The 60,948-nt window shown below is 49.0% G+C and overlaps 5 protein-coding genes and 2 pseudogenes across 7 annotated transcripts; 5 read left to right on the plus strand and 2 right to left on the minus strand.

The window, feature by feature from the left end:
• The first annotated feature begins 5,976 nt into the window (after positions 1 to 5,976).
• Positions 5,977 to 9,551, plus strand: LOC120709406. Its single transcript, XM_039995041.1, has 4 exons — positions 5,977 to 6,296; positions 6,757 to 8,184; positions 8,946 to 9,002; positions 9,146 to 9,551. The coding sequence occupies exons 1-4, from the start codon at positions 5,977 to 5,979 to the stop codon at positions 9,327 to 9,329; spliced, it is 1,989 nt and encodes a 662-aa protein (XP_039850975.1). The 3' UTR covers positions 9,330 to 9,551.
• Positions 9,552 to 10,885: 1,334 nt separating this feature from the next.
• LOC120705562 (chromodomain-helicase-DNA-binding protein 1-like) lies at positions 10,886 to 13,388 on the plus strand. Its single transcript, XM_039989971.1, has 2 exons — positions 10,886 to 12,287; positions 12,917 to 13,388. Exons 1-2 carry the CDS (start codon positions 10,981 to 10,983, stop codon positions 13,098 to 13,100), a joined length of 1,491 nt encoding a protein of 496 aa, XP_039845905.1. The 5' UTR covers positions 10,886 to 10,980; the 3' UTR covers positions 13,101 to 13,388.
• Positions 13,389 to 18,726: 5,338 nt separating this feature from the next.
• LOC120705564 (jasmonoyl--L-amino acid synthetase GH3.3-like) lies at positions 18,727 to 24,124 on the plus strand. Of its 2 annotated transcripts, XM_039989972.1 has the most exons (4): positions 18,727 to 18,881; positions 19,616 to 20,065; positions 20,336 to 21,156; positions 23,251 to 24,124. In XM_039989972.1, the coding sequence occupies exons 2-4, from the start codon at positions 19,647 to 19,649 to the stop codon at positions 23,790 to 23,792; spliced, it is 1,782 nt and encodes a 593-aa protein (XP_039845906.1). In that variant the 5' UTR covers positions 18,727 to 18,881; positions 19,616 to 19,646; the 3' UTR covers positions 23,793 to 24,124. The 2 variants fall into 2 exon arrangements, with proteins under 2 accessions (XP_039845906.1, XP_039845907.1); XM_039989973.1 differs by lacking the exon at positions 18,727 to 18,881 and having other exon boundaries at positions 18,902 to 20,065.
• A 1,657-nt stretch (positions 24,125 to 25,781) lies between these two features.
• Positions 25,782 to 28,526, plus strand: LOC120705565 (annotated as a pseudogene).
• Positions 28,527 to 34,218: 5,692 nt separating this feature from the next.
• Positions 34,219 to 40,428, minus strand: LOC120710403 (jasmonoyl--L-amino acid synthetase GH3.3-like). Its single transcript, XM_039996095.1, has 4 exons — positions 39,507 to 40,428; positions 38,746 to 39,400; positions 35,227 to 35,383; positions 34,219 to 34,772 (listed from the first exon to the last, which is right to left on the minus strand). Exons 1-4 carry the CDS (start codon positions 39,944 to 39,946, stop codon positions 34,219 to 34,221), a joined length of 1,806 nt encoding a protein of 601 aa, XP_039852029.1. The 5' UTR covers positions 39,947 to 40,428.
• Positions 40,429 to 42,974: 2,546 nt separating this feature from the next.
• LOC120705566 lies at positions 42,975 to 50,730 on the minus strand (annotated as a pseudogene).
• A 3,873-nt stretch (positions 50,731 to 54,603) lies between these two features.
• Positions 54,604 to 56,414, plus strand: LOC120705567 (bidirectional sugar transporter SWEET3b-like). Of its 2 annotated transcripts, XM_039989975.1 has the most exons (5): positions 54,604 to 54,816; positions 54,924 to 55,146; positions 55,254 to 55,415; positions 55,632 to 55,757; positions 55,858 to 56,414. In XM_039989975.1, the coding sequence occupies exons 1-5, from the start codon at positions 54,794 to 54,796 to the stop codon at positions 56,065 to 56,067; spliced, it is 744 nt and encodes a 247-aa protein (XP_039845909.1). In that variant the 5' UTR covers positions 54,604 to 54,793; the 3' UTR covers positions 56,068 to 56,414. The 2 variants fall into 2 exon arrangements, 1 of the variants encoding a protein (XP_039845909.1); XR_005688000.1 differs by lacking the exons at positions 54,604 to 54,816; positions 54,924 to 55,146; positions 55,254 to 55,415 and having other exon boundaries at positions 55,646 to 55,751; positions 55,858 to 56,085.
• The last annotated feature ends 4,534 nt before the right edge of the window (positions 56,415 to 60,948 follow it).

Consider the following 60,948-nt stretch of genomic DNA (forward strand, 5'->3'; position numbering starts at 1 on the left):
GCTGCCGCGGCCACGGCCGCCGCCGACAGAGCCTCTAGCCCTCTACCAGGAGGAAGGGATGAGATCCTTCAACGCCCAGGACGCGGCGGCGCTCCGGCGAGCCGCGGCGTGCAGCGGGGGCGGTGTCCTCGCGGCTACCAGGGGGCGGACGGCGCCTGAAACACCGACCAGGGGTGGACGGAATTTGAAACACCGTCCACCCCTGGTCTCTGTGAGCCATTGGATGAAGCACTTGCGGCTCAGATTGCGGTCAAGGATTGAATAGCTAGCGGTTTGACCCACGTCCTCCTCCTCAGTCTTCTTGCTCAGGCCTCAGGCATGCCGCGAGCACGGGAGCAGGCCAGACGGCGGGGGCCTAGGGCCACGCAGCGCGGCGGCCGTTCATGGCATTGGTACGGTGGCGCGTGTCCGCTGGTCGACGATGCAAGACCTCGCCGGCTCGCCGTTTCATCGTTCCATGCAAGGGGTTGGCCGGGCAGCCACCAGCCGCTTGACTCGCGCGGCCGCCGGCTCGCACCACGCCGCCGCATTCACCGGCGCGCACCCGGCTCCCCGCCGCGTCCAGTGGATAATGGATCAAAGCATGATAGTCTAATAGAGGGACGTCAGCAAAACTCCGGCGAGCCACAGCGTGCGGCGGGGGGGGGGGGGGGGAGGGGGGCGGCGTCCACCAGGGGCGGACGGCGCCTGAGACACAGGCCAGGGGGGACGGTATTTCAGATACCGTCCGCCCCTTGGTCTCTGTCAGCCATTGGATGGATCACTTGCGGCTCAGATTACGGTCAATCGATTGAGCAGTCAGCGGTTGACCGCCCTCATCTCGTCAGTCTCGTCTAGCTCAGGCGGGACGGACGGTGGGAGCTGGGTAGCAGGCCGGACGGCGGGAGCGCGGTGCAGCGCGGCTGCGGTGCTTGGGATTGGTGGAGAGTGCCTGCCGGTTGACGATGCAAGAGACGCCGGAAAAGCTCGCTCGATCTGGTCCGCGCAAGGTGTTCGTGGTCCAGGCAATGCGATGTCCGGCCGGTCGGCAGACGGGCGCGGACGCCGGCTCGCACCACGTCGCCGCCTTCATCGACGCCCACCTGCCTCTCCGCCGCGTCCAGTAGATGATGGATCAAAGCGTGATGGAGGGGATGGCAGCGTAGGCTGTGTTCTGTATGTTCATAACTGCTATGCATTGCATTGCAGCATCAGACACGCCTATATTTTCAGTAGAAACCAAATCAAACGACTGACTATACAATGAGAGCGATGATGGATCTTTGTGCCTTATCTGAATCTACAGTTAGTCCTCACAAATTGCCAATTGCAACCACCCCCTGCGTATGAAAGTTACTGAATTCAATGTAATTAACAGTTTGGACAGCGATCCTTGTTTGCATTTCAGCATTCTGCTTCTCAATCCAAAGATACAGTTGCCTCAATGCTTGTTTAAAAAAAGTTGCAATCGAGCAAAAATGCAAAATTCACATCAGCCTTTAACTCCTGTTTAGTTATTTCATTTCAGATGTTGTAATCAGAACCGCCGAGTACCAATGGAATACAATTGCTCAATTCGGCCCCAGTCAATTCGCCCAATGGAAACATGAGGCCGTGCTGGGGATCAGTATCAAAGCTCAGTAGTCTGCAGAAGCAAGGTTCAGTATGCGGTTGTGCCTGGGGTGTCCTGCTGACCTCACCTGATTCATGGCCGACCGGGCCTGTCGGCTTCTGAGGTGCGTGGATGAAGGCTGCTCTCACCGTGTTGCCGGCTGGTGCAGTCCATCTCCTTATCCAGGATGAACAATAGGAGCTGCATTTCGTCTTGTTTCCCCAGTGAGCCCATCAAAGCTGATAACGCCATCGATCTCTAGCGCCGCGCTGATCTTGCCGCTTGCGAATGGTCTCTTCCTCCACGTCGGGCCCAGCCAGACGGAACGCATCAGCATCGATGGCCCCATGTCGAGTTCGTGCACCGTGAGGACCGAGAATGTCGGTGAGGCGTCCCAGCAGGTTTCTGTCAGCATAAGCCAAGCATCCCTGCGAAAATCAGAGCCAGAACACCGACCAGGGGCACCCCTGGGCCCTTTATAGTCATTGGATCGACCATGTGCGGTTCAGATCGGTTTGTAGATCGCAGGTCAACGGTTGATTGGATCGATCGTCCCCAATTCCCCACCATGCAAGCGCAGGGCGGGAGCAGGGGGCAGGCAGGGGCAGGGCGGCGCCACGCTGAAGGCTGGGCAGCGAGAACGTGATGCAGCGCGGCGGCGTGGCTCAGCTGGGAGCCGATGCAGAGGGAGAAACCGCAGCTTCTTCATCACGGGCAACACGACCGCGTGCTCCGGTCTGGGCAGAGCGTCCATGGCCCCCGCCGCCCGGCGCCTTCTGGGGCCCGCGGATGCAGCCCCGGCTGGTGCAACCCATCTCCTTATACAGGATTTGAATACTAATATGAAGTTGCATCTCCTTTCTTTCCCCACCCAATGAGCTCATCGAAGCTGATCAATGCCGCCGCCGATCTCTCACGCCGTGGCTGGACGCGAGCGCCGCACAACATATCTTGCCTCCTGCGCACGATCTCGTCCTCCATGTCAGGTCCGGCCGGACGAACCCACATCCGCACCACTGGCGCAGTTTTGAGTTCGCGCACGGCGAGGAAGACGCCGGTGAGACGGTGACCACGTCCCGGCGAGGAAGCATGCGCTGCTTGCTGTTCGCCGAGGCAGCGCTCGTGGCGACTGCGGCGGGCAGTGGCCTTTTGGCTGGGTCACCGACATGGATTGTGCATGCTCTGTTTCTTGTTTCTGCTAGCCATTGGTCATGTACAGGAACAAAAGGGTGTGGTGGAGATCGACAAGGACGATGCAGATTGGAGAAAGTTGCATCCAGAAGACCGGAACGAGGCGGCGCTCCTGCGAGCCTTAGCACAGCCTTGGACCGGGATGATGACACCGGCCTGGGACAAGAAGTTTCTATCGGTGCCAGCAAGGGCTCCAAGGAATCGGGCACCCACCTCCCAGGACCGGGGGGGGGGGTGTCCCGGTATGCGGCGGCGCTCCGGCGAGCCACGCCGTGCAGCAGAAGCGGCGTATCCCTGCAACAATCAAGGGCGGAACACCGACAGGGGGTGGACGGTATTTCAAATAGTCGTAGATGTCCCTTCTAGTCGTAGGATCGAGCACGTGCGGTTCAGATCGGTCCTAGATGGCCCCTGTCGTCGTCGTCCTCTCCATCAAGCAAGCGTGGGACAGGAGCAGAGCAGAGCGGCTGGAACGCGATGCAGCCCGGCGGCGTTGCTCGAGCTTGGAGCTGGGAGCCAATGCAGAGGGCAAACCCGCTGCTGCTTCATCACGGGCAGCATGACCGCGTGCTTTAGTTTATGGCTCTGGGCAGAACAAAAGCGGTCCATTGGCCCCGGCCGCCCGGGTAGGGAGACGGCCGGGTGGCTGGCCGGCCGGCGGAGGCGAACGCAGCCGCCGGCTCGTACCACGTTGCAGTCCTCATCCGGCAGGTGCAGCTTCAAGATCCGGCTCTCACCTTCATTTTTTTCCATGTAACTCATTTTTTTCTTTAAGGATGCAGATCAGAACCGTGCTCTTAACTGTAGCTGACTGATCTTGAAAAGGATTTGACGCCGTTCACAAAAACACCACTGCCCATACGCTGCATGAAGGTGAGATCAACACCTAGAAAAGATCACAAAACCTTGTTTAGTTGACAGTAAAATTCGTGCTCTGAAAGAATTCTCGGTACTGACGCATTAGGCCGTGCGGGGCTAAAAAGGGCAAGGAAGGTTTAGTCAAGCCACCCCTGGCCTCTTGTGGGCAAGCAAAGTAGCGAGCACCTGGTACGCTGCCGCCGGCGATAGACAGACACGCCATCAAACGACATCGCAAGCAAACGAAGGCGATTGCATCAGGAATTGGCATGTGTACCTTGCAAAGTAGAATGAGAATCCGGGATTTGGCAGGCGATGAGGAGCGGCAGAGCCGGCCGTGCAGTGGGCTAGCGGCTCGAGCGCAGCAGGAGGCAGGCTGGAGCTCTTGCGGCAGCCGTCGAGGCCGTCTGGCCGGGCGGGCATGGCTGGCAGCAACAAGGAGATGCCCGGCCCCGGCTGACTACTTCTGGGGCGTGCGGATGCAGTCTCGCAGCGTTTCTGTTCTTTCGTTGTCTGCGTCAGGCAGGCACGGGAGCTCGATGGCCGGGGTGGAAGGGCGACGCGGTGGTGGTGCACGCCGCCGGTCAGGGCGAGCTGCGCCGGGTAATGGGCGTGTTGCAGCGCCTCGTCAAGAACAGCTTGCCGAGGTGGCCTCGCCGCCGGCATGCCTAGATGCTAGCAAACTGGATGGAGGACAGCAACCGACCGCCCGGGACACGGGGGCGCTCCGGCGAGTCGCGGCCGGCGCGTCCCTGCGACAAGCAGGGGCGGACGGCACCCCAAACACCGACCGGGGGTGGACGGTATTTCAAATACCGTCCACCCCTGCCCCTCCCGGACGTTGGATCGAGCACGTGTGGCCGAGATCGGTCGTAGGTCGGACGTCAACGGTTGACTGGGTCCTCGTCTTCCCCATCAGACAGCGCGCGGGACGGGAGCCGAGGCAGGGCCGCGCCACCGCCGGAGGCTGGACGGTGAGAATGCGATATGATGCAGCCCGGCGGCGTTGCTCGAGCTCGGAGCAGCCTCTTCATCTACTCCGGCGACGTAGATGGGGAGCAGAGCAGGCGCCCAAGATGGAGCAGAGCAGGTCCGTCGCCGTGGCGCACACGGCCAGACCCACGCCCTGCCCGTGCCGACGCCGAGCCCCGGCCGCACGCTCCTCCTCCTCAACGCCAACACCAGGATCGACGGCCACGTGCGCTGGGCCATCAACGGCGGGTCGCTTCGGTTCCCGGCGACGCCGTAGTACCTCGTCTGGCAGGCGATGAGGAGGGGCAGAGCCGGCCGTGCAGTGGGCTAGCGGCTCAAGCGCAGCAGCCAGCAGGAGGCAGGCTGGAGCTCTTGCGACGAGGCCGTCGAGCCGGGCGGGCATGGCAGCAACCAGGAGATTCCCGCCCCCGGCTGGCTTGCGGGGCGTGCGGATGCAGTCTCGCCGCGTTGCCATTCTTCTGTTGTCTACGTCAGGCAGGCGCGGGAGCTCGATGGCCGGGGTGGAAGGCCTCCGCGGGAGCGCGATGCGGTGGTGGCGCACGCCGCCAGTCAGGGCGAGCGCTGGGTAATGGGCGTGTTGCAGCGCCTCATCATTGCTTTTGCTTCCGTCGTCGTCAAGAACAGCTTGCCGAGGTGGCCTCGTCGCCGGCATGCCTAGATGCTAGCAAACTGGATGGAGGAGATCATCCGACGCCCGGGACACGGGGGCGCTCCGGCCAGACGCGACATGCCGCGGAGCCGGCACGTCCTTGAGACAAGCCGACAACCAGAGGCGGACGGCACCCCAAAACACCGACCCGGGGTGGACGGTATTTCAAATACCGTCCACCCCTGGGCCCCTTCCGGACATTGGATCGACCACGTGCGGCCGAGATCGGTCGTGCCAACGGTTGACTAGGTCCTCGTCCTCCTCATCAGACAAGCGCGGGACGGGAGCCGAGGCAGGGCAGCGCCACCGCCGGAGGCCGGACCGCGAGAATGCGATATGACGCAGCCCGGCGACGTTGCTCGAGCTCGGAGCAGCCTCCTCTTCTACTCCGGCGAGACGTACTCCGTCCTGGTGACGGCTGACCAGGACCCGTCCCGGAACAACTGGGCTGAGTCCCACGTCGTCGGCCGCAAGCGCGAGACGCCCAGCGCCGTGGCCGTCCTGAGCTACGGCGCCGGGAACGACCACCCGCCGCCGACGCCGCGGCCGGCGAGCCCCGCCTAGGACAACGTGGCACCCAGGTGGAGCAGAGCAGGTCCGTCGCCGTGGCGTACCCGAACCACGCTCTGCCCGTGCCGCCGAGCCCGACCGCAAGCTCCTCCTCCTCAACACCAACACCAGGATCGACGGCCGCATGCGGTGGGCCATCAACGGCGTGTCGCTCCGGTTCCCAGCGATGCCGTACCTCGTCTCCATGACCCGCAGGCTACGGGCCGCGTACGACCAGCGCCTCCCGGCGGACGTGTACGACCACAGTCCACAGGAGCGACGACATCCCCTCCTCCTCAGCGGTGGCGGCGGGAGGGATGGTGGCGAGCACGGCGTACTGGCTGGCGCTGGGTCGGTGGTGGACGTGGTGCTGCAGAACGTGGTGGCGCTCGACAACCGGAGCGAGACGCACCCGTGGCACCTCCACGGCACGACTTCTGTTCGCTGTACTGTGGCTGGTGGCTGGTGCTGATTTATTGTGAGAGAAAAGTACTGCTGGCTGGTTTGTGGCTGCTGGCTAGTTCTGATTTGATGTGAGACAAAAATACTGTTGACTGGATGCAGTGAACAGAGTGATGGGATGCGTGCGATCCAGGGGGCCTCGGCAAGGACGCCATTCCTTCAGAACAAGCAGCTATCGCTAGCAAATCTTTTGCTTACAATTTGTGAATAAATAAAAGCCAAGTTATACGACTGTACTAAGATACAAATAAATCTCTCCTGATAATAAAGAGTATAAAACATGAGGATGATCATCACTTCACTTTGATAATTTTGAACATACTCTATTTCAAAAAAAAGGCTATAATCTCCCTGGGTCGCTGCAATTTCTTTGGCCCAAAAGGTCTAATCTCTCTGGGTAAAAACAAAAGGGCCCAATCTCCCAATCTTCTCAGCCCAACAGATGGCCCGTGCGTTCTTTCAGGCCTAACTCGCTGCTCGTCTCCCGTCTCCCGTCGCGTCGCGTCCGAGAAGTTCCATCTTCTACCCGATTGCGACAGCCTCCACTTCGCCCCCAAAGGTTTTTGCGCCGCCGGAGATGGACGTGGCAGCCCCTCAATGCCGAGCTCGCCGCCAAGTCCGCTCGCATCGCCGAACTGGAGGCTAGGGTCTCGCTCCTCCAAGCCGAGAACGCGCGACTGAGGGAGGCCCTGGCGAGGGGAGAAGCTACGGGCCGTACAGGCGCGAGAGATCCGGAGTCTGGCCGATTGGCGGCGGGTCCAGGCGGAATCGAGCGCGAGGCAGTCGAGAAGCTCGGCGGCGAGGGCGTGGCCTGCGCCATCATTGAGGTCAGTGACGGCGACGAGGAGGTTGCTGCTGTTGATGGCACCAAGGGGCGGCGGAACCCGGAGGAGGGCGCCGTTGCCGCCCCGACTCGTCGGAAGCGGGTGGTGACCAGCGAGGGCGAGGGTGAAGCCGACGTGGACGAGGACACAGAGGGAGGCAGCGGCGGAAGCAACGGGGTAGATTGCGGGGGTCTGGAGGACGATGATGTTTCCATCACGCCCCGAGGAAAGAGGCGGGCGGCGGCTCGGGTGGTCACCAGCGACAGCGAGGACGAGGGTCGCGGTGAGCTTGGTAGTACGGAGGATGACGCCGGTGATCAGGAGGCAGGTGTTGCGTCCAGCAGGAAGCGTGGGCTGTGTGGAATCAGCGACAGTGATGATGAGGATGTCACTGAGGGTGTTCCTGTGGTTGCTCCGAAGGGCGCTTCAGGTGTAGTTGCGCCGCAGATTGAGAGTGGGGATGAAGATGAGGATGATACGGTTCCCATTCGTCAAGTGCTCAAGAAGATGAGGAAAGAGAGGGCGAGCGAAGATGATGCTGCTGCTGATGAATTGCGTGAAGCAGGAGGGCGTTCTGCTCCCACGACAAGGCGCTCGGCTCGGTTGGTTAAAAAGCAGTCAAAAGGGGGACGGGCTTCACGCCGGGTGACCAACTTTGTTGAACCCAAGGATTATGAAAGGAGTGAAGATGATATGGAGGAAGACGATGATATGGATGGGTTCATAAATAATGATTCCTCTGAAGATGCCAGTGATTCTGCTGAAGAATCCCGCAATGAGGAATCAGATGTGTCTGGTACATCTGTTCCTAGTGAAGAATCCTCTTCAGGATCAGAAGAGTGTGATGGTGTGGAAGACTATAAAGGTGTTATGGCTCGTCTGGGCCGTAGAAAGAAAGCTAAAGACTGGAAATTTGAGGGAGATATGCTAGCAGCATTTGGTGAACACTCTGAGCTTTGCCTGAAGGCTGTTTGTGCCCTCTATCGGAAGCAAACTCAGGAGGAACAGATGGAAAAGGCCGCTTTAGTTCATAATAAGCAGGGATTTAGCCACATCGATGCCCCAAGGTATGTGCATATGCATCTCATTGGCTTGCTGCACTAGCCATTTTGCTTGCAGATTGATTGCTAGTTGGAAGAAGAGAGGTGATCGTTGTGGAAGCAATTTGAATTTCATCATAATAGGAACTTTCTTATGTAAATTCATTTTACTACTTTTCCTTTAGGTCAAAAAATGATTTAAAGTCACTGGATGGTTGCAACTTCTACTGCTGCTGATTCCTATCCGCTTTTCTTTTTAGTTATTACTCTTTGTTTGTTGTTTCTCTCAAGTGATAGTGGAAGTCTATGATGAACTTTATAAAGTCATCTAACTCCTTCCCTATGGCTTGGATTTTATGATAAGTGGAGGAAGAAAACATCTTTCCCAATTTATTTGTTCAATTCTAAACAAAAAATAAAAGGAAGAAAGGGATTTAGTCAGACTACCCCCAATATCTCTTAGTGCCCTATTTATTTGTTTAGTTCCATTTTTGTAATGTAGTACTAGTACCTTATTTTCACCCCCATGTTTCTGTAGGTTCTTATAGCAAGCTACATTACACGGAGGAACGGCTAAACGTGGCAAAAAAAATTGTTCCAAGTCAATGTTGAATTAGTTTAATACTCTGCATTGCTACTGAGATATTAACAACATTTGATGGACGTAGGCACTGTAAATTAATTAATTAACAGAAAAAGGTGTATAGATTCATTAAGTTGTTTCACTAATTGGTCATCATAATGCTAAAAAAGGCTGTGTTTTGTTTTTGTTCATCGAAAACGTCTAGGTTGGAGGGTCTTGTTGAGGGGAAATTTCAGTGCTATATATCTTGCACAACCACATGGTGACATGGATGTATTTGCTTTAGCTCGTAGCGTACTGCAATATTCCTCTTTAAAGAATAAAGTGAATGAAATGACGAGCACTATTAGAGATTTTTCGTGTTCTTACTCTGACGATATTGATTACACTGTGTGTTCACTGTAGGGGATCTCACATAGCAGAATTCCTTTTGGGTGGTGATCGTGATGGTCCGCTGATGAAGACCATCCCTGATCTGGAGAAGCATGATCCGAGTGCTGTCGGGTTCTGTCGCAAGGTGGCTTCAAATTACTCGAAACAATTGTTTGCAATTTATCAGAACAAGGAGGACCCCTACTTTCATCCATAGCTCTGCTGACGTACAGTACACCTTAGTTTGATTTGTTGACTTTGGAGAATGCAGCGGCCCTGATGTGTCACTGGGATATGCTTGTGTAGCAGAACGTGTGTCCTATGTTGTTTGTGCTGCAGTATCTCTTTCTTAGTATTTTGGAGAATCTGGTCTGCCTATTGCTTCGAAAGATCAAAGCCCGAGTTAGTAATTTTAAAATACCACGATGTTATTGGAGAATTTGGTCTCTCTAACATTTCAATCTCTACTAATATTGGTAGAATTTTTTTTTTGAGGCTCTAAGTAGATAGACAAGGCAAAAAGCAAAAGGAGGCTCGCTGAAATTTCTTCGGCTCAAAGGCTTTAAACCTCTTATTTTGGCCCAAAGGCTTTAACTTTCCAATCTTTTTGGAGCGGAACCGTTTCTCCAGGCCCAACTCGCTGCCCGTATTATTATCCAGAAGGCGTAAAAGCTTGCCCCCGCCTCCCGTCGCAATCGGGAAGAACACACACTGACTTGCTGAAGGGAAGTCACAGCTGACTTTCTCCCTCTCCGATGCCACCCATTTTACATCCTACGGTGGTTGCATCTCTCAGTTTTCTAGTGCACAACAGTTAGCCCCACTTATGACGCAAATGAGCTGAGCTTGAGTTTAAATTATGAAGCAAATAATCTGCGCTCGAGTTTAACACAATATTGTAGTGCAAAATTAAAAGAGCATTTCACTTTAGCCTTTTGGACTATTTTATGCACAAAATAATAAAAAATAATCTCCACCAAGTATCTTCTGAGCCAAGTTATATGTCTCCTTAGGGGTTGTTTGGTTGGATGGACTAAACTTTAGACCATGTCACATAAAAAAGAATTTTATCATTTAATAGTATTAAATTAAGTCTAATTATAAAACTAATTGCAGAACTCTGGGGCTAAATTGCGAGACAAATCTAATGAGGTATATTAATCTATAATTAGCGAATGGCTACTGTAGATTTTCTGTAGCATATCATGGATTAATTAGACTCATTAGATTCGTCTCGCGAATTAGCACCCATCTGTCAAAAAGAATTTATAAATAGATTTTATTTAATACTTCTAAATAGTAAGAATGCTTTTGATGTGATAGGGGTTAAAAAAAAAGCCCAGAGAAACAAACAGCACCTTAATTTTTTATTGAACTCCTTTTTCTTTAGACGTGCAGAACTAAGTAAAATTTCATCTTGTAAACCTAACTTACTAGACACAAACAAAGCAAAGAAATTTCGAATGTAAACCGAACTTACTTGTTGGGTTGCGCCATTGAGTCTTAACTAGAAAACAAAGAATCAGTGAATACTGCACAAATCATGAAAAATATATGAGTACATTTTTCACCTTTGGGAACAAGGAGAGGGAAGGATAGAAGATTTCTTTTAGTTATCCATAAGCACAAGTCAGAAGCATCGCATGAAGAAAAGGTAAAAACTTATCGGCGAACTGGGCCTTTATATGGGCCAAGACTTATGTCTGGGTTGGTCAAGAAAGCTAGAAGATGCTGCCAACCGTTGGATAGAAAACGAATGGCATCAAAGAGGGAGGAAGTCAGCTGTGACTTCGCTTGAGGAAGTCAGAGAATCCACGCCGCCAGCCGACATCCTCCAAGGTTTTTTCGCGCCGCCGCGGCCGCCGGGGATGGAGGACGCCGCGGGGGCCGCGGCGAAGCTCCGGGCCCTCGATGCCGAGCTCGCCGCCAAGTCCTCTCGCGTCTCTGAACTGGAGGCCAGGGTCTCGCTCCTCGAAGCCGAGAACGCGCGATTGAGGAAGGCCCTGGCGAGAGAAGCAACGGGTCGTGCAGCGGAGGGGGGTCCAAAATTTGGCCGATTGGCAGCAGTTCTACCAGGAAGCGAGCACAAGGAAGCCGAGAAGCGGCGCGGTAGTTTGGCCTGCGATGTTATTGAGGTCAGTGACGACGAAGAGGGGGCTGCCGTTGATGCCAGCAGCGGGAGAAGCCCGGGGGAGGGCGTCGATGCCGTCCCGACTCTTCGGAAGCGCGCGGTGCGGTCGGTGACCGGGGAGAGCGAGGATGAAGGCGACGCGGAGGGAGGCGGTGGAAGCAGCAAGGAATACAGTGCGGGTCTGGAGGACGACGGTGTTTTGCTCGCGCCAAGGGGTAGGAAGCGGGCGGCGGCGCGGGTGGTCACCAGCGATAGCGAGGATGAGGATGTGAGTGACGGTGGGCTTGGGAGTGGCAAGGATGATGGTGGGCTTCAGGAGGAAGGCGTTAAGGCCGGCAAGAAGCGGGGGTTCTGCAGAATCTGTGACAGTGAGGATGAGGATGCCATTGAGGGTGTCGATGTGGTTACTTCCAAGGCTGCTTCGCCGTCACAGATTCAGAGTGGGGAGGATGAGGATGATACGGTTCCCATTGGTCAAGTGCTGAAGAAGATGAGGAAGGAGAGGGCGAGCGATGACGATACTGAAGAAGAATTTGGTGAAGCAAAAGGGTGTTCTACACCACCAACAAGACGCTCAGCTCGGTTGGTTAAAAATCAGTCAAAAGGGGGACGAGCTGCACGCCGGGTTCTCAACTTTGTTGAGCCCAAGGAATATGAAGGAAGTGAAGATGATGTGGAAGAGGATGATGATATGGAAGAGTTCATAAATGATGAGGATTCTTCAGAAAACACAAGTGATTCTGCTGAAGAATCCTGTGACAAACCAGATGCGTCTGGTACATCAGTTCTGAATGAAGGCTCTCCAGCACCAGAAGAGTCTGACAGTGAGGTAGACTATGCAGATGTTATGGCTCGCATAGGCCGTAAAAACAAAGCTAAAGACTGGAAATTTGAGGGAGATATGCTAGCAGCATTCGATGAACATCCCGAGATCTGCCTGAAGGCTGTTTGTGCCCTCTATCGGAAGCAAACTGAGGAGGAACAGAAGCAAAAGGCCACTTTTGTTCAGAACAAGCAGGGGTTTAACCAGATACATGCCCTAAGGTATGTGCATATCATCTCATTGGCTTGCTGCACTAGCTATTTAGTTGATTTACTAGCAGATACATTGCTTGTTAAAAGAAGCAAGGCCGGGATGTCGTTGCACACAGCTTGAATTTCAGCATCGTAGGAACATTCTTGCCTACATATATTTATTCCGCACCTTTTCCTTCAGGCAAAAGAAGGATTTAGTCAGTGGTTGGTTTGAGCTTCAACTGTGTGCTCTATTTATTTCTGTTTAGTTCCATTTTTTCAAGTTAGGAAACGATGCTGAATTAATAGCTCTGTACTACAACTGAGGTACTAATGAACATAAGATGCGCATAAAGATTGTAAGTTAAACAAAAGTTGTATAGATTTATTAAGCTGTGATGAAGATTTGACCACTGTAATTCTCAGATAGGTTGGCTATGTTTTTTGTCCATCTAAACATTTTAGGTTGATGGTCTTGTCGAGGGGAAATTTTATTGCTAGTAACTTGCACAATAAGGTGCATGAACTTTGTTTAGCTGCAACTCTAATGTAAATATTCCACTTTAAAGGACGAAGTAGAATGAAATGACAAGCACTAAGGGACGTTTTTGGTGTTCTCAGTCCACTGATATTTGATTGCACTCTGCTGTTTGTTGTAGGGGATCTCGCATAGCAGAATTTCTTCTAGATGGTGATCTGTATGGTCCACTGAAGAAGACCATATCAGATTTAGAAGAGTATGATCGTAATGCTCTTGGGTTCTGTCGCAAGGTGGCTTCACATTACTCAAAACAACTTTTTGCAATTTATCAGAACAAGGAGGATCCTTACTTTCATCCATAGTTCTGTTAGCACATACACCTTAGGTTGATCTTTGGCCAACTGTCTGCCTTACTCTTTCACTCTTTTGTACATATATGTGTTTAGTTGTTGGATCTTCTGGAGAAGTTAGGACCTGTTAACTTCAGAGAAAGTGGCCCTGGCCTGATGTGTCACTAGGATGCTTGTATAGGAAAACGAGTGCCCTATTGTATTTATGTTGTGGTCTTGTGTGTGCTTAAATGTCTGTGCTTTCCTGCTTAACATAATCTGTTTATCGAGTTAGGGGCATGAAGCCTCTTCTCCAGCAAAGGGATGCATGGCCAATTTACTATTGCTCCAAATTCATCTGCAGTTATGGACACTTTTGATCTCGAATTTATTACAGCATTTTGTACAAGAGATGAATTATGCTAATGGTACTAATAAGTAATACCATTTCGGTGTCTGCAGTTGCTTTTGATGCAAACCAACAATAAATGGAATGGGGCACTAATTTACCTGGCCAGAAACTGGCCAAGTTGATACTGAATTCAGGCTTCTGGAGAACATTACGATTTTTTTTGCTAGAGTTGCCGAAAATTAGGTTTAGGCAATGCATGTATGGATCTTGGCCGGCAGGCCCGAAGCAACATAAAAAAACTTTATGGAGCTTGCAAATTGGCCATATATCTTAGGCATCGGGTCCAGGCGCATTAGATACAAGCAGGACCAGCATTTAAGTTGGCAGACATGAGGTGAGGCATAATCTTCCATTTAGGTACATGAAGCATGGAGTGGTTAGCTCATGCCTGTACAACGAGGTGGCAAAACCCCCTCCGTGCAGACCGTGATAAAGACTGATACCCATCCAGCTGACCAATGCAAGTGACTACAGCTGTGGCAATTACAATAGTAGATGCTGTTCCTCTCTTTCATTAAGACTTAACAAAAAAACGCACGAGCTAGAAATATGTAACAGTCACGAGCTCTTTGTCAGCAATTGATGAATACTGAATATGACAAGGACTCGCTTTATTTGAGTACAAGTTATGGGCCTGCAAGCATGTTTTTATCATGACATGATACCTATTAATGCAGATTTCCTTGTCATTTTGATTGGGAGGAAAGGCAGGTTTGCACCACGAACAGCTTGTGTGTTCCCTTTCCAAGTAGTATCTCTGTGTCTAACACAGGGACTGCCATATTCTGCACCACTCATTTCCTGACTAGCTGGACGTTTTAACTGAATCATAATTCAGCACTCTGTCTGCACAGTGGCGCATGAATGCAGTGTGAGCTGACTGCTGAGACTCGTTGCCTGGTCCAGTTGGTAATGCACTTCTATAAAATCTGGGCATTATGCTCCAAAAAAGCCAGTGCGTTGTTGCTTGATGGGACGCGATCCTTGTGGTTGTGGACAGATAACTGCCTCAAATGTGAGGCACTGGACAGATCACCACTTGCTTGCGACCTGGTGGTGGTAGGGGCAGGACACGGGGATCTCAGCGCGGCTGTCAATGTCGTGCCCCTCTCCCACAGCAGGTACCCACACACACTGAAGCACTGAAATGTCCCTGGTGCTGAATAGGATGTGGTGAGTGCAGTCATAGCTTTGTTGACCTTATTACACCCTGATACGCCACTGATTGTCCTTGAATCCCATCTTCTGACCATCAGATGGACACATAGACTGACAAACCAGAGCAAGGAGAAGTTTTTTTTTTTCGCCAGGTACTTGGTAATAATCACTCATCATCATTCAGTTGCCTACCTGCAGGAGCATTGTACACGACGCTCGCTTGTGATCTGCGAGAGCAGTCAGGCAGGCAGCCCGCGGTCTGTTTGAGGTTGACGCCGAGAGATGAAGCTGGGGGTCACTCCTGGCCTGTCTCCAGGGACCAAAGCTCACATGCCCATGGGGACGGCCAAGACCCCATCAGGCCATCGCATCCGTACGACGCCCCGCCCGTGACACGAACCCGTCGCCCAATGGTCGCCGATGGCCACTGCGCCCCTGCCTCCTGGTCTGGTTGTGCGCCGGTGACGCGTCCTTCCAAACCCCACCTCCACCGACGGCCGGCTCCACCCCCGGCAGGCCCTGGCCGGCGCGCCGTTGGTGGTGGTGGGCGCACGGTACGCGTGCGGACAAGCTTTCCGGCGAGGCACAGGCGGTGGCCCGGTGGCCGGCGGCAGCTACCTGCTTGTGCGGCCATCCCCATTGGCGTTTCTGCTGGGGCTCCGATCCGGCGGCTGCTCACCTCACCCTAGGATGGTCCTCCGCGGAGACCAGTGCACAGCCCCCACATACCCTTCAATCAGATTCCTGGCCATGCCGTGTTTGTTTCTCTCCTTGTCCGACCACACCACACCAGGAGAGGAGAGGATGGCAATGGCATGTCGCCATGGGGGTCCAGTCCAGAGCAGACAACCTGTTACGCAAATACAGTGTGTGCTTTGTCAGATGAGAGTACGAACTTGGAGTCTTGGACTACTGAATGCCAAAACCAAAAAACAAAGTCCCAACTCCCAAGCATGTATACAAAAACTGGTTCTCTGATGGCTACCCAATCCCTTCCTACTGGTCCTCCATCATCTTATAAGACCTTGGCTCGCTCTCGTAAGCAGATCGAGGTACGCCACGTCCATTTCCATTTGCAGAAAATCTCAGCAAACCTGGGTTTCGTTTTTTCTCCCCTTCCTTCTGAAGAAGAAGAAACAGAGAGCATAGTCCAAGGGCAATCTTTTTGGCAGGCAGGCAGGACAAGAGGCCAAACCCCAAGCTTCCCCCAACCGGGATTCAGGCTGAGGCGTGCACACCAGAGCGGACAGAACTGCAGTGGTTGGCTGCTGCTGGCTGCATCACCAATTCACCATCCATCCATCCGATCCCCTAGCGATGCGATGCTCATCGGCTCGGCGTCGACGTCGGAGCCTGACCTGCTTGCTCCATGGACGCCATTAGGGCAGGCAGCCTCTCGGCCAGTCCTTTCCTGGTTGGGACGTGCATGGACGTCGCTGTTGAGCCCATCTTCCTGATTCCTGAGAGCAAGCATTTCTCTTCTTCTTCACCTGCCTGCACGGCCTCTCTCCACGACTGACGCTGCAACTGTTGGTTGGAGAGCGGCCAGGCAACGAGTTGGTTAGACGTCAAGGGCGGCGTGTCGCGGCGCAGGATCGCGCGAAACAAGGCCGGCAAATCTCTAGGGCTCTTGCCGCCTGTTTCGCCAGGGCCAGTGCCACGTCGGGAGAGGATTTAAGTAGGACCGAGTCCAATCCAACAAAGAAAATAGTATGCTTGAATTTGACCCGGCTGGACCATGCATAGCACTCTTCTTCCGTTTCGGAATGCATCGCGATCGCAACATTTTAAATTTTCTAATTCTTTTTTTAAAAAAATGAGTGAGAGTACTGACCCCCATCATTTGACGGAGCTTCGACCGACTGTACTGATCAGAAGAAACAAACACAATGCATACAGTTTTGTTTGTTTCTTTGACAAGCAAGTTTTATTTTAGTTTTCGTCATTAGACATTGTATATATTGTGTATATACACCAACTTAAGTTAAGAGCACGTGACTTGATCTCGAGGAGAACTCTAGATACTACTGACACGAACTCGGTCTTTTTTTTAAAAAAAAAAACTTGTTGAAGTCGGCATGGTTACGCCAAAATTCATGCTCAAAGATAAATCTGCAAATTATACACCTAATTTATATCTATATCTATATCTATGTTGGTTTGGTCTAACTGTGTTATTGACAGGTGGACCTTAGTCCATACCGTATGGGAGTCGAACCAACCTCCTCCTTCCACGATTCGATCACGTAGACGATCCCTACAAATTAACATACGAGCACCAATACGTATCTGATAGTTATACGAACTTTGTCCGTAGCAACGCACGGGTATAATTGCTAGTCTATACCTATTATCTATTCCGTTCACGACTCGATCACGTAGATCTCTATAAATTAACACACGGACATAATTACCTAGTAAACATAAAAGTTAGTAATTAACCGCTGGTACATCGAGCTGGTAGGGCGGGTAATTAATCTGTCCGTATGGCTGGCGGCTGGCCTGTGGAAGGAATATACAGTAGAGCAGCAGGATGTGACTCAGGGATGCAGCGTCGGCGAGGTAGCTGTCAGCGGGGCACCCAACCCAAGCCAACCCACCCCTCGTTGGGCTTCGGTTTAGCTTAGAGCAACTCCAAAAGCTACCTCATATTAACCCGCATATCTTGTTTGGGGAGAAAAGCTAAAAAACCAACCTCCAACAGTTTCCCTATCCGCACCGAAAAAATACGTGAATGCGAATCAAATCTCCACCGCCCCGCAGATTTGCGCGTGGTTGGCCTTCCCCCAATTGCTTGCTCGGCCCACTCGTCAGTACCAAGTGTGGAGCCTGCGCGCACATGGATGCCGGGGGCATCATCATCTTCCTCTGCTCGTTCAGGATGACGCTGTTGGCGGGCTCGAGTTCTTCGCTGGCGGCGCCGAGTGCGTACCCGTCAGCCCCCACACTCGCCCAGGGGCCGGGGGCGCCACGGTTGTCGAAACGTGCGGCCGCCGGGAGCCGGTGACTAGCAGCCCGTCGATGCTAGAAAAGGACCCACTCTGGCAGGCCGTGGAGGCTGGGCACGGCGAGAACGGAGCGTTGACCGGAGTTGTAGAAGAAGGCAGAAAAACGCTCCGGCGGGTTAGCTGAAGGGGATGGGGGCGGCCGAGGTCAGGGGGCCAGGCGTGCATTGTGCTGACGTGGTAAGTTTTAAAGTATTAGGAAATTTATTATTAGGGATCTGCTGTGAGATGGTATGATTTTGGGGAAAGAATTTTTTAGCAAAACCCCCAATATGTAGTTTTGGGAAAGAATTTTTTTAGAGAACTCTTGGAGTTGCTCTTATCCTCCTCCTAACCCGATCCGATCCGATCACCACGCCCATGCGTACAATATTCACGGCGTCGCTGTCCGTCGCCGTCGCTAGTTGCCGGTGACTAGTCGCCGACTCGCCGTCAGCCAACGCCGTCAGCTACCGAACCTCCTTTCCAGCCGGTGCCTAGCACTACAGTTAAGGATGGATTCGGATGTCTATTCGAATCTCAGATTTTTGGTCATTTTTCTTCGATTATGGACAAATAAAATATAGAATTTACTATGTAAATTCATAGCCTTGTATTTAACATTGATCTTGTAAAGATTCATAAAAACTAAACATCAAATTTATCATATATATTCTCAAATAATAGATATAAAAATTCGAATACGGATCGGATACGGATACGAATCTTTTTTCACCTTTTTAATTATAGGGAGCAAATAATACATAAAAAAATTTATACAAAATTTTATTCTTATGTGTAATAATATGCTTGATAATATAAAAAAAAATTAGCATAAAATTTTAAGCATATCTATTTTAAAATATCAAATTTGTTCTAAGAATTCGGATGTTTAGATCCATCCCTGAGCACTAGCAGCAGCAGGAAGGTAATAATTATAAAAATAATTAAAAAGAGCAGTAATTCCTTTCCCCCCTGGACTGGGACGGGATTGAATGAATTACCGCGACACAGTAATCGGCAGCTGTCACGGAGCTTGGCAGTTGGGCCTGCAGGCCCCCTTCCTTCCGACCCTCCCTCCCCTATATATGCAGCGCACTCGCAGGGGGCGCTGGAGTGAGTCGTCGTGTGGGTGACTCGGTGTGGCCGGCCAAGCCCAAGCCCGTCGTCGTCGTCAGCTCGTCACCGCGACTCCCGCCGAGCAGGTCGCCGCCGTTGTCCGGCATCCATCCATTCATCCCCCCCGGCAGGAGGCAGCAGGTGCTTGCTTTGTTTTCTCCCTCATCCTGCTCATCGCTGGTCTTGTCCCTTGCGCTGTTGCTTGCTATGTCCCTGTTCCTCGGCCGCAGCCGGGCTCTGGCTGGCTCGCTCGCCGCCTTCCTCCATAACCGGCGCGGCGGCGCCGTGCACTGCTAGCCGCCGCCGCCGCGGTGTCTGATGGTGGGGTGGTCATGCGGAGGAGGAGGGGGCGCTTTCGATTCCCTCCGGATTGTTTGCGCAAAATTAGCAAATCTCGAGGTGTTTCTCTGTCCGGCCGGTCGTTCCGTCCCCGAGTTGAGCATGAGTAACCGTTTTGGCCTCTTGCGCCACCACCACCACCCTCACGCTCACGGACGGGTCAAGTACACCCTCCTGCTCGCCGCCTTCCTCGCCGCCCTCCCGCCGTCTCCTGCTCCGCCGTTTCGTCCTCTAGCTTTGAGGCAGGCAGCCCTGCCCAAAGCCCGGTGGCATTTTTTTTTATTCCCCTCCCTCTTCCCTGGCTGCAAATTGCAAAGTGGGACGTGCACTGACTCAAGCAAGCCACCATGAGGTTGCTGCTGCCGTCATTTCCCTCGATCGCCCAAAGCTGGCCTGGCCGGGCGTGGAGGGTGATGCGGCCGGCCTTGGATTGGAGCGCGCCTCGCGGCAGAAACGCCAAAGCATTCCAACAACCCACCGGGTGAGTCATGACCTCACTCACTCACTCACTCGTTGGTGTTTATCCTCCCTCGCAGTCGCAGGTAGAAGCAGAGCGGGCCTGACAGGATGCCGGAGAAGAAGAGCGGCGACGAGGAGGGGCGCGGCGGCGCCTTCTGCGGCGAGGCGGTGATCGCCGAGTTCGAGGCGCTCAGTCGGGACGCCGCCGCCGTGCAGCGGGAGACGCTGCGCCGGATCCTCGCCGAGAACGCCGCCGCCGAGTACCTCCGGGGCCGGGGCCTCGCCGGCCGCACCGACCCGGACAGCTTCCGGGCCTGCGTGCCGCTCGCCACGCACGCCGACGTCGAGCCCTACATTGCGCGCATCGCCGACGGCGACGCCTCCGCCGTGCTCACCGCCGGGCCCATCACCTCCATCTCCCTCAGCTCCGGCACCACGCAGGGGAAGCGCAAGTACCTGCCTTTCAACCAGGAGCTCGTCAAGTCCACCATGCAGATATACCGGACTTCCTACGCCTTCAGGAACAGGTACAACTCCCTCTCCCTGTCAAAATCAGTAATGAGCTTCTCGCTTCCTGTTCCGGCTTCCATGCCTCTGGTCTTCCATCCCGGATGGTAGTACGGTCCTCAGACGGATCACTGTCTGCCGGTAGTTGCAGCAAGGACCCAACAGAAATTAAGAACATGATTGATCACTGCCGGCCGGTTGCTAGTCGTGCGTGCCTCGTCGTCTCTGTCAGAGTGTCAGGACGATGATCTGACTGAATTGGGTTCTGATGATGATCGGCACGCATGCAGGGCGTTCCCCGTGGAGGACGGCAAGGCGCTGCAGTTCATCTACGGCAGCCGGGAGTTCACCACCAAGGGCGGCCTCACGGCGACCACGGCCACCACCAACGTGTACCGGAGCCAGGAGTTCATGCCCACCATGCGCGCCATCCAGTCGCAGGCGTGCAGCCCGGACGCGGTGATCTTCGGCCCGGACTTCGCCCAGTCGCTCTACTGCCACCTCCTCTGCGGCCTGCTCTTCGCCGACGAGGTCCGCATCGTCTCCGCCACCTTCGCGCACAGCGTCGTCCTCGCCTTCCAGACCTTCGAGCGCGTCTGGGAGGAGCTCTGCGCCGACATCCGCGCCGGCGCGCTGTCCCCGACGCGGGTCACCGCCCCCGCCGTCCGCAAGGCCGTCTCGGCGCTCCTCGCCGCGCCCAACCCGGCGCTCGCCGACGAGGTGGCGCGCCGGTGCGCCGCGCTCAGCAACTGGTACGGCGTCATCCCGGCGCTGTTCCCCAACGCCAGGTACGTGCACGGCATCATGACGGGGTCCATGGAGCACTACGTCAAGAAGCTCCGCCACTACGCCGGCGGGCTGCCCCTCGTCGCCGCCGAGTACGGCGCATCCGAGGGCTGGGTCGGAGCCAACGTCGAGCCCGAGACGCCGCCGGAGTCCGCCACATTCACCGTGCTCCCCAACATCGGCTACTTCGAGTTCATCCCGCTCAAGGCCAGCGACGACGGCGCCGCCGCCGCCTCCGACACCTCCTTCGCCGAGGCGGAGCCAGTCGGCCTCACGGAAGTCACCGTCGGCGAGCACTACGAGGTCGTCATGACCACATTCGCAGGTACTACCCTCCTCCAGTCCTCCTCCCGCGTTCCTTGTCATGCAGCACGACGTATGATGCTTTCGTACATTTGCTTGTCAGACGACTTCTAAATTTAATTTTGACTTTAAGTCATTAAAACATCTGCTAGTAGATGTACTACTATTTTGAACAATGCTGATTTATTTCAAGAGACGCCATCATTTTTGTTTTGAAGAAGAAAAGGACATCATCATTTTAGATATTTAGGCTTGGATGGTATACCAAATAGACAGTTGCTTGTACAACGGGGAATGAAGAACACTGCACGTAGGCTGCTGCTTTCTCAGCAACAGCAACCTTTGCTTGTCTACTAGACTCTAGCTAGAGACCTTTTCTTCGCTTTGCTTTGTGGACGTAATAACAGTGGTACTACAACTCTGTGGCCACAGTGAGAGAGAGACTGAGAGAGGGAGCTTTGGTTAGTTTCCTCTCTTGCTTTCCTCTTTGTTGACTTCACCTCTGACGACCGCCGAAGGAGGGATTGACTCCGGCCGGCAGTCGGCAGTCGCCGCCGTTCCTTCCGTTGTCCGTCCCAACCCTTGGGCTTTTGAGATCGCTCTGGTCCTGAACAATGCACGGAGATCTTCTTTCAAAGAAAAAAAGAAAAAGAAAGAAAGAAAAGCACATGGCTTTTTGGTACGTTGCGACCGTCGTAGATGGGATTCCATTTGAAAAAACGTCGTCAGGAGATCTGAAGAGGACGTTAGTTTTTCTGTTTCCAAATCCCTCTTCCTTTCCTCTTTCCCCCCCCCCCTTCTGCGTCAGAATATATAGTAGGTCATCAAGAACAAGGACAGCGTGTGTGTTAGATCTAGGAGCAGGTTATGATCAATCCTGTAGTAGCTCAGAATTCGGGGACTGCAATGAGTAGATGTACTGATCATCCAAAAGTCCACTGATTTTCTACGCCATGTGAGATGTAGACAGTGAAAATGCGACATACATATAATTGCACAATCTTCTACGATACATATATATATATATATATATATATATATATATATATATATATATGTATTTAACCGAGAAACAACACGTGGATGAAAACACAAATTGAGTTATAGTACAATCATCATGAAAATGACTACAATATTTTCCTATATATGTATACATATAAATCCATCATAGTAATTTACAGTGGTAGTACTCTTCTTGGTTCTTGGAACTCACACTGTCCACTGCCTGACAAGAGACAAAAGGGTGATGCAACTGCAAAGACTTATTCAGCATTTTTATAGTCTGAATATTAATCATTTGATGTGAGGCCATGCTTCTGTATTGTTTTCGAGAAGAAGAAAAAAACGCTGACCGGATCAAACAACTGTGGAGCTAGAGCTACTAGCAACTAATTAATCCTAGTAATAAATCAGTATCAGTAAACTATGGATTAGGTGTGGAAGTAGTAGATCACCCAGTAATATGTTAAAGGACAAAAAGTCTGCTTCTATGACGATTTGTCGGTTTGCCGGCCGATCATTGTTCTTGGCCCTTTGCAGCTCGGAACTTCTGTCGCCGAACCTTAACCATAGTCTAACTGAATCTGACCAGCAGGTCGCGTGCATTCACATCTGAATGAAAGCATCAGCTGAGAACTGTCAAACTTCTGGGCTTCTTTGCATCTATCTTATTCAGAAGTAGCTGAATTTTCAGGCGGTCTTGCCAGTCCAAGCAGCTACTAAACAAGAACATTTCGCTTTCTTTACTTTGTAGGCTGTGTCTATGAGGATTTTTGTATGTTTTCCAGCCCATGAATCGGTAGACTAATTCGTCGCGGTGTAGCCTAGAGGCTTCTTCCACTCGATCCATGACTCACTCCATGGATGGGCATAGGGCATGGGCACGTCATGTAGGGCCTACAGGCTACAGGAGATGATGTGTACGTGCTGTGAGTGACCCAGTCACAGAATCGGATAAGAATTGCTCCCAAATCAGAAGCAGCGGAATTTTGTGGTCATTGCTCTATCTTTGTGAAAGAAGCTGTGTGATTTACCATGTGGAATTGCAGTAACTTCCTGACAAATTACCTGTAAATATACTTACCTGAGGTCGGTATGCAAATGAAAATTGGCGCAGGGCTGTACCGGTACCGTCTGGGCGACGTGGTGAAGGTGGCCGGGTTCTACAACTCGACGCCCAAGCTCAAGTTCGTGTGCCGGCGCAACCTGATGCTGACCATCAACATCGACAAGAACAGCGAGCACGACCTGCAGCTCGCCGTGGACAGCGCGGCCAAGATCCTGGCGGCGGAGAAGCTGGAGGTGGTGGACTACAGCAGCCACGCCGACGTGTCGCGCGACCCGGGCCACTACGTCGTCTTCTGGGAGCTCAACGCCGACGGCAACGACGACGTGCTGCAGGGCTGCTGCGACGAGCTGGACCGGGCGTTCACGGACCCCGGGTACGTCGGGTCCAGGAAGGCCGGCGCCATCGGGCCGCTGGAGCTGCGGGTGCTGCAGCGGGGCACGTTCCAGAAGGTGCTCCGCCACTACCTCTCCCACGGCGCCCCCGTGAGCCAGTTCAAGTCGCCGCGCTGCGTCGGCCGGAGCAACGCCGGCGTCCTCCAGATCCTCTCCGGCAACGTCGTCAAGGTGTTCTTCAGCGCCGCCTACGACTGACGACGACGCTGACGGGCGCGGCGGCGACGCCGGGAGGGGGAGGATCGGAGGAGACGACGCATGCGGCTGACAGACGGCGACGCAGCGAGCAGCAACTGATCATCATCAGGACATCAGGCTGTTGCCGTTCAGCAGCCTCAGCAGGATATGGATGCAGTAGTGATCTATGATCTGTAGCCAAGTAGCCGCGCCTGCCGGCCATGTGTTGTGTTGTGTAACTACCAAATCTGCATGACGCATCGCATGTGGTCTGTTAATTTGCAACAAGTAGCTAGTGTCGTTGAATCGAGTGAAATAAACCTGTTAATTATTAATCTATCTTTCCTCCTGTACATGCCCCCTAGCCTAGCTACGGGATGATCCTAGCTTTTCCTGAGCTCGATCTGAATGTTTATCCACTCCACTGATGACTGACCACTGGGGCAGTTGGCTCGGCTGACCGCTACTTTGCGAGAGCAAGCCGACGCCGAAATGGCAACGGTTTGGACGGAGAATTTGGCGGGGAGACCATAGGATTTCCCTTTTAATCTGCCAGCAGCACGCCATGTGATCGACGAGAAGCAAAGCCTCTCACTTGACGTCTGGACAGGAAGCAAGGGTGCAAACCGCAAGAGACAAAGCCAGACATCCTTTCTGCCTGCAGGCCGGAGAGCACCCTGCCTCCCCGGCCACATGGCCGGCCGGCCGGCTGCACACACACTACTAGCAAGCAAGCAAGTACTCCGGCAGGCGGCAGCGACGGCCGACGGGACAAGAGAACCGGAGGGGGCCCAGGGAGACACTTGCTGATGGATATGCTTGTTCGAGCTGGTCAGTGATCGACTGGTCACGCCATGGAGGCGTGGACCATGGCCATGGCATGGAGCTGTAGCTCCTGCCACGGAAAGATCACGTGTTCTTGCCTTTGTGCTGCTAGGTAGGCGCTATAGCAACTTGTTATTATTATTTTTTTGTGAAAAAGAGTGCTAGCCAGCAACTTGTTTCCAGCACGTGCAGATGTGAAGGCGTACGTCGAAGTGTGTGTGCAGCTGGTGGATGAACAAGCGTATCTCTTGGACCCCGGAAGGATTCGATCTGGGTATTTCAAGGGAGGTCGACGGGAGCAGTCCTCTGAATCTCTGAGGGAATAGTCACTCATTCAGCTCGTAGTAAAGCCTGTTCGTGTGACAGCTCATGATGCACAGCGTATGTATGTATCTCAAGTTTATTTCTTTTTTCTCGAGGTAGTATCCAATGCTCCGCAGATACTATAGTCTATACTCTATAGCCATGATATTGTGGATTGCTCTTGGCTTCTTGCTACTGTAACTAATGATGATTTAGCTCCACTAAACACCCTATCTATTTGGTTTAGCAGTGAAAAAAATTTAGCGGCGTCGCTAATCCTCTTTTCAACATCATAACGTATGTTAGAAAAATATATTATTTTTTTCATAATTATTTAATAGGCTAGAGCATTTCATAATAAATTAACCAAGAGATACAAAGTTGCATACCCAAAAATTAATTTGAAGCATTTCTCTAACTTAGAATATCATGTTCTTTTAACATCTCAGAAAAATTGAGCTTGAAACTCATACTCCCCGAGAAATAAAAATAACAAGTCTCCCTAGGGGTAAATTAGACCGATTGCAACAGCTTGAGGGAGTAAGGTGAACTAAAATTATATTAAGGAGGTCATATATGGATAAAGTGGTTTGTTCATAATAGGAAAATATACTATTTCCATCCAGTTGTTCTTACTGTTGTCACATGCAAATTACAACTGAATCTTGTAGCAGGTATCGCATATTCCGAGTTTCAGGTAAGAGCATCTCCAAAAGCTTGGGTATAAACCTAGCTGTATTTAGAGATTAAGAGGCATGTATTTGTGAGCAACGGTGTATTTGTGAGTTGTACCATACTAATATTATTAGTCTAAAAAAAGAGAGCGTAGTATACTAGTATTACGAGTGCTCTGATAATAACTAAAGGCCATCTCGGCCGTCGGGATTGAATCCAACGGTGACTACTGCCCATGCTCTCTCTAGAGATGCGGCTGCTGCTGCTCCGCCTCCCTCCATCTCCGCGCGCCGCCGCCGCCGCCGCCGCCTCCCTCTCTCTTCTCTCTCTCGGCCTTGTTTTCCTAGCGGCGACGACGGGGCGAGCGGCGCCCACCTTGGCCAATTCTTTGTCGGGCTCTTAACCGGCGCGAGCATCCGACCGGTATGTACGCCCACCCGTTCCCTTCCCTTCCCGCTGTGCAAATGGAACACCCAAACGCTGCTTGTATTCGGATCTGACCATGTATTTTACCTACTAACTTCGATTTTTGTTTTTGCAAACATAATCGGCTGTATGTATATCTGTATGTACGCCCCTGCTGCTAATTGGGTAGATGGAGGTGCCAATGAACTCTGCGCAATCCGGTGCTCACTTCCCCGTGCAGCATCGGTCCGTCTCGTTAGAAATCAAGGTACCTGTCTTGCTGCGGCAAGATTCCAAATTGTGTCAAATTTTAGTCAGATTAAGCGAATAATACGATTATATTGTGTAGTAGTATAATACAACACTAGTTTGTTACTAGAGTGTAGGTCTGATAACATTTGGTTTGTATAGTTATTAGTTCATTTGGTATTGGAGAGAGTATGATTTTCTTTTTTACAGTTTTCTGACTACGAAGATTATACTATATAAAGATAGCTTTGATTGTTCCTTTCCCCTTTTGGGTTTTCTAGGGCACTAAGACAGACATTGTTATCAGTAAATATGAAGATACCTTTCTGGTAAGCTGCAGGTCTCAGTTCTTGTTCACTGGAGTCCTGATTCTCACATGTCAAAGATGATCATCTTTAATAAATCTGCAGGTGATTGTGACACAAATTGGCTGCATGGGAACCATACTAGGCTACTAGCTGCCAAGTATGCTTTCTATTCTTATGTAATTTCATTCTCCTTAAAATTTGAAATTCAATTTTGTTATTTGCATTATCAGTTCTGTGTATGTAGCTTCCTTAATGCTATTTCTTTCACATTGTTTTGAGATTGTAATTTTGTTAAAGTCGTCTGAAAGAGTACTCGGGCTCCCTCCACAAATACTGTAACTATCTCGAAAATCTAGAATCAAAATCAGCAAAACACTGCAGCCATATGCATATAGGTCACAAATTCCAGATTGCTCACATGCTTGAATCTTTATGCAAGATAATGCCTTTTTTTGAAAGTTTGATAACGCCTTAACTACCTCAATACGCTAGATGATTTCTTACTAGTTACTACTTGGCTACTTGTAAGATTTTATTGAATGACCTTTCTACAGGAGGTGAAAAGTTAGTGTCTCTAGAGATTTCTAGCTGAGGAATATTGGCCTTATAATTGATATGTTGAATATTTTGAAATTTCTGGACTGTATTTTTTTATTAATCTTTAACCTCCCTCAATAGGAAAGATGAAAGTGTTTTCTCAGACCCAACCTACAACGTGTCTGTTCTTTTTGGGAAGAGAGATGAGGTAAGATCATTAGACCATCAGCCATCAAAATATTGTCTGAACATGCAAAGACTAATGAAAGTACAAAATTTTGTGACTGCAGCCACTCCTACTAGCTTGTGCACGCCAACTTATTGAGCACATAAGGTTTGCTTCCTTCACCATCTACTTTGGCTGTCTGTTTTTTTCTTCTCCACTCTCCACATCTTTGAATAGAATTTTTTAGATGTACGTTTACATGTCATGGCAAACTGCTTGCAATTTCGGATCGTATGCAGCCTGACAGACTATTGTCGGCACCTGATCATTGTAATTGTTCCTGGACATCTATGCAAATATTCTCCAGCAAAATGGCTCTTCGATTATAATTGTTTTGCCTGTGTTTTCCATATGACTTCATTGCTTCTAGTATCACAAAATTTAGTGTTTTTATCTCTACCACCACTATTAACTGCTCCTTTGGCTGACTGTAGATACACTATTTTCGTACTATAGGGTACACAGAAACAGCATACATTGAGAGCTTACACAGCATTGTACATTAATTTTTGTAGTGGCAGTGGCTCAGCCCGGTCGTTGGTGATCTCTCTAGGTCTGAAAGATCATTCTCAGGTCAGATTCGAAAATTCACTTTGCATGACTGACTGTTTTTATTAATTGATTTGGTGATTTCAAGCCAATGTTGTTTTTCTCCGAGTAAGTGCTGAACCAGCACGATCACAATGTCGATTGCAGTTGATTTTAGTCTAATTTTCCAAAATCCTGGAAATGGTCAGATGAAACCTTAACATTTATCTTTAGTGAAATGGGTACTACGCATATCACTCTGGATAGTCTGGTGACAACATATGCCTAATGCAATAACAATTTTAAACTTTGCAGGGAACATTGAAAGATATAATTGCAGCAATGATTGATAATCGTCTTTGGTGATGGTTTTGATTAGTTGAGCATTGGGACGGGCATATTCAGCCCATTGACAGAAGATGCTGACATGAACATAAAACAGATGAATCCTCATTTTGTCATGTACGTAATTCTATAACTTCTGTAGTTAGAATGTGTTTCTACTTTAACAAAGAGGTGATTTTAAGCTGTTCCGTGATCGATATTAGCCTACCATGGGCGAGTTGGTTGGTTGAGACTTCCAGTTTGGGTTCCCGCATGGTTGTAATATCCATCTTGAGTCTCAAGTTCATGTTGCCAAGATTTGAGTCTCAAGTTAAACATAATTACTTTTGGGGGAACATCTTGTGCTTTTTGTCACATGGCAAGCAATTTGTTACTACCCAGCACATTGGGCACTACATTCATCGGACCAACACATGAATATCAATTTCCATAGCCAAGTAAGAACAAGCTACCATCTAGTTTCTCATGGAGGCTATGTTTTCCAGAAATTGCTCCCCTTTATTTACTGTCAAGTGTTTTCCAGAAATTGAAGTACTAAATTTATGCAGTAATTAATTGAACTTTTTCTGCAGCGTCTATTTGAAAACCACAACATGAGACGACAGGGATTTTCAGATGTACTACTAGGAGAGAATCTCCGGTCTGCCTCAGGTTTCTGCTATCTTGATAGCCTCAGCGTCTATTTTTACTCTCAAGTAAAAATGAACTCTAAATCTTGATTGCTAGACTGAAATTATGACGCAGCTAATCGAAACCGAACAAGTAAAAAGGAACCCTAAATCTTGATTGCGGATGGTGGCCCCTGCTTCGTGTCACCTGCCTGGCTGCTGCAGTTGTCGCCTCCTGAATTGCTATCTCCCTCCATCGCCGGGTACCCCAGGATCTCCTCCATCGTGAACTGGAAGCTGTAATCGTCGAACGGCGCGAAGTCGAAATTCCAGTCCGGCATGTCTGGCCCATCCGCACTGGCGGCCATGCGCTCGTCTTCGGCAGCTGGCGGGACATCCTCCAGCGGGGGCGGCGCCGCCTCCTCCGCCGGCTTAACGCAGTCTGCAGACTGGGCGTGCGGCGGCTCCGTCGTGGCGGTGGCGTGCTGCTCCACCAACGGGCTCCCAATAGCCGGCGGCGAACACGGCGAGCGCGTGGCCACGAAGTGACCGGCTTCTTTCCCAGCGCCATGCGCCGCCGTAGTAGTGGCAGCCCGGTGTGCCGCCGGGTCCGCAGCGGCTGGCGGCACTGGCACCGGCGCCGCTGGGATCGCCAACTGGCACATGTCACCGAGCAACCCGGCGCCATGTACCGGCATTTCGTGCACCTGCTGTTGGGTGGCGGCCCCGGCCGACGCGGCACCGAACGCGAACTGGTGGTGGTAGTGATGGGCGTGCTCAAAGCTGGGACGATGCTGCTGCGGCGGCGGCGGCATCAGTGAGTGCGAGGTCGAGGCGCCGGTGTCGAAGATCCCCCACGGCTGAACAGGTGGGCACGGCGCCACCGCCGTGGACGGTGAGAAGTGGTCGTCGTAGGCGTTTGCCAGCATCTCGCTGCTGCTCCCGGCTCCGTCGTTGTCGCTTTCCATGTCGCCGCTCCTGAGGACGTAGAGGCGGTACAAGGCCAGGTCCTTGAACTGCAAATCAAGACCGCACATTATATATGTAGACGGATGAACAGTTTGTGATCTACTATCAAATTTTGAATCAAAATTTACTTATATTAGCTTTGATTTTCAATCTTCCAGTTTGAGGCAGTACTAGTGTATTTTTGGGAGAGATACTGACATGTGTAGGCGGGGTGGTCAGGTTCTCTTGTTCGTGTACGGGGACGACGAACTCGTGCATGCCCCACTTGCTCTTGTCAACCCCGCGATCATAGAACACCAGCGTCATCATCCTCCCCGCGAAGAAGCCGCCCTTGCTTCGCGGCCACCGCAGATTCTGGCCGCCGCCGGAGGCCTTCCACCCGCCGCCCCTGGCCGCGCGCATCAGCCGCGGCTCCTTCTGGGCCTTGTGCCCGGGGGCCGCGCCGCCGGCTCCCTTCTTCTGGAACTCCCGCCGGCTGAAGAAGTAGATGTAGCGGTGCTCCGCGTCCTCCTTGTACCTCTCTGCAAGGATGTGCTCGGCGGCGGCAATGGCATATCGGACGTACGTCAGAGAGAGAATTAAATCAGGAGAGGGTTCGGGGGGAGGAAGAGGAACCGAAGGGGTTGGGGAAGAGGTGGGCGGGATCATCGGACTGACCGTAGAGCTCCTCGGGGTGGTAGTCGCGGATTCGCAGGTCGTGGAAGATGCGGTCGAACGGCGGAGGGAGGCTGCCGCGGTGGATCCGGTGGGAGAGGAGGTGGATGAGCTCCAGCTCCGTGGGCACGAAGCGGAAGCCGCGCGGGAACCCGTGCCTCGTCAAGGACCCGTCTGCCATCACCGACGGCTTCTGCGCGCGAGGTCGTCTCGTCGAGGTGAGCCGCCCAGTCGTCTCGTCGGAGAGGAAAGTTGAGGGTGCGTTGGATCGGAGTTGAAGCCGTCGCGGCGTCGGCGTCGGCGGGGTGTAGCGAGGCCACAACCGACTTCGATGGTGGTTACTGCTGGTATTCGAGTCGGACGGGGACAAGCACGCCGGAGGAACCGAATTCAAATCCTTTCTACATTTTGGCCCTCGTAGCCGCACCTCATCTTTTTTTCCCCCGAACATGTGAAAAGGAAAAATGCATGATGCAATATTTCTAATTCTGCAGTTTGGATTTTCTTTTCCAAGCAGAGCTATAACTCTGTTTTGTTGGCAGCCAGCATAAGTATTTTTCTCTCACACCAATCAGCACCACTACCAGAAATCGCTGTAATGCCGAGTGCCTAGGTCTTTGCCGTGTGCTTTTTTTCGGGCACACGGCAAATAGCCACTTTGCCGTGTGCCTCAGCAAAAACACACGGTAAAAAAATACACACGGCAAAATCCATGCTTTGCCGTGTGCTGACACACGACAAAGACTTTGCCGTGTACTTTTTTTGGCACACGGCAAAGTTAATAGTTTGCTGTGTGTTATTTTTGGCACACGGCAAAGTTATAATTTTTTTTTCTCTTCTCACCTCGAAACTTTTTCTACCCACCACATACAACATGTAGTACCCCAAGTTAAAATTGGGTATATTTTTAAATTTTTTTGCTATATATAACTAATTAATTGCATTTCAAGCAATTTTTTGAATCAAGTCATATTTGAACTGCAAGTGATTCAAATAATAGAATAAAATTAGTGAAAAAATGATATTCATGTTATTTAGCCTAGTTTGAGGTCTTACACGTGAAATGAAAAGAAATTTTCAACATCTTGTTTAGGAAACACGGCTACGAACGTGTGTTCGAATGATTTTAAAATTCTAAAAAAACAAATGAAGTCTGAAAATTATGAGATTTGCCAATACCTCGTTATATCGTATGTGGAGGCAGTGGTAAAAAATTGAGTAGGTTTCGTAATTTTTTCACGTACGATGCTTACAAATGGAAACATCTCCGGAGAAGATTCGGAGATTTGAGAAGGATGCAGTTAGGTTTAGAGTAAAAGTGACGATCGAATTTGAGTTCAACTTCGAAAGTTTTTCCACTCTTCACAGACAACATGTGGTACTCCATATTAAAATTTGGTATATTTTTGTATTTATTTACTATATTTAACTAATTAAATTTATTTCAAATAATTTTTGAAAAATAAAACTTTGCTGTGGGCTGGAGTTGGGCACACGGCGAAGCCAGCCCAAATCCGGCCCATTAAACCCGTCGCCGGCCAGCTCCCAACCCTACCTATATTAAAACCCCTCCCCCATCCCATGCCGCCTCCCTCCCCGGACGCCTGCCCGCCGCCTCCTCCCTCTCCCTCTGCCGCCGCCGCCTCCCTCTCTCCTCCTCCCTACCTCCGCTGCCTTCCTCCCTGCCCTCCCGTCCAAGCCCGGACGGCGGCGGCGACACATGGACGCCGGAGGGAGCTCAAGGCCGGACGGCGGGATCCACGGCGGCCTCCTCTACCCCGACGGCGGCGCATCAGCCTCGAGCTCCCTCCGGCGGCGCGGCCTCGAGCTCCCTCCCCCGCGAGGCCGCGAGCTCCCTCCCCGATGCGACCTCGAGCTCCCTCCCAGGCGCGGCTCAAGCTCCCTCCCTGGCGTGGCCTCGATCTCTCCTTCCGGCGACAGTCCAGCGGCGCAACAATGGCCTCAAGGGGCGGTGGTGCGGCCTCAGGAGGCGGCGGCCCGGCCCCGGCCAGCGGCCGGCGGGGGCGCCGGCGGGAGACGGAGGCGTAGCCACGGGCGGTGTCCCGGCCCCGAACGGCGGCCGGTGGGGGCGCCCACGGGAGGCGGCGGCGCGGCCACGGGTGGTGGTGCCTCCTCTCCTGGCTGGCCGGCGTGGTGGTGGTCACGGCGGCCGGTAGCATGGTTGTGGTGGCCGGCACTGCCGCTGCAGCAGTTGCCGGTGTTTTTTTTGGAAAATTGTTTACCGAGTGTCGCTCTAACACACGGCAAAGTCTTTGCCGAGTGCCCGAGAAAAAGTACACGGCAAAGTGGCTCTTTGCCGACGTTTGGATGCCGTGAGCACTTTGCCGTGTGTTACACACGGCAAATGCTTTGCCGTGTGCAAAATAGCCTTTGCCGTGTGCCTCTGGCACACGGCAAACGCCCTGGCTCCTGTAGTGCACTATCCACCAGTCACCAGCCAGGAGTATTTTTCTCTCACAGCAAATCAGTACCAGCAACCAGCCACAGCTAGCTGAACATGTGAAAAGCAGGTGTCTTATTGTAAAGTAACTTTTTTATTTTTTAAGATTACACAGAATAACTTAGATACTCACAACATACGCACATATGCACACTCACCCCTATAAACATACGTGCGCAAACCCTCACCTACCACTGAAAACGTAACACCGTTAATCCTAGAATATTCATCCTCACATGGAGTCGAACACATAACCTAAGGTTCTATCGAGGTTATTGCAACCACTAGGTTACCTATCCTTTTGCAAATAATTTTTTTGATGGATGAGGAGGAGAGGTTGAAATGTGAAAGAATGGGCCTGGCCAGCCTTCGTGATCTGACAATTTTTCCTTATCCTTTTCTAGTCCCGTCTTTTAGCTGTTCCAGTGCTCTCTTTTCCGTTTTGAATCCATGATGCGATGAGAATGAGAGCGTGCGATATTGCTGAATGTTGCGGGTGGTTAAGGTTTCGGAATTTTCAGGGCCCTCCGATGACCAACGGCTATATATGTAGGAAGAACTAGGGCGGCTCAGAACATCAAATGAGGGAAAACATAAAAGAAATATAGATAGACAAGAATGAATATTCGTATCCACAGATCAAATGTTTATTAGATTTTACTCGAAAAACTTCACCATAAAATTATATTCAATTGTATTTATTTTAACAAGTAAAAATGCCTCGTGTAAAAGAATAATGACAAATATATATAATACCACGCAATATCTATACAGAGAACATGTTGATTAAGGGGGTGTTTGGATTGCAGTCATAACTCGCCACGCCACGGAGTATAGCGGCCACTAGGGGTGGAATCGAGCCGAGCCTCGACTTTTTTCAAGCTTTCTTCGAAATCAATATATTCGTATTTATTATAGTCTCCCGCGTTGTTTGATATGCAACTTCAAATCGAGCATAACGAGCCGAGCCGAGCCGAGCCTGCCAAAATTGACTTTTGTTCCAAATCAACTAATCTTTATTTTAAAAAAAGAACGAACGTAATCGGAGCAATTTTGAAACGAGCCACCGAGCCAGCTTAACGAGCTTTTTTTCCAGCCCTAGCGGCCACACCAGCAAAGGCTGCTGCTTGGTTGGCTATTAACTTTTGGCTGCCACAGTTTTTCACGTTGATATTCTCGCCACAACTTTGGTCCCCAAGTGCCACTTATCAACAGAGAAGTCGTCATTCACTCACCCTCACAAATGGTTCCCATGCGTCTATCTGCTCCTAAATCCTGATCAATAATGCTTGTGTCACAACTGCTTAAGCTGTCCTCATGGGTGGTCGTACATACCACCATTGACTGGCTAGCTCTATCCGTAGGCCGTGCTGAACAAGACCTTCACGGTGCTGCTAGAGAGAATGCGGAGGACGCTCGAGTTGGATCCGGCAACGCACTGTGGCAGCTTGAACTGGTTGACAGGAGCTCTGAGGGAGAGGTAATTGTCCATCACCTTTCGGAAGGTGCCCGGCTGCAGGACCCGCAGCTCTAACGGCCCGATGGCGTTCGTCTTCCTCGAGCTCATGTAGCCAGCATCGACGAAGCCTCTGTCCAGCTCATCGCAGCAGCTCTGCAGCACGTCGTCGTCAGCCTCGGCGGCGCTGAGCTCCCAGAAGATGACGTAGTGGCCCGGGTCCGACGACACGTCGGCGTGGCTGGTGTAGTCCAGGACCTCCAACCTCTCGGCGGCGGCGGCGGCTAGGATCTTGGCCGCACCGTCGACGGCGAGCTGGACGTCCTGCTCGCTGTTCCTGTCGACGTTGAGGGACAGTGTGAGCATCCCTCGGCACGCGAACTTGAGCTTTGGAGTGGAGTTGTAAAACCTGGCCACCTTCACCACATCTCCCAGACGGTACCGGTATAATCCTGCTTAACAATTGCATCTTCATGAAGCAAGATATCAAAATTATCCTTTAGAATTATTGCAGCTACAAATTGTTGTTCTACATAGCATATATTAAAGAATTGTTCAAAAGTTTAAAAATCATTGTAGGATTCAAAATTTATTCAAAAAATAAATCATCTTACTCTATTTAGAAAGTGCGCGTAAGAATCAATTAAGACTGAATATGAGTAATAAATAGGGACAAATACCTGATTTGTTTTCTTTAAAAGCAGGATGAATCGTACTTTCAAAAATAAATAGGGGATAAATATGCAATATACCTTTTTAGCATGTCACCAAGCTCAAAAGTTGTTTTTTTTGCTCATGTCACAACACATTAATAATGTAAATATGAAGATTACAATCAAAATATTTAGGTGAATTGGATTAATACCTTCGACTGACCAGATGGTATGCTGATATGAAAGAACGTACCTGCGAAGGTGGTCCTGACAACTTCGTATTGCTCGCCGACGGTGACCTCCGTCAAACTGACAGGCTCCTCGGCATAGCTCGTGTCAGGACAGGTTTCGCCGCCGTCACTGGTCTTGAGAGGGATGAACTCGAAGTAGGCAATGTTGCGGAGCACGGTTGAAGCGTCCCCTCATAAGAGAAGACTTGAAAGTGATACAATATCGGTTCTAGGAGCCTGATAATACTTTTATTACATCAGATGATACATCACCGTACAACTCTACGCGGAAGTGGCCAGTGAAGCACCACTATCGCGAGGATAACAACCAACACCCACACAACGATATTAACTACGAAAAGGGGGGGCATCAGAGTCTTGCACCATATGAAACTTCGTGCGGGTGACCCTATCCACAGGCAAAGTTGGGTGCAGGACGGAACCTCTACTCAACGTCTTCGGAAACGAAGTCTGGATCTTCCTCTATAAAAATTAAGAATAGGGTGAGTACAAACGTACTCAGCAAGTCCAACCACACCCACGAAGGGGTATAAACAGAATATAATGCACAGGGTAAATCAAAGATAAGGCTAGGGTTTAATTTGCGGAAAGTTAATTTTATGCAGGGGTTCATTTGAAAGAAAGGATTTTCAAAGCAAGTTTTTCTTGCACCGAGTAATACGTAGTGTTGACCCACACAGGATCCAAGTTTTAAGCTGCTACCGGACTCCTCATCCGCCGTAGCACACGACACAACTGCCGGACACTTTTCCAAAATAACTCACGCCAACCCATCCATTCCCAAAAGAAACACTAGTTATGTGACCACACCGTAACTCGCCCAGTAACGTGGGCACGGCTATTCGAATAGATTTTAACTCTGCAGAGGTGTGCAACTTTACTCACAAGCGGAGTACCACAGCTCGATCACCGTAGTGTCGGTGCAGATCCCAACAAAGCCATTACCCACCTTAGCTAGACCTGACTAGCCATCACGGGATCCACCAAGGGGTTATTGACCTATCACAGAGGTTTTAACCGGGGCATAAGTCACATAGAGCTAATCCCTTCTCTTTGGTCACCCGTTGCTCTTAGCTCTCCTGATGGCTATCAGACTAACTAGTGCGGTTTATGCTAAGCCGTTGCCCATACAACGGTCGAGTGGTTTGCACGATAGTGGAGTTAGGTGAGATGACACACCAACTCGGTCCTTAATTGTAACAAGATGAATATCTCCCTTCCTTGCTCAACCACACAGGTTAGAGCACATCATTCGGCAGTTCACACAGAAGTGACATCCATCCCATTTAAACTCATCTTTCGAAAATTCCACATTTTTTCCTTCCCACACACTCACGCATTTTCCTTTTATAAAACAAGTTGTATCGTGTTTAAGGTCCTAAGCGTTCTAGCAGCGATTAACGTTCAAATAATTCACATTCAGACATTAATTTAGGTGGTCAAGGAATGATTATAACAAATCAAGGGGTGGCTATCCAACCATGTTTTCAGCAGGCAAAACATATGCAGTTTTGTAAAACAGGCCAATAGGTTGTGTTTATAAAAACTAGGACAAAACATGCATCAAAGGATGAGATTGAACTTGCCGTCTTCAAAGCCTTCCGGGAAGTCCTGATCGAGGTACTGTCCTTCGGGTTCGGGGTCGCGGTATTGGTCCTCGTTCACTTGCTCGCAGTGCTGCTCGTCGACGAGTCCTCCCTCGTTCACACCGTGATCTACGACGCACACAAACAATCACACAATCAAAAAAAGAAATAAAGATTTTATCGCTGAGCTCGAATCGGAAACAATTAAGATATGGAGACAGGAGTAATATTTTTGGGCGGTTCTCTAATGGCATGGTCAAAAGTGTATTAGAAATAGCTTGGTAAAGTTTTAGGTCGATCGGAGATTATTTGGCGCATGAAATGATAGATAACAGAGAGGTTTAGGGGTTAAACTGGGGTTCAGGGGCCTATTTGTAAATAGTTTTGAGGGTGGAAGGATTTGATTGTAATTTTAGAAAACATCGGGGTCACTCTGGAAAAGTGTAGGGGCATATTTGAAATTAAGTTTATGGTGGAAGAATTTATTTGCGAATTGGGAAAATAGAAAAGGGCTCTTTTGTAAATGAACTAGAGAGGTGGGAGGGTTCTTAATAAAATAGAGAAAAAGGCAGGGGGTTTTGTGGCAAAAGGCCACTTTCTTCCTCCTCCCTCCACGGGAAACAGAGGAGGGCGCATGAGGGGGCGGCGGCGGCCCTTGCCGGCCGTCCGAGGCACGGCGGCGACCAAGAAGGAGGGGGAAAGGAGGAGGGGCACACGGGGAATGGATTCCCCTCCTCAATTTCGGAGGAGGGCCCCGCAGGGAGGGGAGCCACGGCGGCGGGCGGCGGTCGGCCCGGCCGGTGCGGCGGCGGTGCTAGAGGTCCTGGCGGCCGCCGCCAGGGGGAAAAGAAAGAGGGTGACGGTGGGATTCTTTTCCCCCATTCACCATGGACTGGGTGCAGCGGAGCGTGCTAGCCACGGGGGCCGACAGTGGCGGGCAGAGCTTGCTCGGGCGGCGGCGTTGATGCGCAGAGGAGGAGGGCGCGCGGCGGTGGAGGTGGTTGTGGAGCTGAGGGAGCGGTGCGGGGGCCTCTTTATAGGCCGAGTAAGACGGTCGGGAGAGGTGGGGCGGTGGCCGCGGGTTGGTCGGCCGGCGAGCTTCGCGGGCGCCTTTAGTGGCGTTTGGCCGCTACCGTGGTGTCGTGGAGCAGCGGCGCGGGCGGCGAGGCGGCCACAGGATGACGAGACGTCTCGGGCAGGCACGAGCGGTGCGGCGAGCATCCGGGGCGCACAGGGACGCGTGTGGGCTGGGAGCAGAGCGTGCGCGTGTGGAGCAAGCGCTGTGCGTCCCTGGCTTGACGACGGCCGGCGTGGCGACGTGGGGCGCAGTGTGCGTGGGGCGCGCGGGGTGCGTCGAGGCAGGCGAGCGGCACGGCGGCTCAGCAAGGCGGGGGTGACAGGTGCGGCCGGCGCCAAGCTGCGAGCGGCGAGCGGCGCGGCGGGTGGCTCGGCCGTGTGGTGCACGCGTGAGGAGGGGCGTGCGCGTGCTGCGCGCGGGGTCGGCTGGGAGCGGGGTGCACGCGTGCGCGTGGGCAGGAGCGGGGAGCGGCCGGGGTGAGGGCGGTGGCCGGCGAGCGGCACGCTGCGCGTCGCGCGTGTGAGAGCGCGGCAGAGGAGAGGAAGGAGATATGGAGGGAAAAGAAAAGAAAAAGGAAAAAAGAAAAAGAAAATGGGAGGGAAAAGTAAAAGAGGGAGAGAGAGGGAAGGAGATCACGCCGGCGCCGCGGTGACGACCGCGACTGGTCGTGCACGCGTGCCGGTCGGGCATGACGCGCGGGACGAAGAGGAACATGGAGACGGGACAGTAATTAGATTCGGATGTCGGGACAGAGATTGGAAAGGGTTCCGGGGAATTGGGGAGCTCAACGTGGAACCAAAATTTTGAAATGATTTCGAGTAATTTCTTTAGTTGAATTTTTGGGATGTTACCACGGTGAACGTGGCTGATTCCGGCGGCATCTCCGGCTCTAAGTTGGCACCGACCATCCCCTCCGACGCACCGTAATCCATGGCGACGAGCGGCAGGCCGCCGGCGTAGTGCCGGAGCTTCCTGACATAGTTCTCCATGGACCCCGTCACGATCGTGTGCACGTACCTCGCGTTAGGCCACAGCGCCGGGATCACCCCGTACCAGTTGCGGAGCCCGGCGCACCTGCGCGCCACCTCGTCGGCCAGCGCGGGGTTCGGCGCCAGGAGGGCCGACACCGCCCGCCGGACGGCCGGGTCGGTCACCCGCGCCGGCGACGGGGCGCCGCGGCGGATGTCGTGGCAGAGCTCCTCCCACACGCGCTCCAAGGTCTCGAACGCGAGCGCGAGGTTGTGCCCGAACATGGTGAACACGGCCCGGACCTCGCCGGCGAAGAGCAGGCCGCAGAGGAGGTGGCAGTAGAGCGACTCCGCGAAGTCCGGGCCGAAGATCACCTCGTCGGGGCTGCAGCGCGGCAGCTGGATGTCGCGCACCGCGGCCTTGTACTCCTCGTTACGGTACAGGTTGGTGGTGGCCGTGGTCGCCGTGAGGCCGCCCTTGGTCGTGAACGGCCGGCTTCCGTAGACGAACTGCAGCGCCTTGCCGCCGTCGACGGGGAACACCCTGGTGAACGTAGAGATCAGATCAGATCAGATCGATGAAGTGGTGGCAATCAGAGATGTCGTGAACTGCTAGCAATCTGATGAACGTAGAGCGACGTATACGCTACCTGTTCCTGAAAGCGAAGGAAGTCCGGTACACGTGCATCGTCAGCTTGATAAGCTCGTCGTTGAAGGGCAGGTACTTGCGCTTCCCCTGCGTGGTGCCGGAGCTGAGGGAGATGGCGGTGACGGGCTTGGCGGTGAGGACGGGGGAGGTGTCGCCGTCGGCGATGCGGCCGATGTAGGGCTCGAGGTCGCCGTGCGTGACGAGCGGCACGCAGGCCCGGAAGGCGGCCGGGTCGGTACGGCCGGCGAGGCCGAGCCTCTGGAGGTACTCGACGGCGCCGTTCTCGTCGAGGATCCGCCGAAGCGTCTCCCGCTGGACGGCGGCGGCGTCCAGGGTCAGCCGTTCGAACTCGGCGATCACCTCCTCACCGTTGAACTCACTCTTCTTCTTCGTCTTCTTCCCCAACATCATCGTCTTGCCGCTTGAAGAACTATGCTTCATCTTTGTTTTGGATAATATAAGGTTGGATCATGCATCCTCCCCCTTGTTGGATTTATAGCAGGAATGGAGGAGCAGAAATTCAAAGGTCCGGTAGGTTCGAGAGTAACATTTGACATTTCCAACCCTAGAGCTAGTAGCGTGATCTTGTCTCATTGGATGTGCATGCAACATGCATGTCTACGACGCCGTCCCCCACATGGATCGGAACAAATGATCTGATGACTAGAGCAACTCAAGTCGTAAACATGCTCAAGTTCACAGTTGAAGTCAAGAAAACAAATGATCTGGTCTTGTGCTCCATCGTTACGTTAGAAAAGAAATGACCAGGAGTGGACTTCACATACTGCATCCTTACGTCAGTTAGGATAAACTTTTGGGGTAAATTTCTTTGGTGCCATTTTCATTGTAAGTGGGCTCCATGTGTCACTGAGACATTGGTAGGAAATATATATATTAACGGCAAAATTTGTAATAGCAAATATTGGACAATTGTCGCAAACTTTTGTCGCGAGAATTTATCTTTGGACTAGCTAGGTTATAAATTATTGCTAGATTTTTTTTGCTATGCTTTGGTTACAAAAAAAACATATTGAAGGAGTTGTTTTCAAACTTATTTTAAAAAACATTATTCAAACGATTAAAACTTCAATAAATACAACCTCTATTTTTTTCCTTTAAAGCGAAGCCTATGTACTGCCGAGATGATTTCTTCGAAGTATTTTTTTTTTGGAACTGGTTGCCATTTAAAATGGCTTATGTAAACTAAGATACATTTGCATCGGCCACACTGATTTCCATCTGGCACGTCAACACTCTATCCAGAACACAATTTTGGAACATTGACCTTGACAATTAGGCTAGCGACAGCCTCAAATCTAAAGGCACTGGGAGGTACAATGTCTCGACCATATAGAGACAGGGTGGGTTTATTTAGAGTAGGGATCTAGATGATTCGGCTAATATATGGGTCCAACCTTAGTGCCAACGTGTGATGGTCACCGAGTCCAGCCACGTCAGCGTGGCACTGTGGCAGATATCAGCGTCACCAGGCAAATCACACTGAAAAAGTAGTGTTGGGACCCAAGAGGGTGCCAGTCATGCAACCACTAGCTTTGGATCGGGTGTGTACGTGTTCAAGAAACCGGCCTTTCTCCTGTCCTTGCCCTGTAAACAATAGTTCTTTGGACATGCTTGAGAACTATTTATGCACATGAGCGGCATTTATTGGGAAATCACCGTAGAAAGACGGAGTCGGTATATTTTGAGAATGTCTAAAACAATCACTGACATACATTTTGCTGCCGAATGGACCATTAATTAGTTAGCACTGAAAGAATAATAATTAGTATTGTTGTGAATGTCTGAGTTGTACTGAATAATCTCAAAAAAAATAATAATTAATCGAAAACATGAGCACTCATGTTGAGATGAGTCGGTGGCTCAAAATAAAGTGGGATACATGGATGTATGGGAAGATCGACAGATGAACAAGTTCAACTGATTTCATTTAGTTTATAAGCAAAGCAAACAGGTGTTATACATACATCAAACAGAAACACGATACAAGATACTAATAGATCGAAAGGACAGTTGAAACCGATCGGGTGCTCTAGCCTAAGAGGGGGAGGGGGTGAATTAGGCACTTTTAAAACCTTAATCTATGGCTCCAACTAGTTTGCACAAAACTTAAACTAAAACAAGCTATCTAGATGTGCAACTACGGTTCACCTTAGTGTGAAACCCTCATCCCAAATTTTTTTTGCAACCTATAGTCAATCCTAGCAAGATACTACACTAAGAAAGTAAAGGCACACAAATTGCAATATGAAATGCGGAAGCTTAAACGGAGGGATGAGAGGAAGCAAACTCTCGACACGAGGATTTATCCCGTGGTTCGGATTACCACAAAGGCGCCCCTACGTCCATGTTGTTGAAGCACTCACGAAGAGTATCGCTTCCGGCAATCAAGTCTCTTCCGTGAACACAATCACGGTCACCTTGATCCCGATCTTCACTAAGGGAGATTGTCCACGAATGAGGGGTCTTCGTCCCCCGCACAGTGTTGTCGACGCCGCTCCACACCAAGCCGGAGAGTCGTTGACGTGCCGGTGAGCCACCAATGCTCCAAGGAGGCCGGCGCACCGAGATACAGGTTTGGTTCACTGTAGAACCACAGCACAAGAATCTAAACCTTGCTTGATCACTCACTCAAGAGCTAACCTAGCACTAACACTCACAAAGTTTGTGCTAAGAACTAAGAATTTGATCTTTATGCTCTTGGATGGCTTGGAGGTGTGAGTGGGATGTCCAGCAACTCCAGCAAACTCAAAATGGCCGGGATGAGGCGTATATATAGGCCACCAAGTCTTGTAGCCGTTGCTCCAACGGTCAGCAGAAAACAGCATACCATCGGATGAACCGTTGCCTCTGAATGGGGAAGCGTCGGTTCATCCGGTCACTCTCAGACCTGAAGTAGCCGTTGAGCTTCTGACGCACTGTCTGCAGCACCATCGGTTTAACCGATGACTGTGTGTCAGTTAAACCGGTCACTCACAGCACTCAACTAGCCGTTGGACCTCTTTCTCTCCTACTGACGTCATTACACCAGTGCTATGCTCCGATGCACCACCGGTTCAACCGGTGCTGAAGGCGTGGCTCCTGCGCGCTTGACATCGTCTCTGGAACATAGTACATTGAATGCACTGATGCCTCTCTTGACACCGTCGGTTCATCCGGTGCTTCACTTCTTTCTTCACTTGATCTCCAGAGGCGCACAGACTTGTGACAAAGCCAGGGCGTCGGATCTTCCGACAACCATCGGATGCACCGATGCTAAGGCATCGGTTCTTCCGGTGCTACTGAACTCGTCCAATTCAGCGTTTCTTTGAGTTCTGTCTTCGTGTTTTGCTTTGTATGACCTTTTTACTCCATTCCTGGGATCTAGAAATGGTCACTTAACAAAACTATTAGTCTCATTGATTGCGTTGTCATACAATCATCAAAATCACTCGAAAATGGCATAAAAGGTGCCCTGTTCGTTATAACAGTTTGGCCGGCAGCGGCAACAGAGAAAAGTCACTAGCACCCACCTAACGTCAATCCTACCACGTTCAGAAACACTTGAATTTGCAAGCGCAGCTTGAGCTTTGCGCAACTGGTGGACAGGTTTCAGACTTTCAGTCTTAGGCAGCACTGAAGAAGACTTTCACGGTGTTGGCGACGAGGATGGGGAGCACGCCGGAGTTGGACTGCGTGACGCACCGCGGCAGCTTAAATTGGTTCACGGCGGAGCCGAGGGAGAGGTAATGCCGCAGCACCTCCTGGAACGCCCCTCTCCTCAGCACCCGGAGCTCCAGCGGCCCGACGGCGCTCGTCTTCCTCGACCCCACGTAGCCGGGGTCCGTGAACGCAAGGTCCAGCTCGTCGCAGCAGCTCTGCAGGACCTCGTCGCCGGCGGCGTCGGCGTTCAGCTCCAAGAAGACGATGTAGTGGCCCGGGTCGCGCGACACGTCGGCGTGGCTGGTGTAGTCCACGATCTCCAGTGCCTCGGCGGCCAGGATCTTGGACGCGCTGTCGACGGCGAGCTGGAGGTCGTGCTCGCTGTTCTTGTCGATGTTGATGGACAGCATCAGGTTCCGTCGGCACACCCCCTTGAGCTTGGGTGTCGAGTTGTAGAAACCGGTCACCTTGACCACGTCTCCCAGCCGGTATCTGTAAAGCCCTGCTCGATCGCCATTTCAGCGATCTGGTTAGTTATTAGATGTTCATCCAATAGTCCAACAAATAGTGTTAAAAAAGATCCAAGTTCAAATAAAGCCAACATGGAAGAAGTGCCGTGCATACCTGTGAAGGTGGTCATGACAACCTCGTAATGCTCGCCGGCGGCGACATCTGTGAGGCCGACGGGATGCGCCTCCGTGTAATTATAGCACGCGTCAGCATCGACGACTCCGTCTCCGGCGTCGCAGCTCTTGAGAGGGATGAACTCAAAGTAGGCGTTGTTGGGGAGCACGGCGAATGTGGTGGACTCCGGCGGCTCCCGGGGTTCGATGTTGGCCCCGATCATCCCCTCCGTCGCGCCGTAGTCCAAGCCGACCAGCGGCAGGCCACCGGCGTAATGCCGGAGCTTCTTCACATAGTGCTCCATGGACCCCGTCGTGATGCTACTCACGTACTGAGCCTTGGGCCACAGCGCCGGGATCACGCCGTACCAGCAGTTGTTGGCGAGCCCCCCGGCATTTGCTTGCCACCTCGTCGGCGAGCGCGGGGCTCGGCACGAGGAGGGCCGACACGGCCTGCCGGACGGCGGGGCTCGTGACCCGCGCCGGCGACGGGGCGCCGCGGCGGATGTCGGCGCACAGCTCCTCCCACACCCGCTCGAACGTCTGGAAGGCGAGCACGACGCTGTAGGCGAAGGCGGCGGACACCGTGCGGACCTCGCCGGCGAAGAGCAGGCCGCAGAGGAGGTGGCAGTAGAGCGACTCCGTGAAATCCGTGGAGAAGAGCACCTCCTTTGGGCTGCAGGGATCAAACTGCATGTGACGCGTGTTGGTGATGAAATCCTTGTTACGGTACAGGTTGGTGGTGGCCGTGGTCGCCGTGAGGCCACCCTTGGTCGTGAATTGCCCGCTCGCGTAATTGAACTGCAGCGACTTGCCGTCCTTGATGGGGAAAGCCCTGTATTATTAGAGAGGTCAGATATAGTATAGTATAACCTAAGCAATTAGGACATCTTCAACAGAAGAATCAGTTATTATCTACTCCCTCCTCTGTTCCAAGTTTTTTTTAATCGAGGTCATACCCATTTTCATTTTCATTACAAGAACAGAAATACAGAAGAATTTGCTGACATGAGAGGAAGAAGATAGGATCATAGAAAGATCTGAAACGACAAAAGGGAACACAAGAACACCTGACTTCAGGGACGAGCCTCCTCCGCAGCACTCTACGGGGACACGTGGATCCCGGTACTGTGGGGCTTAGCGGGAGCAAGTCCCTCTATATTACTACAGAGAAATCACTTCCGACTTTCAGGCCCTAGCGCCCTTCCACCCATCAATCAGATTCCCAGAATAAATATCTATCTATTATATTATTAAAGGAGTGTTAAAAGAAGCCACTACGTTTGCCGAGAGGTTCCAAAAATTCCCACATTAATCTAAAAAAGAGAAGAATTTGCACCGTTGGATTTTATGAAGATCTAACGGTTCAAACTAACTCAAGAGTTCATATCAAATACGATTAATAAATAGCTAATTTCGGATTTAAAAAATTAAAGAAAATTAAGACATGGCAAAGAGTCCATGCTGAATACTATTAGTAAATAGTTTAATTCGGAATTAAAAAATAAGGAAATTAGGGCTTAATCAAAGAGTCCATGTTGAATACAATTACTAAATAGGAAAATTCTGAATTATCAAATTAAAAAATAGCATTAGCACTAGATAAAATTAATATTAGCTGAATAGCTAAATTTAAAATTAAAAGTATAAATTCTATTATATTATTAAGGGAGTGTTAAAACAAACCACCACGTTCATTGAGAGGGTCTAGAAATTCCTACGTTATTCTTTGACTGTCCAACTGTTGTCAGTTGACTAATTTTTTAGTATGTCATATTGTTAGTACCTGTTAAAAGTTTTGCAAACGGATTATGCGTTCTGTACGATTGAAGAAGAGGGGGCATGAGTAATACGTGAGCTTGATGGAAAAACATATGTTTTAGAATTAATCTGGACTGTTAATACCTCTTTGCAAAAAGATAATGTTGACTTGAATTCCTAGCAACTACTGGTAGCTAGTAGCACGGTGGTCGCAGGCAACAGGCTGGCAGAGGGAGCCTCCGATGCGATGTGCCCCCGGTGTCGTGGCACTGCCCCGACGTGAAGGGATGTCGAAGATGGATGGACGGACGATTTCGTGATGATGATGGAGTAAAGAAACGCGATGAGATGTCAAATACGATTAATAAATAGCTAATTTCAAATTTAAAAAATTAAAAAAAAAGACATGACAAAGAGTCCATACCAAATACGATTAGTAAATATAGCTTAATTTGGAATTAAAAAAATAAAGAAATTAGAACTTAACCAAAGAGTGCATGTTGAATACAATTACTAAATAAGCAAATTCGGAATTATAAAATTAAAAAAATTAGCATTGGCACACGACAAAAAAATTATTATTAGCCAAATAGCTAAATTAAAAATTAAAAGTATAAAAAAATTGGCATCAAATATGATTAATAAATAGATAAATGCAAGAACTAGAATAAAAAAATTATTGTTGATATGTGTAGTGATTATGAATCATATCAAGAAGAAAAATAGCTAAATAAATAGTATCAAATGCAATAATAAAAATCCAAGTTTGAGTTTCATGGTAAATAAAGTTAATAAATACTCCAAATTAACGAAGATCTAAATAATATTTGTGTATATGATTTACACCATTCGATTTAATGAAGATCTAACGATCTAAATTGGACAAAAGAGTCCATGTCCAATTTAATGAGATGCAATATTTTAAACTACCAAAAAGTGTATGTATCCAATTAAAGTTAAATATAGGGTCCACATGACATAAAAACTCATGTTACCATCTATGTCTCGCATTAACCTTCCTTAAAGATGCAAAAAAAAATGGCAGCAGCATAAGCGTGACAACACGACCATAGTTGTATTGTATTGGTACTATTGAAAGAGATAATTGCTTTGAAAAATCTTTGGAACGCCCTGCACTACGACACGACCATAGTCTTTGCTCGAGATTCCGAATCACAACTTTTTGAGTCTCAAGAACATCATGCAGTACATGCAGCTGCATGAAGCACACTGGATTCTACTCAAAATCATTGCCGAACTCAATCAATCCATTTCTTCTGGAGCAACCAAACATCAAGATAGGGACGAAAAAATAATGATGATGCGTAGAGTTTCACATATTGCAATCTATTGCAAGACCATTGGCACCTTATGATTGTAAGTGTGGGCCAATGAATACGCAGACGAATTAATGTGAGAGAAATATCCGCTAAAGAACCAATGCTTTCTCCAAACAAGAATCATCATCATAAATATTGCATATTCTTGAACAACTTTAGTTATACAAACTAATCTGATGGTGGTCAACAAAGAATTATGATTCTATGGGCATATAATAGTTCCATACAAGTAATAATCACTGGGATAAAGAGTAAAGCACCGAAACCTACAAATAAATGTGACTATTATCAGCTCAATCTAAATAGATGCATGGGAAAAATCAGGGAGTTAGTCATGTGAGGAATCAAATAGCATAGATAATTATTAACATTATTTTCCCCATCTAATCTTCTATAAGTACACACTGGACATGGAACACAAATGTGATCGATACGTCTAAAGAAGTATAGAGAAAGAGAAGAGAAAAAAAATAAAGAAGCACCAAGATTGAACTGGTAAGGAAAGTAGAAAAAGGAGAATAGAAAAAGAAGACAGAAAAAATGAGAAAATGAGGGCAAAAGAAAAGGACAAAAGTGAATTTATTGGTTTAGTCTATAAATAATATCATTAGAATGAGAAAAATATTAAATTATAGCCATGTCCTGTTGGACATTTGACATCTTTCATATATTCATGAAAAAATAGAAGAAGCGGTTCTACCGAACGGTTTTCAAAACAGCTCTATATCCCTAAAAAAAGCTGCTCCATCAAAGAAGCCACAACTGAAATTATTTTAGCCACAGATACAGGCCTGAAGCCCTGCTAATCTATCTCAAAGTCGATTGCCTACAGTACAAAATCAAATGATTCAAACAAATGTACGTTGTCGATGCTCCTCTTCGCTCAGAAAAAAAAACCCTGAGGCACAATACTAAACAGGAAACTTCTCCATTAGATGCATCGGATGCGATACACACTAATCGATTTCAAATATACCGAGGAACAAAATAGAAGACAGAGAAATCAATAAAAATTGCTAGAGAAAATGAAAAATAAAGAAAAGAGTTAGAAACAACAACAAAGATATATATGGAACTACCTATCACCGAGATGTCAAAACTCTAAAGTAGACCAATATATGCAGTGCAGTCATATGGGCTAAAAACAAATAAATTGTGCAGTAACCAAAGTGGGAAAAATAATAATAGGTTCGATTAAATAAAAAATTTAAAACATATATGCATTGACATAGCACATATATATATAAGTTTTGTATAACATTTATTTACCAAAGCCAGCAGGAGGCCTCAACTTATTTTTTAACATAACTTTTTTTGTCTAATCCACGATCAATTTTATTTCACTCCGATGATGAGTCAGGTCTAGATCTACTAGATGCTACTTAAGTGCTCTAACAACTACACTAGATATATTTTCGCTAAATATTAATCAAAATATTGCAAGATACAAATCGAACTCCAACATCTAAGTTACAGATTGTTGGCAAACATAACTATCAAATACATATAAATATATTTCATAATTATAAAAAACTTTATATGAATACAATTATGTACAATTTGCTCCGTATTCAAGGTGATCCAAAATTGAATTCAATCCTCAAATTTAGATTTTGCATGTTTAAGTACTAAAATATGCAACTATAATATAGAATAAAGCAACATAAAAAGTGATGATTGATATAAACTCCTATGCATAGAAAGCTGCAAGTATTATAATATTGAACAAGAGCAAATGAGAGGTAAATAAATTATAAAATATATCTCTTCTGTCAATGTAAATATTTTTAGAGAATTAAATAAAAAATTAGCTACCCGCACTATTAGCGTGGGCCACCTTGCTAGTTATCTTATTATTTGACCAACAAACGAAGCATCCACGTTCGCTCTCAAGGTCTAGAAATTCCCACGTTAATCGGAGAAAAATAGAAAAATAAAAATTACCCACCACTGCCATTACGATAAAAATTAGCCTAAAATACCCCTGTGCCTAATTAAAAATCACCCACCAATGTCATTATGAAAAATAAAATATAAAATATCATTTAGCTATGTATCAGTTACAAATATATACTATTAATAAAAACTAAAGCTAACAACAATCAATCAAAATAAAATGAAAATAAGAATAATTATCTGCATAATATTATTAAAGCTCAACAAATCAATAGTTCAATTGTTTTAATCAACAATAAGACATAATTTATGATAATGAACAGGATGATGTATGGTAAAAAAATAGTATAATCTTTAAGTAAGGATACAACGACATGCAAACTTTTGAATTTTCAATACTAGCCGCGCAAATGCGCGGGCTATATGCCTAGTTCATTCTAAGTTATAGTTTATTTTAGATTTATTCTAAATTAAAGTTGTCTAAGTTTAATCAACTTTGTAAAAAAATAATATAGTGACACATAATAAAAAGCTATGCACTATCGAGACATTTTTCAATAAACTTCATTTGATATTGAAGATGTTGATTTTTTTAATAAATTTTGCCAAAGTTACATAAATCTAATTTAGGCCAAAACCGAAGTGCTATAATTTGGAAATAAGGGCGGAGTAGATAATAACTATGTGTGTTAGTTGTTGGAGATTAACTCCCAATAATCTAAGAGCTGTCCCTTACATTATTGTAGTCTCACATGTCGTAGGCTGCAAAGCACATCGTCCTGTATAGTTTAAACTCAGGTTTTTAATTGGGTCTTCACTTTCGCAAAAAAAAAATGGTGTTGACCTGAACTTTGCTTCTTATCAACTGATTGAGTTTTGGGGTTTCTGTCAATCGATGTGAAGTAGAGTCCCTCATCACCTGAATTTTTCTTCTCCCAATCTTCACCCCCATCCCTCCTCCAACTCTGGTGAGATTCTGACGAGGCTAGAGGTTCGGGGTTGCCGAGGGCGGCTGCTCACTGCCGGCCATAGAGGGAGGGCCGGTTGCGATAGGACGGCCCGACGGAGGAGGGGAGGGGGGGGGGCAGGGGCGCCACCGGTCAGGTGGTGGGAGACGGCGGTTATGTCAGTGCCGGGACGGGGGTGTCAACGGTGATGACGCCAATGGACGGAGACGATGGCGATGGTGGGAGGCGGCAGACGTGGAGCTCCGACGGGACCCTAGCCCCACCCGTGGCGGTGGGAGGTGGACGGCATGGGCGGGAGCCGGAGGTGCTTGGGAAGAGAAAGGGTGTGGGAAAAGGAAGGAGATATGGTGGAGAGTGAGGGTGATTGAGAGGTCACAACTCACAAATATCTAAATGGATTGACGTGGAGACACCCCCGATAATAGCTCAACAAGTACCTTTTGAAGGATACAACCATATCCCGAAACAAAATTTAAGGAGGAAGACACCAGCACACAAGTACCTGTTCCTGAAAGCGAAGGAAGTCTTGTACGTCTGCATCGCTAACTTCAAGATCTCGTCATTGAAGAGCAGATACTTGCGCTTCCCCTGCGTCGTGCCGGAGCTGCATATCATGCATGGTGAGCTAGCTATGTCCAGGCCTGAGCTGAACAGAAGCAGCGAGATAATGGGAAGACAAACCTGAGGGAGATGGCGGTGACGGGCGTGGCGGTGAGGACGGCGGAGGTGTCGCCGTCGGCGATGCGCGCAATGTAGGGCTCGAAGTCGGCGTGCGTGGCGAGCGGCACGCAGGCCCGGAAGCTGTCCGGGTCGGTGCAGCCGGCGAGGCCCCGCCCCTGGAGGTACTCGGCGGCGGCGTTGTCGGCGAGGATCCGCCGCAGCGTCTCCCGCTGGACGGCGGCGGCGTCCCGCGACAACCGCTCGAACTCGGCGATCACCTTCTCCCCGCTGAACTCGTCGTCCTTCTTCTCTGCCATCTTGCTAATGGTTATGGTTTGAAGATGATAATAATCGGAGGTCGTTGGAGCTGTACCCGAGCTTTATAGAAGGCTGGAATTGGCAGTTTGACACTGTGGCCGCGCTTGAATAAAAGATGACAACTTGTGTTTGCATGCGGCACACGGGGATTAAACAACTTGTGCGTCGTCCTTGGGGCAGGAACAAAATGGAGAGATCGACGCGGCACTTTTTTTTTCTTTTTCTTTTTGACATAGAATCAGCACGGCACCGCGGCATGCACAGACATGCATGGGCAACAACATTACGCTATTGTGCGCCGCATGGCCGTCCCTCCCTTCTCTTTTATTTTTCTCCTTTTATGTCTCTTTTTTGTTTTTATATATATAATAGTACTGGTTTCTTGCAGGGTTTATACGAAAGAATTAGTTTGCACCTGGTATGTTCTCTTAACTCTGAAGTATGAACTATAAAATTATGTCGGACATGCTGTTGGGGACTCCCCTTATCTACCACCAGATCGACCCGAGCCAAGCTAGTGCCAGCGGACAACGAACCAAATATATTATAGAGCGGATTAGAGTAACTTGATCTTGCGAATCACATGATTTTTGTACTTTATAAGTTGACCAGTCTCAAAATAATAAAATGGTCTGCGCGCATTGCATGGCATGGGCATGGCAAGTGCTCTTATATATACAAACTGCAGTAAGAACTACTCCGAGTCTATGTTTTTATCTTACTATTACTAATTGAAGACTTCTTTGAAGCTTCCACATGCATGAAGCCACTTAAGATCCTAAGTTAACACTATAAAAAAAATAGAAAATCCTAAAAATTCTCACAAAAATAAAAAAAACATCCGGCCATCAATCTGACATCTCTAATCACAATAGCCATTAAATCTGTTATCTTTTCTAATAAATTACACATCTCTATCATTATGAAAATAGACTAAATTAATCTCCTAAACATATATATAAATTACCCACCTCTATATAAAAAAATCTAGCATACCAAAAATAAAAAAGAGGTGTTGTATGGTTTCTTATGCACTAGCCTATCAACTTGTGGTCCCACACGACCGGCTAATTATAATTAATATAAAAATAAGATTTATTTGCTAATAATTATAACTATCTATATCATAGCCTTTTTCATCTATTAAATATTCTAACACATACTCTAAAACATATACTTATAATTATCTAGTTGTAATAGATTTTATTTTGCATCACACCTCCATCTGTCTTTGATGTAATTGAACTATTTATTTGTGAATAGGTATTCTTGTTACATGAATACATGGTGACACACCCATGGGTGCGGTAGTATTATTATAATTATATACTTTAGATTTAGATTTAGGGGTTACTTTAACTTTTAATAACACTATACTTGGATATTTATATGCAAATTTATGTGGTATTTGTATTATTTTTATAATGGCATAGGTAGGTAATTTACACGAGATTAGTGGGTTAGAGTTTACTTTATATTTTTTAATGGTAGAGGTAGGTAATTTAGATATATGTTTAGGGGGTTACTTTAGTCTATTTTCATAATGGTAAAAGTGGGAAATTTATTAAGAAAGATAACAGATTCAATGACTATTATGATTAGAGGTGTGATATTAATGGCCATATATTTCTGATTTTTGCGAGAATTTCTAGTAATTCTCTATCTTTTTAGAGTGTCCATCTAAAATTCTACGTGGCTTCACGTGAGGCTCAAAAGGAGTCTTCAATTAGTAATAGTAAGATTGCGAAAGCAACAGATAAATAATCTTGTTACCGTTCCACATGCTTCTCACTAGTCGTCTTTTCGTGCTGCATATGGCCATGGGGGTAAAGCAAAAGACCGGAGGGTAGTTGCATGGTGCTGAAGTCGTGTGTCTACTATGCTCGATCATATCGGTCCTCGTTTTTCACGAGAAATTAAAGGAAAGGGGATGCAGATTTGCTGAGACGATCTTCCTTGAATTAATTAGCCAGTAGAGCTGTGCATGTCATCAACACGTTTTTGCATTGGAACATCAACTGATCGATGTCCGTGTCAACTGTCAACCAACAGCAATAGTACGGTACTTGAACTTGCACGCTACTATGAATGAAGTCAAAAAAAAAAGTCGATCTCTGTTCGTCGTGCACGCAGGACATATGAAGAATGAGGAATTAAAATTTTCACAAATGATCAGGCTCGCTCTCGCGCGTTCAATTATTCGCTTCTTTGGTTCATTCACTTCTTCGTCTTGGCCGTCATGGTCTTGACGATGGCCTCGAGCACCTTGATGCGCCCGTCCTTGTACCTCAGCTCGTCCTCCAGCTCCCGCAGCTTCTCGCCCTGCAACTTACCGGCCCTCGCCGCCGCGTGGAGCTCCGCCGCCGCCTCGCGCTCGCGCCCCTCGGCGTGCCGCGCGCCCGCCCCGGCCGCCTCGGCCGCGTCGTTCGCCGCGTCCAGCTCCCGCCGCAGCGCGTCCACGCGCTCCCGCAGCTGCTCGATGGCATCGCGCCGCGCCGACGGCCGCGGCAGCAGGCCCTCCCTCAGCGCCGCCGCCTCCCCGGCGGGGCTCACCGGCGCCGTCAGGGCCGACGTGATCGACGACATTAATAATTATCGACCTACAACTTTTTTTCTATGATGCCTCCTCCTTGCAGTTTTGACTTCGATTGGCGATTAACCGGCGCGTACCTCTGCACTCGTCTACTATTAATCGTCCGTCTGGTTCGCCGGTTTGGTTTCCGAGTCGGACGCTGAAGGCCGATGCCCCCCGGTTCCGGATCCGATTCGGAGAGACCAAGCACGTAGCAGGCCGCGCCTAGGCCGTGGGCCGCCGGCCCATTCCGACGGGGTACGTCGGGCCGTGGAGTCGTTTTTGGACCCAAATGGAAGGAAAATATCTTTGACTTATTGACATTTGCAAACTTTACTGCCTTCAGCTAAAAAAAATACTAAATTACTACTGCCTAGTTTCCTTGCCATGATCATCAGGACAGTATGCAGAAAAAAAATCAGCAAGAGATGACCAGAGCAACAAGTCATCTGCACTAGGATGGTCAACAGAGCTAGCTGATGCGAGGTCCATTACCAAAACAACGGTATGACAAACAAAACTAGAGCAAATCATAAACTGCCCACGGCAATTACTAGTGATCCTCTGATAGTGAGGATCAGATTTTAAATTTGAGAAAGAGATCATAGTAGTGCGCTAATTTGCTTTAGTGAGCAGAGCCTGACACCAACTTACACTAGGCGCCTTCAACGACTAAACAATGTGCATAATGCAGAACCATTGCGCGATGTGCATTCCAGTGCTGAATGGCTTTATCCCCATGACTGAACGAACGTTCTCATCCTGAATCCACAGAGGCCAATCTGTGGCGTGTGCCACCACCTGCGAATTTTTTGGGGGGAATTATTTGGTGACTGACTCATCGCTAAGGAAGCAAGTGGCCTGATGTGGATTCAGAGTAGGCATTGCACTTATCGATGGAGCTGGTTTTCACAGTTGGTGCCTGACGCAATAGTCACCTTCCTTCGAAAAAAGTTTTTTATAAAGATTTTACCTTTGCTCATACTGCAGAGAAACAAAAGTTACGAACATAGGTTGTCGTCAATCCCATCTGCAGGCCGCAGGCCGGAATATCTTTGTGGACAAATTAAATGACCTGAGCTGTTGAACGACGACATTGATAATTTTCTCAGGCTACCCAATTGAATTTCATGCAGCCATGATAATTTTCTCAGGCTACCCAATTGAATTTCATGCAGCCAGTGCTTTTGCTTCTTGTAGTTGTGCTGTACCCACTCATTGTGCAATTCAGTTATGCCTCAGCTCAGGGAGTATAAATAGCCAGCCTACACTTCAGGCAAGCAAAGTCATTCAAGCAGTCTTTGTCAGATATAGCATTTGTCCATCTGAAGACTGCAAGCTTGGCTGGACAGCAAGAATGGTTCCTAACACAGTCCGTGTAGCATTTGGAATTCTAGGTACTCCTCATCTGCATGTCCTTTCGAAGCCATTTGTTTCCATCAATATGGCTGTAAAACCAGCCTATCTCTATTGCAGGAAATGCTGCTTCTATGCTCCTCTATGCAGCACTAATGTACGTGTCATAATCAGAAGTACTATTATATATGCATGATCAGAAATTGATACAACCTATGCAATAATCTTGCTTAAACCCTATGCTCTGCAACTGATGTTTCACAGATTGACATTCAGAAGAGTCATAAAGAAGGGCAATGTAGAGGAGTTCTCATGCGTGCCTTACATACTAGCTCTGTTCAACTGCCTCCTCTACACTTGGTATGGGCTTCCTGTAGTGAGCTCCGGATGGGAGAACATGACAGTATCTACCATCAATGGATTGGGCATACTGCTTGAGATCGCATTCATCAGCATATATGTATGGTTTGCACCAAGAGAGAAGAAGGCAAGTGATCAAGATCAACGGTGCATTATCCTCTTTCACATGTATCGATATTGTGTAAACTGCTGAGAGAATATTGTTAACAGGCTATCTGATGGTCTTTTTTGCAGAGGTTTGCCTTGGGATTGGTGCTTCCTGTTTTAACGTTATTTGGCTTGACAGCGTGTTTATCAAGCTTCTTTGTCCATACACACCATATGCGCAAGGTTTTTGTGGGTAGTGTTGGTTTAGTGGCTTCCATATCCATGTACAGCTCTCCAATGGTAGCTGCAGTGAGTACCAAGTATACATTAAGTCCACAATCACATAGCAGTTGATTATTCTTTATGAACTCGTTTTACAAAACCACCAACAACTCACATCAAAGTAGTAGTACAGAAACCGAATCAGGTTAACTAACTAAAAAGCATTATTTTTCACTTCTGCAACGTATGTGTACTGCAGTTCTGTAATCTAAGGATTTTCTGAAACTGATTTTGTAACTTCAGAAGCAGGTCATCACCACAAAAAGCGTAGAGTTCATGCCATTCTACCTGTCACTATTTTCCTTCCTGTCCAGCGCTCTGTGGATGATATACGGGCTCCTTGGGAGGGATCTGTTCATCGCGGTTAGTGCAGGATCCTGATTAAGTTCACTGATAAAATGGAACTCGATTAAAAACGATCATCAGTCTCTGTGATGCTTCACATACTTTTCTTGGTTTGATGCTGCAGTCTCCGAACTTCATCGGTGTTCCAATGGGCATCCTTCAGCTGGCGCTGTACTGCATCTACAGGAGAAGCGACGGGGCAGCTGGAAAGCTCCATGACACCGCCATCGATCAGGAGAAGGGTCTGAAAGCAGTAGTAGCCATGTGTCGTATCCCTAACCGCGACGATCGCCGGCGACGTGAACACGAGCAATCGGAAGAGCAGATGCGATAACTTGGGGGAGGGGAAGAACCCTGACCCCCACTCTATTTCCTTTTCTTTTTCTTTAGTTCCAAAATATGTTTTACTTTCTACAAGGCATGGGTAGATATACCCAGAGGCCAACACTGGCCGTCTGCCCACCACACACGCCTACAACGCACGTCACTGACAGCTAGGTCCAGCACACATTCATTCCACCGTGTCCGTCGCGTCGCGCGTGACACCTCCCCCCGCCGGAGAGACTGCTTGTCCACAAGCAGCAGATGTAGGAAATCTCTGGCGTAGCACATTCAAGTCCTCCCAGGTCGCTGAATCCGCTGGCAGGTGGGACCATTTGACCCGTACTTGTCGAATGGCAGCATTTCCCTTCTTGACCAACCGACGCTCCAGAATCGCCTCCGGTTGAAGTGTGACAGTATCCAGTTGAGCTACCTTGGTCACATCTAAATACACTGGAGAATAGTTAGCAGTAAACGGTTTCAATTGGGAGACATGAAAGACGTCGTGTATCTTGCAATCAGCAGGTAAAGCCAAGCGATAAGCCACCGCACCAATCTTCTCTGTAACAGAATAGGGCCCAAAGTATTTGAAAGCCAACTTAGGAAAAGGTCGATTAGCCATCGAGGACTGAGCATACTGTTGTAACTTCAGTAGCACTTGTTCTCCGACTTGGAACTGACGCTCAACTCTGTTACGATTAGCATATGTCTTCATACGATTTTGAGCGCGAGCCAAATGCTCCTTCAACATGAGTAATTGTTCCTGACGAGTAGCAAGTAACTCAGCAACTGTGGTGGAAGCATCTGAAGTTTCAAGTGGCACCGTTGGCATGATAGGATCGTGACCATATAATGCTTTGAAGGGTGAACAACCGAGAGCCAAGTGATACGATGAATTGTACCAAAGTTCAGCCAAAGGCAACCAAGCTTTCCACTGTTTGGGTTTATCATGCACTGAACAGCGCAAGAACATTTCAAGACATTGATTTACCCGCTCTGTCTGCCCGTCGGTTTGGGGATGATATGTCGTGCTCATAAGCAATTGTGTACCATGTAGCTTGAATAGCTCTTTCCAAAAAGAACTCAGGAATATCTTATCACGATCACTGACAATTGTAGTGGGAAATCCATGCAATCGAATGACCTGATCCAGTAGTAACTTGGCAATAGATTGCGCAGTGTAGGGATGTCTGACCGGCAGAAAATGAGCATATTTGGTCAGACGATCGACCACCACCAAGATCACGGAATAGCCTTCCACAACTGGTAAACCTTCCACGAAATCCATGGACCAATCCTGCCAAGCACCCATAGGGATAGGGAGTGGCTGTAGTAAATCGGCTGGGTGATCATGGGTGTGCTTAGCATGCTGACAGACATCACATTGCTGAACAAAACTTTCTACTGCTTGTTTCAGCCCTTTCCAATAAAAGAGACCCTTGATGCGATGATAGGCAGCAGTAATGCCAGAATGACCTCCAATAGGGCTAGCATGAAATGCTGCAATAATTTTAGTTTGTAGTGCAGAATTGTTGCCTATCCACAATCTGCCTTTGAATCGAATGAGACCATTCTGAAGAGAGTAGCCAGCTGAATCAGGACTATGAATGGCAAGCTGAGTAAGTAGTTGTTGAGCCAAGCTGTCAGTTCTATACGAATTGGAAACTTCTTGCAACCAAGCTGGGTGGGACAGAGATACAGCTTGCAGAGACATGAGGTGCCCAACACGGGAGAGAGCATCAGCAACAACGTTCTCTTTGCCTTGGCGATACACCACCTTGAATTGAAGCCCCATCATGCGAGTCATAGCTTTACGTTGCATTTCAGAATGAAGGTTCTGTTCAGTGAGATATGCCAAGCTTTTGTGGTCAGTGCGTATCAAGAATTCTTGTAGCTGCAGATAAGGACGCCATCTTTCCACAGCCATGATTAATGCCAAAAACTCTTTCTCATATATGGACAAGTGTTTGTGGGTAGGTCCTAATGCTTTGCTGAGAAAAGCCAAAGGTTTGTCATGTTGGATGAGCACTGCTCCAATACCATCGTCACAAGCATCAGTCTCCACAATAAAAGGACTGGTGAAATCAGGGAGGCCCAAAACTAGAGTAGTTACCATTGCCTCCTTCAGACTAACAAAAGCCTGTTGGGCAGTTGTAGACCACACAAACTGCTTGCATTTCAACAAATTAGTGAGTGGCTTGGCTAACAGACCATAGTTCTTGACAAATCTTCTATAATAGCATGTCAATCCCAAGAATCCCCTTAACTCAGTGAAATTAGTGGGTGTAGGACAGTTGTACGTGTCACTGGTTTTGGAAGAATCAGTAGCCACTCCCTCAGCAGATATGATGTGGCCTAAATATTCAAGTTGAGACTGGGCAAAAGAGCATTTGCTGTGCTTCAAGTATAACTGATGTTCCCTCAACTTGTCAAAAACTTGAGTAAGATGACTAAGATGAGATTCCAAAGAGGGACTGTAAATAAGAATATCATCCAGAAATACTAGCACAAACTTTCTCAGGAAAGGACCCAAAATATCATTCATGAGGCATTGGAAGGTAGCTGGGGCATTTGTAAGGCCAAAAGGCATCACTCTGAACTGATAATGGCCATGATGTGTCTTGAAGGCTGTCTTATATTCATCCCCTAACACCATCCTGATCTGATGATAGCCTGCCCTCATATCCAGTTTTGTGAAGTATTTGGCTCCAAACAATTCATCCAGAATTTCCTCAATTACTAGCATAGGGAACCTATTTTTGATGGTCAGATCATTAAGTTTACGATAATCAACACAAAATCTCCAACTACCATCTTTCTTTTGAACCAAAAGCACAGGAGAAGCAAAAGGACTAGAGCTGTGAGTAATCAACCCTGCTGCCAAGAGGTCTTTCACTTGCTTCTCAATTTCAGACTTGTGTGTTGGGGAATACTTATAAGGTCTAGCATTGACAGGAACAGCAGTAGGATGTAATGGAATAGCATGATCATGTACTCTTTGTGGGGGAAGAGTAGTAGGAATAGCAAACAGATCTGAGTATGAATCCAGCAAAGACTGCATAGCAGGAGGTATCTCTGTGGAAACCTCGGACTCAGGAGCATCCACAACTGCAAAAGCCCAGATATCATTTCCTTTGCAACATTTGACTAACTGATCAGCAGAAAGTGGAGACAACTGTAAAGATGGTGACTGCACCCCTTGAATGGTAATCATGTTGTCTCCATTTAGAAACTGAATGGTTTTGTTACCCCAGTCACAAGTCATGGGACTGTGAAGACTAAGCCAATCATACCCCAAAATGCCATCATAAACATCCAAATCAAGTACTCTCATATCAGCAGAAATAGTGTGACCCTGACACCACCAAGATAACCGAGGAACCGTCTTGTCAGACAAGAGAACCTCCCCATTAGGCAATTTGACCTGTTTAGGAGTTGTAGGAACTGTAGGTAATCCAGCTTTGTGCACAAATGTAGAACTGACAAAACTATTAGAGCTCCCACTGTCCAAAAGTATGAGAAACACTTTGTTGTGCACCAATGCTCGAATTTGTACACATTCAGAACCAGCAGTAGAGGAAAGTGCATTTAGGGACAACTGACTAAACTCCTGCTGGAGAGAATCCTCAACAGCCAACTCGTGGAGAATCTCATCTGTTAGGTGAACATCCAAATCATTGACCACCAGAGCATTCAAATGAGGCTTGGGTCATTTAGTGCACTTCTCAGCATGGCCGGGCTCAAATTTCTCAGCACAATAGAAGCACAACCCATTTGCCTTGCGGTAGTCTCGTTCCTGTCTTTCTCTCCACAGAGTGCTAGTATGAGTTTGCTGTTTACCATCAGATTTCCCACCCACAAATGGTGATTTCCCCTGGGTTGCTATTCTCTGAGCTTTATACTTTCCTCTATCAAGCATTTTTTTGCTGAATCTTGGCAAGCAAAATAGCCTTGTTAACCTTGTCAGGTAACTGAAGTTGCACTGCAGTCTGAATATCATCTCACAAACCCTTAATGAATTGGGTGACAAAAAATAATTCCCCATAACCAAAATTATGCATTGAAATTTGAAACTGCAAAGAGGCAAATTCAGAAGCATATTCTTCTACAGTTCCTTTCTGTTTCAGCATCAATAACTCATCTAAAGCTGCTCTATAGTCATCAGACCCAAATTGCTCTTCCACTGCCAGAACAAACTGTAACCAAGTACCTACCCCCCTTTTTGTAACTTGTACATCTGAAACCAACTAGCAGCATTGTCATCCAAATGCAACGAAGCAGTAGTGACCCACATGTGTTCAGGAACATTGCAAATATGAAAATAATCCATGCACTTATCTCGCCAGATTTTGGGATGGCGGCCATCAAAGCGAGGGAATGAGAGCTTAGGAATGTAAGTGCGACTACCCCCCTGATGGTCAGAAACTGGACGACCCGAAGGAAATTGGGGGTGGATGGGATGGATCTCACCTGTAGGACCATGAATCGGAGAAGGAGGTTGTCGTGGCGCATCTGACCCTATGAAATCCGAAGTCCACTTGTTCACAGCCTGACTCGTAACCTCCACCTTGCGAGTGAGAATCTCCTGAGCACGACCATATCCTTCCATCACCTCGGTGTTGTGAGTCAATTGAGCGCGGATCTTTGCTGATCGCGGCCAATGTCGGTGACGCGCGCAAATAGAAGATCCAAACTCTCCATAACCTGATCCCAATGAGTGTCCTCCACCTGCGAACGCTCCTCCATACGGCCGAGGAGGATCTGAGTCTGCACGGAGGGCTTAGGGGGCACCGTGGCGACTGCACCGTAAGCAGAGCAACAGCTGCTCGACTTGATGCACCTCAACGAGGCCCTAGCAGGGTCGCTAAGCCGCCGGAGTACAACAGTCACACTG

Source organism: Panicum virgatum, chromosome 5K (genome assembly GCF_016808335.1).
Source record: "Panicum virgatum strain AP13 chromosome 5K, P.virgatum_v5, whole genome shotgun sequence".
In the NCBI taxonomy this organism is placed as follows: Eukaryota; Viridiplantae; Streptophyta; class Magnoliopsida; order Poales; family Poaceae; genus Panicum; species Panicum virgatum.

Coding starts and splice junctions, on each gene's coding strand:
- LOC120709406 (XM_039995041.1), top strand. CDS start 5,977: ATGCGGTGGGCCATCAACGGCGTGTCGCTCCGGTTCCCAGCGATGCCG. Junction 6,297..6,756: donor TGTACTGTGGCTGGTGGCTG/GTGCTGATTTAT, acceptor GCGTTCTTTCAG/GCCTAACTCGCTGCTCGTCT. Junction 8,185..8,945: donor AGCCACATCGATGCCCCAAG/GTATGTGCATAT, acceptor GAAAACGTCTAG/GTTGGAGGGTCTTGTTGAGG.
- LOC120705562 (XM_039989971.1), top strand. CDS start 10,981: ATGGAGGACGCCGCGGGGGCCGCGGCGAAGCTCCGGGCCCTCGATGCC. Junction 12,288..12,916: donor AACCAGATACATGCCCTAAG/GTATGTGCATAT, acceptor TGTTTGTTGTAG/GGGATCTCGCATAGCAGAAT.
- LOC120705564 (XM_039989972.1), top strand. CDS start 19,647: ATGCCGGAGAAGAAGAGCGGCGACGAGGAGGGGCGCGGCGGCGCCTTC. Junction 20,066..20,335: donor TCCTACGCCTTCAGGAACAG/GTACAACTCCCT, acceptor GCACGCATGCAG/GGCGTTCCCCGTGGAGGACG. Junction 21,157..23,250: donor CGTCATGACCACATTCGCAG/GTACTACCCTCC, acceptor AAATTGGCGCAG/GGCTGTACCGGTACCGTCTG.
- LOC120710403 (XM_039996095.1), bottom strand. CDS start 39,946: ATGAAGCATAGTTCTTCAAGCGGCAAGACGATGATGTTGGGGAAGAAG. Junction 35,384..38,745: donor CGCCGGAATCAGCCACGTTC/ACCGTGGTAACA, acceptor GGGGACGCTTCA/ACCGTGCTCCGCAACATTGC. Junction 34,773..35,226: donor TGTCAGGACCACCTTCGCAG/GTACGTTCTTTC, acceptor ATTGTTAAGCAG/GATTATACCGGTACCGTCTG.
- LOC120705567 (XM_039989975.1), top strand. CDS start 54,794: ATGCTCCTCTATGCAGCACTAAT. Junction 54,817..54,923: donor CTCCTCTATGCAGCACTAAT/GTACGTGTCATA, acceptor GATGTTTCACAG/ATTGACATTCAGAAGAGTCA. Junction 55,758..55,857: donor ATCTGTTCATCGCGGTTAGT/GCAGGATCCTGA, acceptor TTGATGCTGCAG/TCTCCGAACTTCATCGGTGT.